The 52,360-nt window shown below is 35.3% G+C and overlaps 4 protein-coding genes across 4 annotated transcripts in view; 2 read left to right on the top strand and 2 right to left on the bottom strand.

The window, feature by feature from the left end:
* LOC107698560 (SLAM family member 9-like) overlaps positions 1-2,407 on the top strand; it is a 96,234-nt gene extending 93,827 nt beyond the window's left edge. The window contains exon 5 of the mRNA XM_016499597.1: positions 2,289-2,407. Coding sequence (XP_016355083.1) covers positions 2,289-2,407 — 119 coding nt within the window. The remainder of the gene's footprint in view (positions 1-2,288) is intronic.
* A 2,659-nt stretch (positions 2,408-5,066) lies between these two features.
* On the bottom strand, positions 5,067-11,132 carry LOC107698559 (uncharacterized; the record flags this gene model as incomplete). Its single annotated transcript, XM_016499596.1, has 5 exons — positions 5,067-5,885; positions 5,975-6,068; positions 7,376-7,729; positions 8,717-9,052; positions 11,012-11,132. Coding segments are annotated over 5 exons (987 nt in total), but the record flags the coding sequence as incomplete, so codon positions are not given.
* Positions 11,133-20,356: 9,224 nt separating this feature from the next.
* LOC107698558 (uncharacterized) lies at positions 20,357-24,202 on the bottom strand. The gene is made up of 6 exons (XM_016499595.1): positions 24,113-24,202; positions 23,366-23,695; positions 22,568-22,894; positions 21,968-22,087; positions 21,792-21,823; positions 20,357-21,022 (listed from the first exon to the last, which is right to left on the bottom strand). The coding sequence occupies exons 1-6, from the start codon at positions 24,162-24,164 to the stop codon at positions 20,357-20,359; spliced, it is 1,527 nt and encodes a 508-aa protein (XP_016355081.1). The 5' UTR covers positions 24,165-24,202.
* A 2,978-nt stretch (positions 24,203-27,180) lies between these two features.
* Positions 27,181-33,390, top strand: LOC107698557 (natural killer cell receptor 2B4-like). The gene is made up of 6 exons (XM_016499593.1): positions 27,181-27,204; positions 29,373-29,616; positions 31,680-31,991; positions 32,092-32,205; positions 33,014-33,081; positions 33,241-33,390. Exons 1-6 carry the CDS (start codon positions 27,181-27,183, stop codon positions 33,388-33,390), a joined length of 912 nt encoding a protein of 303 aa, XP_016355079.1.
* The last annotated feature ends 18,970 nt before the right edge of the window (positions 33,391-52,360 follow it).

Below are 52,360 nucleotides of genomic sequence, written 5' to 3'. Positions count from 1 at the left end.
TTTTTTTTTCACTGCTTGTCCTATTTTGGCACAATCCCTAAACTGAACTTGAGTAGTTTTACTAAGGGCACCCATCTCACATGAAATTGAACTATGTCAAACATATTCTACCTGCCTTCCTGATATAAATTACTATACATTTGATATGGTAATTAATTCTGAGACACTAATTTGGGCAAAGAGCACTAATGACTTGTTTAAGACTTGAAGCTAAAAGTTGAGGACTTGCCTGTCTTGACTCGGGACTTGACTCGAGAATTGAATGCAAAGACTCGAGACTTACTTGTGACTTGCAAAACAACGACTTGGTCACACCTCTGGTGAATAGTGTGTGGGGGAGTGAGTGAGTGAGCAGCATACGGTTGAAAGCACTTCCACAATTTAACTTCCTTGTTTTTAATGTGAAATAAACTGATTCTATAAATGCTCATGCTTGATAAAAAAGATTGTCAAATCAAGCCATTACTGTAAAATATGAACATAGGCCTATCATATGTGTATGTGATATATTAAGAATGATATTCTAATTAATAATTTTAAGAACAAATGCAACACCTGACAAGCTGTAAAACTTTATGGTATAATTTTTTTCATTTGCATGATCGTTGTTTTCAAAGTAGTGAAGCTTTCCCAGAAATATATATATATATATATATATATATATATATTTACCACTACCTCAATTTATTCACAACCACATGATGTCATGTAACAGATCACTCTATATAAAACGGTTTTCATCAGAAAGTTTAAAACGCAAGTCTATTTTAAGAGCCAAAAATAAATAAACAAATTCCAAAAGCCCATGACCCCATTTAAATGGCCGTAAATGGAAACGTGTTTTTTTGTCTGCAAAAATGGTATAATTAGGGCATCTTTGCTAACAAGGTCATATTAACCAGCTAAACCGTGACCGCTGGATATAATACCATGGATTACATTAACTAGCGCTCTCTAGTGTTCACAACAAGCGTTTATATCTCTCTCAATATTTATTCATAACCTGATAAAGACGTTCTTCATCACTGACAGAAAACAGAATCAAATTATATATTTTGGTTCAAATGACAGCAGGTAAGGATTCACTTCATTAAGCCCTCTTTTTGTTCTCTACATTAAATAAAGTAACGTTACTTTTGAGAAGCTGCTCCAAACGATTCAGTGGATCAGTGAGCTGTTTAATTCAGACTGGAACGCGAACGATTCACTTTAACCCGTTTGACCAAATCATATGGAAAAGATTCGGCTCAAAAGAGTGATTCATTCGCAAATCGCTGGTTCTGATTCTGAACAGCCAACAGAAAATACCCGACACATGATGATTAGGCCTACCTATAAATGCCGAGTAATTAAATAACTCAAAACTATTTGACTACTAAAATAAAAGCACCTACAGCTGTGTACTCAACAATCCCATCAGCAACCAGACCACACATTATTACATTTACATTTAGTTATTTAGCATACACTTTTATCCAAAGCGACTTACAACTGAGTACAATAAAAGCAGTCAAAACAACAAAAAAGCAAAAATATGTAAGTGCTGTGACAAGTCCTGGTTAGTCTAATGCCGTACATGTAGCAAGGGTTTATTATGATAAATAAAAAGAAAACAAGAAGATAGAATAGAAATAGAATAGAGAGTACTAGTGTTAGAGGGTCTTTTTTTAATAAATAAAAGAAAAATAGTAGATATAATAGCAATAGAATAGAGAGTGTTAGTGTTAGAGGGTCAAGTGTAGATGGAGGAGATGTGTTTTTAGTTGTTTCTTGAAGATGGCTAAGGACTCAGCTGCTGGGATTGAGTTCGGCAGGTCATTCCACCAGCAGGGAACAGTTAATGTAAAAGTCTGTGAAAGTGATTTTGTGCCTTTTTGGGATGGCACAGTAAAGCGCCATTCACTTGCAGAATGCAAGCTTCTGGAGGGCACATAAGTCTGAATAATGAATTTAGGTAAAGGGGTGCAGAGCCAGTGATTGTTTCGTATGCAAACATCAATGCCGTGAATTTAATTTCATCTGGAGACATCTGAACATCAGCAAACTCTGTCACACTTGTGCAGGTACAGCAGTGGCAGTGCTGATATTGGTGACTATTTTTTTTTTACCAACAATTAAAGTTCGTAGTTATTTATCATAAAGCCCCCAAATAAGTCCCTCATATTTTTGTTTCAAAAAATGAGGATTAATTTTCTTACATTGACACTACCTGCACTTTTTAAATTCCTGACCGATACTGAAGTCAACTTGTTGAAAATCACTGTTTTATCATTGCTCATTTATTTCAGAAATCCATGTCCACTGTTGTGGTTTTACTGAAGCTGTGAACCGATTGGTCGTCTCTGGTCTGGTGGGTGTGGCTACTGTGGCTGTTCTGGTTTATGACTTCATATATAAAAGTGGTTAAAAGGAGAGAACAGATAATACAAATATTTTGTAAAAAGTTTTGATCTATGAATTTGAAAATATATATTCGAGGATTTAAATTCAAGTTATCAATAAAATCAACAAGAGGTTTAATGTGTGGGTGCAAATAAGAAAAGACAAATGCTTTTTAATAGATAAAAGTAAACCACACTGTATGAGGAAAGAAACATGGCACTCACAAGAGAATGTGGTCTAAGATCTTGTTTAGTGATGCAAAACAGAGATTTGCTTACCAAAGCTTTCCTAAATATTGTGTATGTTAGGTATGTTAGGTAATTGTATGTTATGTTAGGGTGTATGTTTATCTGGTGGCCAATCCTTTACAACTTTACAACATTTTCTTACCTGCCATGAATTTTATATTTCTTTTTCAATTACATGTTTTTAAATCATTTATGTTGCTTTGCATCATTGTCATTTTGTACAGTTTCAACTGTACGCAGCAACAATGCAAATGCTTTTGCAATATCAACGGTAACGCCATTAAACACCTTAAAATTCAAACTAAAAATTAAACAGCACCCACCGAACTGATACACATGAATCATATACAGGCCTATATTTTTAATTGAAGAGGTGTCACAATATCAACAATTCTAATTAAATGATTCCACTGATTTAGTCTGTACCAGTTGGTCAATGAAGATGTTTTTTTTTTTTTAAATGTTTAACTCCATGAATTAGTTATTAAAAGCCTTCTCTCCTAATTGTAAGGGGGCATCTTACCCCAAGGGTCTTAACCTTTCATTACGGACATACAATTGTTATTTTGTGAATTATAACACATTTACAGCATTTACCCAGTTTATTGTAAAACCACAAAGACAGAGTAAATAATGTACACCTCATAATACAGTACTAATACAAGTTTGTTATAAGACAAAAGAGTGCAAAAGTGACATAGCAATTTTCCAGTGGCCAGTGGTACTTTTTGGAAGTATTTTCCCATTTATTTTGTCAATAGAAATTTCACAAAAATAGTTCTAAGCCAAATCATCAACCTTCAATATGAATCACATAATTACAGACTTCAGGTTTAATCACAGAGAGAGATAGAGAGATAGAGAGAGAGAGAGAGATAGAGAGATAGAGAGATAGAGAGAGATAGAGAGATAGAGAGATAGAGAGAGAGAGAGAGATATAGAGAGAGAGAGAGAGAGAGAGACAGAGAAGAAAGTAAAATACTGTAAACTTCATTTTTGATGGAAGGAATGTGTGTGTGTGTGTGTGTGTGTGTGTGTGTGTGTGTGTTTGTGGGTTTTATCTTACATTGTACTTTATTTTGTTACTGATGAATCTGTGGTTGATTTGTTTTAAAGGTTTATATAGAATTATTAAAAATGCATTTCTCTATGGGGGAAAAAAATGGGATTGTCACTTCCAAAATAAACCGCTGGCTTCTTTAACAGTACAAATGCAGCAACTGAAGTTTCAAAGTTATCTATCAAGTATATGATTTAATGATATAACATTATTTAATTATAATGATATAATTTTTTTGTGCAAAGACTAGAAAATTCATCATCAAAATACAAAACCTGTTGAACAACTATCTATTAACAAGAAGTCAGAATGCCTTGATCATCACACAGCTAAAATTATCCACAGTGGCTGTTAAAATTGCAGATAATTTCAGATCTTTTTCCACCTTCAATGCACTATTAAAAATGTATGCAACAAACAAAAAGAAACTTTAAAGAAGAAAGAAGAACCTAATCAAATGACCTGGTTGCATAAGAGTGCACACGCTTTTATAATGGGGGATGGGTTACTGGTGAATTAACCAATTAAATTCAAATTCTTACTAAAGAATTATGCTGTTTTCAGCTCTAGTTTCGCAGTTTAGCGACCCCTAGTAAATTGCACTTGGATTCAGTTGTTGTCTCAAGTCTTTGTTGGAGGAGTGTTAAGCTTGCTGCATAGCTATGTATGTGTACACATAGTGAGGGCAGTAAAAAAGAATTAAAATCCTCCAGTTATAATTGTAAGTGATGCTGATTAACCCTGAATAAAAAAAAAAAAAACATTTCTGTAAGGTTTTCTCAATATATTCTTGGTTGCATCTTATTGATGAACCCTTACCAAAAAGTAGTATACTTCAAGTTTATTTTAGTAAGTAAATAAACAACATTTTGAACAAAAAGCTGAAAAAAGACTATGAATTGGATTCAGAATGATAATCAAAACGTAGATAAAGTCGATCAACACCCCAAAGCTTGACAGTTATTATTACCTCTTTATTGGTCGACATTTTATTCCATAACGTTACACAGTTTTGATACTGTTTTATGTCTGATGATCATGTAAGAATACATGTGGAAGCATCTGTTGTTTTCGGTTTCTTCTTCACTTGTGTTTTTTGGAAATTCTGTACAGAAGATGTGTACTAGCGCCCTCTACAGTATAACAATGAAAACACAGATTCTAGGAGCACAATTATAGCTAAAATATATTTAGACTTTTTCTAAGTATAAGTCAAGTATACTTAAATGTCATTTTAAGTATATTTCTGAGAAGTACATAAAGCCCATTTCTGAGAAGTACATAAAAAGTAGACTAAAAGTATACTTTCCTATTTTTAGTTTAAAATAAGTGTACTAATAGCTCACTTGAATAAACTTCTTTTTCGTAAGGGAAGCCATGGCCTGCCAAGAGCTTACAAAAGACGCATTGGGGATCTTGTTGTGAAAAGGTAGGAATCAGGAAAGGGTGCAAAAATATTTGCAAAACAGGTGTCATGGAATACATGTGAAGGTAATCACAAGTGGAGACAATAGGGTACAACAATGACATTCAAGAACAGGAATAACAGGAAAAACTAAATGAAAATGCATCAAAAAGTTTGCCAACAGATTTATGTAACATTAAAGAAAACATAAAAAAAAACATCTTTTAACTTAAGTGCCGCATTTAGAATGCCATGCTGTGAGCAAGATGCTGCAAAAGACGTGAGTGCTGCAGTTAAACACGTCTGTCTAGCATGTGATTACATAGAAAAACAATCAGAAAGTATCGCAGTGGAATGGAAAAACACGTTCTGTGTGAAAGGCCCCTGAGACTACCTTAAACTGTGTTACTGTCTGATGAAACCAAATTACAGACCATTTGGCACAAAACCTGCAGGCCTCCATTAAAATCTGAAGATGAAGAAGATTTTAAGTCAATAAAGGAATGGCTTCAGAAGAGGAAAGGTCCAGTCTGAGGCCAGGCCTAAATCCAATCCAAACACTTGAGGAATGTCTCGAAGAGGGCTGTAGAAAGGAGATCCCCCACAATATGATCAATCTGGAGCTCTTTTGCAAGGAAGAGCGGTAAAAATAGCCCAATCAAGATATATTCAAAAAGACTGGCTGCTGTATTAAATGCAAAAGGTGTATCATCCAAATACAGTACAGGCTGAAGTGCATTTCTGCTGATTTATGTCAAGGGAATCTTCTTGTGGGACCAGATGAAGTGTCCTGAAAAAAAAAATCATAATTAAAAACTAATTTAGCACATTAAATTATATTTTTCTCTGACTATGATATCTGTAGGTGATCAATCACACCTTCTGCGGCGATAGCAAATCACACCAACTGCTGCAGACGCAAGCAGAAGAACAACACATATTCCTGCTACAGCAGCTGGAGACGGACCTGAATCTGGAACAGATAAAGACAGACAATCATTAGCGTATAAGACTGATCTATAGCCTTGTTCAGACTGGCTTCTGTGGCAATGGCGTTGCATTGGTATGCCTACTCTAAAACAATAACAGCAACACAATTTTATGAGGCAGCAGCAGAAACACAGGAAGCTGGAATGCGCCGATCTCAAAACTCAAAGATGTGAGTAGACCAGCAGTATATTGTCATTTTCCGCTTGAATTGCACTTCACAACAACACAACCTTGTTTCCGCAAAGACATTCAGGATGTTTCTACAAACAGCGTCTGATGTGTTTACGTTTTACGTGGCGTGAGAAAGTCACATGGGCAAAAAAGCTATGCTAAATCCTAAATGCGATTTGAATGGGATTTTAAACCACATACAAATGTAGCTTGAAACGGATTTGCATTTCACACTTGCTAAATATGATCGGATTCCAATCGGATATGCACAAAAATCGGATTTGGACTGACAGTCTGAGCAAGGCTTACAAGACATTAAAGGTCTGAGAGAGTAAATATGAATTTAATACAGTTTAAAGTGTCACTGTTTCAAAGGTACTTCAGAACCAAGTTGTCAAGGTACTAAAATAAAAAGATGTAACAATATCATGTTTCTCTATATTCCTCTGTAAGAGTCCAAATAGCTGAATGACTAAATTACACTTACTAATGACAGTCACATCGAAGCTCTTTACACTGCTGATGCTGTGGCGACGACGACGGCTGCTGCTGCTGCTGATCTGTAGTTCATAAACTCCAGAGTCTGTGATTCTGATGTTCCTGATGGTCAGAGATCCAGTCTGATGATCCAGCTTCAGTCTGTGTCTGAATCTCACACACACACACACACACACACACAATTAAATATCAATTTTGCACAATACAGATAATGTTTTCCTCTCACTGTAATATTAATAGGCAATACTTGTCATTTCTGGAGCTCCTGCGGCGATAGAAAATCACACCAACAGCTACAGCTGCAGCCACCAGTAGAACAATAACAGATAGACCTGCTACAGCACCTGGAGACAGACCTGAATCTGGAATAAAAGAGAGACTGAATGAATGAATGAGTCAGATTGGTCTATAACAAACAATATAAGATATAAGGTTTGAGAAAGTAAATGTGAACCTGATTCAGTTTAAAATAAAACAATGTTTGATTCAGTGATATCAAAATCACTGTTGATTCAGTACCAAGTCATCAAGGTAGCAAAATTAAAAAAATAAATGTAACGATACAATTCTTTATATTTCTCTGTATGTGTCCAAATGCCTGAATGACTAAATTATACTTACTAATGACAGTAACATCGAAGCTCTTTACACGGTTGATGCTGCGGCGGTGACGACGGCTGCTGCTGCTGCTGCTGATCTTTAGTTCATAAACTCCAGAGTCTGTGATTCTGATGTTCTTGATAGTCAGAGATCCAGTCTGATGATCCAGCTGCAGTCTGTTTCTGAATCTCTCAGGACAATGAAAATCTGTGCAGGTCTTATTGGGATCTCCAGTAATTTGAGCAATGCGAATGTCATTAAAATACCACGTCATCACATGATTTGGGTTTTTCATTACAGCAGGATCTAAAGTGACAGATTCTCCCTCCTTCGCTGACTTTCTCTTCATTTCATCTCGTTCAGCAGCAGAAACACCTGAAACACAAACCAACAGCAGCTGGAGGATCTTTTTTGGGGGAAAAAAAAACATGAAAATAACTGTGCAAATTGCATGTTCTGTACAGCAACATTTATTTGTAGGGGGCGCAAGCACCAAAGACGGCGCTTTAATAAAGTAACGCACTTTTTTGCTTGTCACTCTAGAATGGTAGGCTATAAAAAGATGCATTAAATTGCACTGGAATCCTTCAGGTCCCACACATAACCAGAGAAATCACATGGTCGAGCATATCTCTATTTCAGCAAGTAGACTATTCTACCATTTTGACGAAAGAGTTACTTTTTCGAACCTGTCCCAAGCCATTTGTCCAATTTAAATGAAAGTTGGCATTATCCAGGTACTGTCCAGGGAAAATGTTGCTCAAAGAATTTTGTTTAAGTTTTTGGAACTTCACTTTTTTTTTTTTTTTTTTTTTTTTTTGTTTGTTTGTGTGAAATCAATCTCCTAAGGTAAGTAGTGCTATAATCTAAGCAAGTTCAAAAAAAGTTGAATTTCAACAAAAAAAGTCCACAGAGTACAGTAATTAAATGTGGCTTTTTTTGGTCCTGTTTGCGTCAAATGTGCTTGGATTGCTAATGAACTAGGAACCCATGAGTATAAAATATCAGATGCATTTAAACGCTCCTAAAAAGAGTAGGTGATCAGATGTGGCATGATGATAAACTGACTTCTCCACCAGAACACAACTGGAGCTTCTTTTGCCTTTATTGATTTATAGAGTACAGTATGGACAACAGGCAGGTGAAGTGGGAGAAAGAGGGGGACGAGATTGAAAGGACCACAGTGTAACTTCCAAACTAACTGTTAAATCTATCGACTTGCCAATGGAAAGACAATTTTGATTTAATTTATACTGTTATGATGCAGCTACAGCTAAAGAGAAAATGCAGCTCTAATTCTCACTGCTTTAAAAGCTTTTAAACATGTATAACCTTAATTTAAACATTTGTTAAATTACTCACCACGGACAGAAACGCTGAAGGTCTTTTCACTGATGCTGCTGCTGCTGAAGATCTTCAGTTGATAAACTCCAGCATCTGTGGTTCTGGTGTTCATGATGGTGAGAGATCCAGTCTGATGATCCAGCTTCAGTCTGTCTCTGAATCTCTCAGTACCTTCATTACACTGAACATCAGTACAGGTCTTACTGGGATCTCCATTAATTTGAGCGATGCGAGTCTCATTGAAATACCATCTAATTCTGTCTTCTTGGGCTTTTTTAATTCCAGTGTGTAGAGTAATTGAATCTCCCTCCATCACAGACACCAACACTCTGTCTGTCTCAACACCAGACACACCTGAAGAAAAAAACAATAAACTTTTCACTTTTTGGATGATGGGAAAAAATATACAATAGCAAAAAAAGTGCTGTGGACAAGCAAAATACCCTAGCAACCATTTAACACCACCCTAGCAACCATCCAGAATACCCTAGTGACACTTTAGCATCCACCTAGCAACCGCCTACCATTCTGACCATCAAATTTCAAACTATTTTAAATTCTAGTGCTGGGCAACGATGAATCGCGATTAATCGCATCCAAAATAAAAGTTTTTGTTTACATAATATATGTGTGTGTGCTGTGTATATTTATTATGTATATATATATAAATACACACATGCATGTATATATTTAAGAAAAATATATTGTTTATAAAATATATTTATATATAATATAAATTATATGAATATAAATATATACATGTAAATATTTTCAAAATATATACTGTATGTGTGTGTATTTATATATACATAATAAATATACACAGCACACACATATATTATGTAAACAAAAACTTTAATTTTGGATGCGATTAATCGCGATTAATTGTTGCCCAGCACTGAAACTAAACCTTTTCACACCAACAATTGCCTTTAAAACATTTCAGTCTAGTTAATTAATATTAGATTCATGTCTATTTCCATGATGAAAGCGGAGTAGGCAGTCATGGGCGTCACAAGAATATAGTTACAGTACTCGACAAAGGTCAAAATAATTAAGTAGAGAGGTTGTGGAAAATACCACCACAATCCTAGACATCTTATCTGGATGGGATTCACCCATCCTCACCACCACATTTATCAGATTTTTAAACAAAACAAACCACTTTTATTTGATTTATTTTCCCACAAAAAAACAAACAAACAAAACAAAAAAAAAACAGTTGCTCAATCAATGTTCAATAAAACATTTTAAATAAAAATAGAAACCAAACCAACAATAACAAAACTGAAAGCAATATATAAAGAACAACAGTGGATGGGATGTTAATGCATTACGATAAACAAATTAGAAACTATTTGAAATCAAATGCGGTACAGAAAAGTACAGACAAAACACTGCCCCCGTATTTGGCCCAGTCCCTTCATTAAAGATTTCCATTTCTCAGTATGACTCATTCAGAGTCTTAAATTGTGTGACATCTTTTCCATCACATAAATCTCCCTCCATGAGCTTAATTATTTCTCAAGTGTCAGTAGCATTTTTAAAAGCAACTAGGAGTATTCATAAAAAATACATTCTCTTCTCACCTTGTATTAAAACGGGCTTAACTCCCTAATTTTCTATTAAGGGGTACAACTTTTTTTTTTTCAGCAAACATTTGTGCCCCACACATCAGAAAATTAATTAATTGCCATTTTAAACCACATTAAGAATCAAATAATATACATCAAAAAATTTGAATATTCTCTTTTACAGTTTGAATGCCCATGTAAATACCATTCACACTTTTATGTATTTGGCAGATGCTATAATAGCTATATAGGCCTATTATCCACATCAACAAAAATATACATTTTTCATCTCAGGATATGGATGAGACGTTTTTTTTTTTTATACCAAGTCACTTGACCTATAAGCATTTACAGGACCCCATTTTCAATAGTTTTGCCATACTAAAAATAGACCTATATTTTGTCATTCACGATCTGAAATTGCTCTTGTTGTCCCGCACCCACAGAAACGTGTCGAAAACTATTCGTGTCCACATCTTATAAGCTATCACAAACATTTCACTTCAATTCATCCTGGACTTAAAACAACAGTTCCGTCTAGTGTAAAGTGAGAGCTGACACAAAACGAAACACATTCGTCGTTTGTCGGCCGAAAAAGAGATTGTAGCATATTTTACACAAACTCAACACAGACTTCGAGCGAAATAAAAACATTAAACTTATGTCGAATACAGAGCAATTAGGTCTAGATCTAGCACACACAAAAATCGACCGGAAAATAAATTGTAGGCTGTCTTACCATGTTCAGGAAAAAACAAACAAACTGACAGCAAAATAAAGGGAAACTTAATTTTCAACACTTTTATCAGGAAAAAAAAATCAATGTCGACTCTGTGAAACAAAGGTGCCTCTCTTCCGTATTAATGACGACAAGTTCAAGCTAAAATGAAAGTAACAGCGTGTCACATACCGGACGGAGCGGCGCGCAAAAGACAATAGAACCCTTTATAGCCTAATCAGTGATGCCGTCTAAACTGGATGCGACACGACAAATTCCCGACAGTGAACTGATGCTGTTTATGAAGTACTGACACAAAGTATAAATGATTTGCAACGTTTGTATTTTGGCGTCCAGTGTAAACAGCCTTTAGCTGTTGTGGCGTCCGGTGTAGACACGATGTAAACATTCGGCAGTGATGATGGGAGCTTTCGGAACACTTCGTGAAGCTCATCAATCTTTTGTTTCGATTCAGTGGTTCGGAAACTGTTTCGAACCTTGGTTTCGAAACATTTCGAAATTCCGAAGTTTCGCAACCAGATTGCTTTGATCTGGTAAACGCATGAAAGAGTGTCCATTTTTCTTCTTCTTTTTCTTAAAAATAAATAAATAAATAAATTAAAAAGTTTCTGCTGCCTTTGATGTCAAAGCTCAGGATTGTACAAGGACAGTTTTTTCTGATGCCATCATCAGCCAATCAGCTCTCATGAAGTCATTCTCCTGTGACTCTATTGTAAATAATTTCATGGCATTTTGGTTCACAACTGGCTCAAAAATCTGCAATTCCCACAAGATGCGATGAGCACAAGGAAAATGTTTTATATGTTTGTTTTGTTCTGTTTGTGCTGGTGGCGTCTGATTGGTAAGTTATAAAAGCATTTTATGCCTTCATTTTTATCCATTTCAGAACAAGCCACTGCTACAAATGTAACTGTTTTCATGAGACATTATTGTGAGATCTACTTTGAATTCAGGTTTCGGTTTGTGATTTACATTTGGGTAGAAATCTGGGAGTTCCAGGGTTTAGAAAAGTCATTGAGATGTATAGAAACGTTCATAATTTTCCATGTCTATTAACATTTTATATTAAAAGTCACAGAAAAGTAATGGAAATTTCTAGGCTCAGATATCCTGAGTTGCATTCAAATATCAGGTGTTTTTTGTGGGTTTCAAATGATTGCTGCACATGACATGAAAATGGAAATCCATGCCAGCCATATCTACAAAATTATTTTAAAAATCTACCCATCTAAATATCTCAAATATAAAAATCTCCCATTTATGAAAAAAGTAAATGAAAGTCAGCAGCAAAATTGAACTTGTTCTTTCATACTTGTACTGCTTATAAAACCATATCTTTCTTATGTGTTTCTGCTGCTGTTCTTCAATTCACAATTCAAGGTTACAAACTACAGCTGATGTGATGCTGTATAAACAACAAACATACACAAATATGTTTATTTTTCTTCTCCAGGTGTGTTTGGTGGGTCATTATCAGTGATGGAGGGAGATTCTGTAACTCTAAACACTGATGTTACTAAAAAAAATGACGATTACATACTGTGGAAATTTGGAGCTGAAACGTCTCTGATAGCTCAAATCAGTAAAGAGGATGGAATCTTCAGCACATATAATGATGTTCCTGATGGGAGATTCAGAGACAGACTGAAGCTGGACGATCAAACTGGATCTCTGACCATCACAAACATCACAACTGAACATACTGGACTCTATAAACTACAGATAAGTGGAGTGAATCTAGCATCAAAAACATTCAGTGTTTCTGTCTATGGTGAGCATGCAGAGATCATTTGTCCTGTCCTTCTCATATTCTTATTTTATTATTTACATACTGAAAAGTTTATCCAGATTCATCCAGGTTTCTGTTTATTCTCTGACGTTTCCAGCTCCTCTGCCCATTCCTGTCATCAGCAGAGACTGTTCTTCATCATCATCATCATATTGTTCATTGGTGTGTTCAGTGGTGAATGTGGGTCATGTGACTCTCTCCTGGTACAAAGGAAGCAGTTTATTGTCCAGCATCAGTGTGTCTGATCTCAGCATCAGTCTCTCTCTACCTCTGGAGGTGGAATATCAGGATAAAAACAGCTACAGCTGTGTGCTCAACAATCCCATCAGCAACCAGACTCAACATCTGGACATCACTCAACTCTGTCACACATGTTCAGGTACGGCAGCGCTGATATTAGTAATTATTTACTGACCTGATCTCCTTATTTTATTTTTTTATAGATCAGACTGACACTATGACTTACATTACTGTTTTTCTGTTGACGTTACAGCACAGTCTCCATCACATCCTTCAGGCTCAGTATCTCTGATATGCTGTTGTTGCTGGATCTCTGTTGACCGTAGCTGCAGTTGGGATCTTTTGCATCTGCAAGAAATGTAGAAAAACTGATCAAGAAGGCAAGAGTCCTCCCCGTTTCCTAACAGCTTTTAACAAGTATTATAACCTATAATACTTTAAATGTGTACTCTAAATATTGTAATCAATTGATAGCCATAAATAATTTTTTGTTGTTGATGTTGTCCTCTATTTCTGTATATTACACACTTATACCAAAATACATACAATACCAATAAAATGTCACATTTTTCAATCTGCATCAAAACAAAAATGCTAATCTGTATTGATTCAATAATAAATTAGCTTCTTACAGACTTCATGAATTTAATCCTATCTGTGTAAAGATGCAGAGCGCCACTGGTGTTCAAATGAAGGTTTCCAAGAAAATGTCATTGATGGGTGATATTTCAGTTGTTAAGCTTCTGTGAAAATGAAATTTAATTAAAAAAAAAATTCAAATAACCCTTTTAAACTTAATTATCTGGGTTTAATTTATAAACTATCTGCAAAGTATATTTCTAATAATGATAATGATACTCTGCTAGGACTAGGATGTGTGAAACACTTCTAAATGTCAAGCTGAATTGATTTGTTAATGCAATTAAAACCTTGTAAACATATTAAATTGCATGCTTTAACAATCTAACTTTGACAGCCCTAATAACACACGTGGTAAAGAAACAGATAAAGATCATGTTTCCTTGTGTAAATGTATCTGTTATTATAACACGTATGCTCTGGTGGATATGTTGGCAAAGGTAGCACAAGAGCATCATGGCCCTGACAGTGGCCACAGCGGAAAATCACATCACTAATAATAGCGCTACTTTTACCCGATAGGATGCGCTGTAAATACATACTACTGAAAAGAACCAATGCACAAAATGAAGACACAGGTCTGCTTGATCATTGTGCTGCCTCCTGGTGCTTCTTTGAACAATAACCAACTCAATTATACATACAAACAGACCATGTACAGGTTGCAGCCAAATTTGGTTGTTAGTTCACCTTTTAGTGCTTATTCCTCTTCCTCTCTCCCAGTATTATGTGAAAGATAGGCCTATCAGTGTCTTTGGTTCATGCATTTAGTGCACCAACTCACACATGGCCCATTTTAAGGTAGCAGCTTTCAGTTTGACTCAGAAGCTGAACCTCAGTAAAACCGATACTGTGAGATGGCAGACAACTTTAACCTTGTACTTTGGTTTTTTCATACACTAACATCAAGAACTGAATAAATACACACACACAACAATTAAAAAATCAGTAGACTTTAATTCAGTTTTTACCATGAAATGTAGTTAAACCACACAATATTCTTCTACTTGTAGCCATTTAACAAATTCAGGCAACTATCTTACAAAAAGTATGTTAAATTATAAAAATATAGAATATTTTCACACATTAAGAATGGCTAATGTCTTAATAAGGGCCAGCTGAGCTACAACATTATATTATATGCAAATGCAGCATGTGAACTGGGAGGGTCAAACTCTGTTGTGGGAGGATTTAGTGAGGGAGTGCTTTTAGTGGAGGTTTTATTAGATCAGGCATTGATGTTTCACATGTTTGTTTTGTTCTGTTTGTGCTGCGGGAGTCTGATTGGTAAGTTATAAAAAACATTTTTATGTTCTTTTTTTCTTTTTTTTTCCTGAGCTGCTGCTGTTGTTAAGAATTAGGCTATTCAATCATTATTATGAGATATACATAATTTAAATTATTTTTTTTTTTTTGGGAATTTTACACTGAAGTTTCCAGGGCTGGAAAATTCACAAAAAACAAAAGCTAAAAGTCGTGAGAAATAATGGAAATCTCCACAGCGAATGTAGATGTATCTGTTTATGTTTTTTGCTTTCAAATATCAGGAGATTTCAAAATTTGTTTCTAAAAAATTTAATTTTTAAATACTTCTGCAGTCACCATAAATGTCTACCAAAAGTCATGGAAAGTCATTAGACAAAATTAGTCAAAAAAAGAATTGAGAATATTCAGCACAATTAAACTGTAACCTTACACATTGATTTTGCTCTACATCAGATAACTTAAAGTGCCCCTATTATGCCATTTTTACGGTTCCTAATATTGTTTTGGGAGTCTCCTACAATAGGATTACATGCATGCAAGGTCAAAAAACGCTTTCGTTTCCCCAAAATATGCATTTAACCTCATTTTCCAGCGATTCTCAAACGATTCGTTCAAAGCAGTTCAAAGATTCAGTCTCTCTAAACTTTACTTTACTTTACTTTTAGTCATTTAGCAGACGCTTTTATCCAAAGTGACTTACAAATAAGAAAAAGTAATTAAAACTAAAAGCTAAAACTCTATAAATACTATATATGTATACACATTTAATAAAATAAAATAAATTAAATAAAAATGACAAATGCATACAACATTTCAAAACTAAACTTTTAAATGAAAACAACAACAAAAAAAAGCTAAAAACAATTCAAAATATTAAAAGAACAAAAGGTATGAGTATAATAATGATTCTAACATAACACTAAGCCAAACACCAAAAAGCAACTTCATATGTGTATGTACAGCCACACACATATACATGTACATATATATAAATACATTCAATAAATATATATTATTTCATCCATTTTGTGTTGAAGTACTGAAATAACTCAAATGAAATCTAAAATAACAACAACTTACTGACACATAGTAAGAAATGGTTATAAAAACCTGAAACAGAAGTGAAACAAGTAGTAGGAAAGAGGAGGAATAAAAAGCGATACTTATTTAACAGTTTAAACCCCTCCTTTCAGTGAGCCTGCTCTGCTCTGATTGGTCAGATGGCCTAGTCTGTTGTGATTGGTCTACGGCGTACAGCGCGTGTAGGAAACGATACGCCTATTTCAATAGTTCTGTATTTTGAACGCTCTACAGAAAATATAAACATCTATTATTTATCATACTTGCAGGTTGTGATTCAGTGGAGCAGCTGGTCCAAATAAACAGGATACAGATCCATCTTTCACCAGCAAGCGTTTTGTGAATCCCACGTTGAACTCCCCGAGATTAGAGAAGCAGTCCTCAGTTGAATGACGTGTTTGTGGGCGGGGTCAAGTTGTTTGCGGCCAGCCAACGTAGAACATAGGCATGTAAATGTGTTACCCCGTGACGTGTAGCCGTCACGGAGGTGGGATTCGAATGACTAACGACTCGTTTAAGCTGTTCAGAGTTGAGTCTTTATTTTGGGAGAGTAACTTTATTTATCGCACTTTCAGCTTTACAACTTTGCTGAAAGTGCAAAGTCTGTAATTTGTGATCTGTGTTTTGTTGTTTTAATGCATCTATTATTGTTGTTGTCAAAACAGTTCAGACTCGTACAGAAGAGGTCACTTACACTGATCTGACAATCCACAAAAGAAACACACAGAAATTGGTAAAACAAATTATTCCCAATTTATGTTACTCTGTCTAGTCTCTGTCAACTAAGAAACTCTAAAAAAAAAAAAGTCAGGGTCATCAAACCTTCTATCAACACTACAGTTTTTAACTTTCAGTACGTGAATATGACACTTTGCTGAAAAAACACATTTACTTACAGTTAATTTCAACATTTACTCTCCTAATGGTGTGCTACGAAACGTATGCTGGGAAGTACAGATTTTTTTAATCCCAATACAAAATGATTAAGTTCTGTTTTACAAATTTAAGTGGACTGAACCTTGTGTTTGCTTACGTTTTAGCAGAAAAGAACCGGTAAACCAACAAATCAGATCAGATTCTGTGTCCAATCTGGTATTACTTCAATACATTATACTGTATATTCATGTGAATCAGTGAAGCCAGAGTCACAGAATCTGCCTTTCTAAGAGAGTCACACTTTTCTTTGTTTGTTTAGTATTATCATCTCTTGTGTGATTTTCTTTTCAGCATGTTAAAGAGGAAGATCATGTGGAGTATGCACCCGTTGCCACGAGATGATGATCTTCAGTCTTCAGTGTGTTTCTAGTATCAGATCTGCTTTCCTCCTGCAACAACCTCAGACTCTTGAGTGTTGGGATGAGTTTAGGGATTGGTGAGAATCACCACTTGTGATAACTAAAGACTGATTATTGAAATGATCTCCTAAAAATAATTTGCCTTTGTCTCATTTATGTACATCTGTACAGAATTGTGGTTTGATCTGTTGGGTGGGCAAGCAGCTTGTGCACGAGAATGTGTCTACTGCTGGAAGATTGTGTGTGATGTCTGTGAGTGTGTGTCTGAGGTATGAATAGTGTGTGTGAAAGTATCACAACCCTGCTAAAAGTGCCAGTACGTGCGCTCATTGGCGCCCCTTCAGCTGGTGGCGCCCTAGGCGACCGCCTAGCTCGCCTATGCCTAGAAACGGCCCTGCTTGTTCATATGAAACCATTTGACTTCTGCTTTATACAAAACAGTTTTACTATAAAATACTAAATCTGACAGATAAAAGATTCACTCAAACTAAATAGCAATATTACTGAGAGATCTTACTGTGTGTCTGAGAAATATTAGAATTCAAGGGCATATGTATTTCTATATATACATATCAACTAATTAATATACTGTGACCCTGCAGATAAGCAGTGCTATAGTTTCAGGAGTTATTTCCAGCTATAGAAAGAGAAGCACATTTTTAAAAGAGGAACTGTTCTTGATCTCACATCTTTTTTATAAACATGGCTCCAGACTATAAGCCTACTTATTTATTTTTTTATTTTTTTGCAAAACATTCTGTTGCAGCTGAATACCACAAAAATCAGCCTAAAGAAACCTTACACAAATCATTTTTTCCTATGGTTTTAACAAAAATGCCATAGCAAAAACAACTGGACTAACTAATATGTAGATTTAAAACATTCTTAAAGGCAAGTCAACAGTCAGTAATAAAATAAGAAATAGCTCAAATAAATACAACTGAACAAAATTCAGGTTCAGAAATTGAAATCCAACTTAATCAAATGTAAAATAACATTGCACAGTTTACATTTTATAAATAAAAAATAGATTAATCCTTATTAAAGTTGCATGTGTGCGTTTCTGAGCCCACTGAAGAATGCGCACAGACAGGGGCTGTGAAATGGCGCGTATTTTACAACAGTTTGCTAAGGATACTCACATGTATTTATCGAATTTCTGAACTTCCCCTACAATTTGTTATGACTTTTTTTGTGCCCTGCATGGAGGTTTTTACACACCCTGACATTTGCGCTTATTTCAGTTACTTATACTAATCCCATTACATACTAAAGTCCCATTACACTGTAGGCTATTCGACACAAAAAGCACTAAAAGTACACCCATTCCAGCATCAGATGTTGTCAGCATCAGCATCAGTAAATGTTTTTTACACCTCAGTAAAACACAATTTCAATAGACACAATTATTTATAGTTTTGTAATTTAATTAATTTTTTTTTTTTTTAAGTAATCTATTATGTATTTTTTACTAAAATAAAACATTTCTATAAAAATACATTTATTGTTGTGGTATGAATAATAAAACAAATATTATACAAACATTATAAGCATAAGGTTAGGAGGCAACACATATAGAAATAAATTGTAAAAATCAAAAGGTAAAGATAAATGCTTCAGCAAATTATCTTCACATTCATCTGAAATTGTCCTGTGACATCCTATGACGTGATTTAAAAAGGTGTTGAAGAAAGAAAAAGCCATTTCCACAACGTAAAACGTTGTGCACATTTCATGTACATTAAATTATATTACACTAAGGACGTCTCCACAATTATTAACCAAGAAAAATAAACCATATCTGTGCTTGACAAGCGTGATTCTTCACAATTCCTTATGACAATGAATGCTTTACAAGTTTTAACTAACGAGACTTTGAGTAATTAGAAACAGAAACTTTTTCGTACTCCACACAGATCATAAACCATTGAAATCGGTTGATAAATGTAAACTTCCCTTTTTTCCCAGAAAAGCCGCAGCTCCCCGTTTACTTGTATTTGTTTACTGAGCAGTCTTGCCCGGGCCAATATGGCGGACTCGTTGACGTATCGCAGCAACGGTCCAAAGCGGCCAATGAGGCATCTAAGTATTTCATGTCTATGGTCGTGACCTAATGGTTAGAGAGTAAGACTTGTAACCAGAAGGTCGCTGGACAGAGAAAAAAAAATACAATTGTAAAAGAATGTCTGTTTTCTAATTAACTTTTTGCCAACAACAACAAAAAAAAAAGGTATATAGGGTCACTAGCAATAGTGTAATAGGGTAAGTATATTTTTCCTGTGAAAATGTTTGATACACAACGATGACATGATGTTTCACAGATAATTACCACAAGCATAAAACAAAAGAATATCATCAGCAAAACCTGAAATAGCTTAAATGGCTTTACTGAAGAGCAATTACTGTACACAATCAAATATTAGTGTCACTAGCATTTGATAGTGGATGTGGCGAATAAGCTGCAAATGATCAAAATATTGATTTTGAAGACATTGAAAACAATTTTGAGAATATGGTTGAAATCGTGAATATGAGCCAGATGCTGAATACTGGGGAAATGCGCTCTGATGATGACAGTGATGGTAAAATCACCTGCTCAAACTGAACCCTTACAAGTTTCAAAAGGTATCGAAATATGTTTTATTTTTTTATTTTCTAATAGTTATTTAAATATCAGGAGAGTTTTATGCTATTGCAGAAGTTAGAGATCCATCCGTGTTGGATATATAGGTCCAGGTCACTAAAGACCTGAATATGTAATAATGATTGGCAAAACATTCGAGATGGTCCTCACTGCAGAACACAAGTCCAGGGGGCGTAAAAAATATGCGCTGCTTACGCGTGCGGTGTGAAACCGGCTTTAGTTTTACTGCAAATAATGTAATTCTGTGTCTTAGCTCACAGCCAGATCATGGGATGTCTCTTTACCGTCATCCCCCTGCGTATTCCCAGCCGGATCATGGGATGTCTCTTTACTGTCATCCCCCAGCGTGCTTACAGCCAGATCATGGGATGTCTCTTTAACCGGCTTTAGTTTTACTGCAAATAATGTAATTCCCCCTGCGTGTTCCCGGACGGATCATGGGATGTCTCTTTACCGTCATCCCCCTGCGTGTTATCGGACGGATCATGGGATGTCTCTTTACTGCCATCCCCCTGCGTGTTCCCAGCCGGACCATGGAATGTCTCTTTACCATCATCCCCCTGCGTGTTCCCGGACGGATCATGGGATGTCTCTTTACCGTCATCCCCCTGCGTGTTATCGGACGGATCATGGGATGTCTCTTTACTGCCATCCCCCTGCGTGTTCCCAGCCGGACCATGGAATGTCTCTTTACCATCATCCCCCTGCGTGTTCCCGGACGGATCATGGGATGTCTCTTTACCGCCATCCCCCTGCGTGTTCGCAGCCGGATCATGGGATGTCTCTTTACCGCCATCCCCCTGCGTGTTTCCAGACGGATCATGGGATGTCACTTTACCGTCATCCCCCTGCATGTTTCCAGACGGATCATGGGATGTCTCTTTACCGTCATCCCCCTGCGTGGTTCCGGCCGGATCATCGCATGTCTCTTTAGCGTCATCCCACTGCGTGCTCACAACCAGATCATCGGATGTCTCTTTAGCGTCATTGCCCTGCGTGCTCACAGACGGATCAGCGGATGTCCCTTTAATAAGGGATAATACTTCTTCAACATTCTCCTGAAAGAAAATCAGATTCACAGAAGGTAATACAAATGATTGTGAAAAAACCCTGATGATTCAGTTACACAAACACTATATTTTTTTTTCTCTCCGATGCTTGCTGAATGTAAAGATCTCAAAGAAAACATCTCACAGAAATCTCAAACAGATACATACTGTACCACCTAAAGCCCCAATATACTCATGGTGAAGTTTCTTTCCTTACTCACTTTAGAGGTAAAAATAAATGAAATACGTGACCAGCGATATATTGTTTGCTGTCTTAAAAAAAGCAGTTAAGAAAGCATCTTATCATAGCTATGTGGTTATGTTTGCACAAGCTGCAATTCGGTACTCTAGTCATGTCACATTTATTTATATAGCACTTTATACAAAACAGTGTCAGTGTCACTTCTCAGTTAGAATAACATCTTCAGTTTCTATAAAGCAGCTCTCCAGAGTATTCAGGTTTTTGCTCACAGATGTCTGATTTCGACGGACTGAACAGAATAAATCAACTGGAGAAGATTTCCATGTCAAAGAAGGAGGAGCCCCAGAGCCACACCTACCTATTGCATAATCACCACAGACCAATGGTAGCTCAAAGCAAGCCGTTTCAAATTCCCAAAACAAACTCCAAAAAAAAAAAAAAACTTTGTTTTGGCCTATTTTGGTTTAAAATGACATCACACCAGTTCACTTTTAGTATATTGGGGCCCTAACAGTTCTCAGTTCTGTACATTCATAGGTTTTTACAGACAGACAGATCTTGTAGAAAGTATCTCACCAGGTCAGGATCATTGTGCTGCGTCCTTTTTCCTGTATGAACAATAACAATTTTCTTTTACTTTGGTCAATTAGAATAAAAATACATACTTTACCATATTTTAAAGTTTGTGTTTTTTTTTTTCCAACAATAAATCTCATTAACAGCTTGTCAAATCAGCTGTATGCAATACTTGCCATTTTTTCTTGCTTGTATAGATCTCCTGCTGTGACAGTAAATCACACCAGCAGCTGCAACCAGCAGAACAGCAACAACAACAGCAGCAGCAACAGCAGCAGCAGTTGAATCTGGAACAGCTAAAGACAGACAGTCATTATTACTAGAAATGGACTGATAAACAACTTTATCAATACTTTTGACCAATATTTAGTAGAAAGTTGTATGACATTGATTTATTTGATAAAGGTGCCATCTGGTGGGTTTGTAAGGAACAGCAGCTAAAACAGCAACAAGTAACCGCAGTTCACAGAAAAACTGACTAATATTATGATTTTTTTTCTATTAACAATAGACTTTTAAAATTTTAAAATTCATAATTTAAAATTCATAATTCAAAAGTTTAAAATTCATAAGGTGACAAAAACTGTGACAATTGTCTTTCAGTTTGATGTGCATGTGAAGATGATAGATTTGATCTAAGTTATAATTTAATATTGAGTCAAAGCTCACTTCTTCAAACAGGCCACAACAAAAACATTTACTGGGTCGATTTAAATTAATCAGTTTTCTAAAACTGTTCAAGTGAAAAAGCACTGAATGACTACAATGATACTCACCAGTGACACTAACACTGTATGTCTTTATGATGCTGAATCTGCTGCTGTTGATCTGTAGTTTATAGAGTCCAGAGTCTGTGGTTCTGATGTTTGTGATGGTCAGAGATCCAGTTTTATTCAGCTTCAGTCTGTCTCTGAATCTCTCATCACACTGATCATCTGTACAGATCTTACTCTGATCTCCAGTGATTTCAGCGATGAGGATATCAGTAAAATACCACACCTTTAAATCATTTGGGTTTTTTACTACAGCAGGATCTAAAGTGACAGATTCTCCCTCCTTCACTGACTTTCTCTTCATTTTATCTTGTTCAGCAGCAGGAACATCTGAAACACAAGCCAAGAGCTGCTGGAGGATCTTTTGGGGGAAACAGCACATAGATTAAAGAACTGAGTATATGTAAGTAATAAAACATGCCCTCTTGACTTTGTCTGGAAAGCAACATTTATTAACATTTTGTGCTATTAAACAGATTTGAAATGAAATACTTTGCACTTTGGATTCCTGGTGGGAGTGGGGAAAACATACTGACTGTGAAATAAGAGATGGATTTAAAGAGATGATCAGTAGAAGGTAACTGAAAAATGAATAACAAATACAAAACAAAACGTTGTAAATCATACTGAACTAAATTCAAATTTAAGTCTGTAAATTCTACTTTAACAGTATGAAATCATCTATATACTGTATGTAAATTAAAAATAAAATCACATCTAAATGTCACTGCAAAATGATAACTAAAAACATATTAATGACGTGAATTACACATACAAGAGTAATTTTTAAACATGACTCACCATGAACAGTAACACTAAAGCTCTTTTCACTGTCGATGTTGCTGCTGCTTATCAGTAGTTTATAAACTCCAGAGTGTGTGGTGTTGATGTTCATGATGGTCAGAGATCCAGTCTGATGATCCAGCTGCAGTCTGTCTCTGAATCTCTCAGTACCTTTATTACACTGAACATCTGTACAGATCTTACTGAGATCTCCACTGATTAGAGCGATGCGAATGTCATTAAAATACCATCTGATTCTCTCTTGTTGCTTTGTCTTAACATCGGTGTGTAGAGTGACTGAATCTCCCTCCATCACTGACACTCCGTCAATATCAACACAAGATGCACCTGAGGAAGAAATTAATCACTATTTTTAATCAATTCACCATTTCTTCCAAATGAATGCAGATTCTATGTCCGCGCCGTGCTTTCGCGCTGCAGCTGGTTAGTGAAGCGATATCTATACAGGCGGAGCACTTCATCGCTCCGTCTATGGCGCGCTGTGACTGGGTTTACAGAATACAGAATACCGTCAACACAGAAGACCAATGTTTGGCCCTGCATGATGGGCTCGTCATTGGCATTGTAGCCCGTTATGCCAGATAAACCAACCCTGACATAGACTACATCTTCTGTTGTGCACACGAGCATCCTACGCATGTTTGGTACTGTTTTTATTGAAAACACAGTTTTAACCGCAAATTTCGGATAGCACAAATCGTCAGAACACTGGAAGAGAGAGATACGCCTAGATAGATGTCTTACCATGGTCGAGAAAACACCAGAATAATAAGGGCGAAACTAAGAGAAGCTTCATTTTCACCAGGTTTTCTAAAAAAAAGAATGCATATTTTGATAATAGTGCAATGTTCCTCTTCAGTAAACCCGAAGCCATTGTGTCTTCTTCTTATTACCCATTATCATTGTTTTACGGCGGTTGTTATCCAGCGTACTGGTGCCTTAAGAAACCGTTGTGTCACGAATGAAAGTGAAAATATAACTTGGGAGGCTCCCTACACACTGCAGCGCGAAGACGTAGAGACGTGTTGTCGTCACGTTCTTTAATCTGTATTAGCGCTGTTTGTAAAGTGCTGTGTAAATGCTGTTTGATAGTGTTAGTACATACTAATCCGTTTCGTCTAAAAATTTGAACGATTTTGAGCAAAACAGCTCTTAATGCTGTAGTTTACTTTTTTATTTTGATGACTGCTATGTTTCTTAAATTAATACATATAGTCTATAATTTGGCGTTTTATTATATTTGGTAGGCATTATTTATATAGATTAATTCAAACATTAGCTATTAAGATTTCACAGACACAAACAAGGATGCTGTGATGACCAACTTCCTGGCAGCAACAGAGTTGGACTTGAGGAATGCAGTTGGGAAGCATTTTAAACAAGAAATAAAACCAATAATTAATCATTTCCTTTAAGTTCACTGTTGGTTGTTTTATTTGTTAAAATAAGTAAACCAACAAAAGGGTTCATCTTTTTTTATGTTGTCATTTATCCGTAAAGTTTTAATGTTAAGTGTGATAACATGCTCTTGATTTGTGTTAGATTTTTTTTTCTCAAGTTATTTAAAATATTTTATTTATTTATTTATTATTTTTTCATTTTTATATTTTTATTATCTTAAGTTGTTAAAAATTCCAGATTTCTTTATCATAATATTTATATTTAAGTGTATTGTATTTATACAATTTTATTTTGTCATTAATTCTTTTGTATTTTAATAATTTTGTATTGTCTTAAGTTTTCCAAGTTGTTAAAAATTTTATTTTTCTTAATAAAAGCTGTATATTTAATTTGTTTGGATGGATTGCCATTTTGTAGTCTATTAGATGTATGTATGTAGTCGTTTAATAGCGGTCTAATTGATGACTAGTCTATTCTTGGGCTATGATTAGACGTCTATTAGATTTTCACTGACAGCCCAAATTCAGCCTTGTTTTAGCCTAGACGTCTGGGCTGCTTTAGACGGCTAATAGACGTCTTTTAAACGCAAAATTGCTTGCTGGGTCTTTTCCACGTCAAAGACCATTTTTAAAAATATGAACGTTGCCGTGGATTTTTGTGTACGCACACTCTACGATCAAATCTGTGCGTACGCACGTTTTATAAATGAGGCCCCAGGAGAGAATATTTTCCCCTGTCTTCTTCATGAATGAAAGTGAACATTTAAAGTGAATTTTGGCGGAGTAAAATAAATAAATAAAGGCTTTATATTATTATAAGTGTTTAAAAAATGCCCACGAATCAATATAAATAAATATCATTACATTTACTTAGTTTACATTAGTTATTTAGCTCTTCTACATTAAATTAGTTGAGTTAACATAATTAGTTGTCAACTACAGTACTTTATGCCATCGAGTGGCGCTATCTGGTGGGGTTTGAATAAAAATTGCTAATACAGAATCTCAGCACACAAGTGGATACATAAGTCTTTGCAGGAAAACTGATGTGTTTTATGCATGTTTAAATGTATTTTCATGATAATAAAAATTGTAAAGTTTATATAAATTCATTTTTATTTGTGGATTGACATAAAAACACTAATCTGTTAATCTGGAATTTTAGTAGCTATTCCTCAAAGGAAAACACATTGAATGACAGTAATAGTATTAAAGCAGCATCTTTATTTGTTAAAATCCAGAATCTGTTTCATTCTGATTCCTTGTCTGTCTGAACACTGGAACACTTCAAAAACATACACAACACGAAAGTGCTGTGAAAGTGTTTTGTACTTTCCAACGTGACTAATGCGTGACGTCATGAAAACGCAGCGCAGAGCTAGTGCAAGTCAAGCATTTGTGGTTAAAAAGCATATAAATGTGACATTTTTATTTTATTAATTTTTTTTAGAAAATGACCGATCGCTTTGCTAGATAAGACCCTTATTCCTTATCGTGTGGAGTCCTTTGAAACTGCATTGAAACGGCAATTTGGACCTTCAATCCGTTTGTCTCCATTGAAGTCCAATATATGGAGAAAAAACCCTGAAATGTTTTCTTCAAAAACCAATTTGTTTTTGCCTGAAGAAAGAAAGACATCTTGGATGACATGATCCCGTAGGGTTGTTGGGCCCTATAAGATAATGAAAATGGGCCCCGCTAGTGTAAAAACTGTCATAGCAACTTGATGAGCGAAGAGAAAGCACATAAAATGACAATTTCAATAATTTAGCGTAAATGTGTATTATGTGTAACACATCCAACGTGCATATGTAAAAATACTTAAACAGATAAAAAAATAAGAGTGCAACTGAGCTTGAAAAATTAAAGTAAATAGATATACATGAAACACAAATAAATAAAATATAAATGAATTATACACAAAACCTAAATAAAATAAACAGAGCATAAACAAAATAAACATTCAAATATGCATAAATGATTAGAAATGCAGGCTGTTCTGTTTGTTTTTAAGGCCTCGTTGATGATCACAAAAAAATGTATTGCATTAGACATTGGATGGTGGGGGACACTTGCAGGGAGGATGGGGGGATAGATAATTATTCAGGCCCAGTGCTAGAGGGTGCTGAACACCCCCAGTTGAAGCTGTAATAATAGTATATTGGCGAAACAGATTTGGCAAACACTCCATTGCATTTTTGTGTTTGCACTCTGTGGAACACCAAAGGTTTCTATTGACAATGTATTTTTGCACCACTGAGCAAAGTTGCTAATCACAGACATATCTGTTGATTTCTTGAACACAGTGGCAGTAATTGTCAAAGACGTTTTCACAAAGATGTGTATTTATATGTTTCTGTTATAAATTCATACCAATTTGAGTTCATTCATTGTTTAAAATGTTTGACTAAAATGTATGAATGTGATATTCAGAAGGTAATAACTAGAGAATGTGTTCCATTGAAATGTTTAAAGTTAGGGCTTCTTCAAGAAAGATTTACTATTAAAGTGTAGCAGGTCACATGTTCAGGTTGAGTTGTGCGCGAGACATTGCGTTGAGTTGTGCATTACATTATGGGTTGAGCTAACATGGATGCAGAGAAACGATATACAGTCTAAAAAAGAATTCCTTTATCTGCATGGTCTAAGAGGGCGCATTTGTGGTATTTTGTGTATAATGTTGTTTTATATCACTTTACATGAACGATGTGATTTGTTAATAGTGCTGTTATTGGATTTGGATTTGTTGCACATGTTCACTTGCATATCTGTGGACATTTGCATGAGAGATTTGAAAAGAGGCTCGTAGCAATTTTCTGCAGTTAAAGTTCAAAAAAGCTGGACAGGAAGAAACTCCTCACCTACAAACTAACCCAGTCACACCTGATCTGTATACACACTCTCACTCCAAAATGTTCGTCCAGATCAAACCACATTTCTAAAGAAAACCGACCGCAGCAGGTTTCAGTCTCACTCAGATGATGAACATCAGTAAAACTGGCACTGTGAGATCAGACACAATTTTATTTATTTATTTATTTATTTTTTTTCAAACGCTAAAATTAAGAATTGAATAAATATACACACTTTTAAAATCACAACAGTTTATTTACATATGTGACCCTTTTGGGAATCCAAAAGTAATCAGATTACATTACTTTCATATTGTGGTTCTTGGATTGCGTTACTGGATACTTTTTTAATGTAATATGTAACTGTGCAAATGCAACGAGTGAACTAGGAGGGTCAAACTCTGTCGTGGGAGGATTCACACCAGCTTGAATGTTTTCAGCAGGTCGTTTTTTAGATCAGATGCTGAACAACTGAAGAAAATGTTTCACATGATTGTTTTGTTCTCTTTGTACTGGTGGAGTCTGACTGGTAAGTTATAAAACATTTTTATGATTTAATTTAGAGCAATACAGTGGCTGCTACACAGTCAAAACAAAAGGTCATTGACACTTTTAAAATGTATGTGAATTTAGGTACAAATATGTAGACTTTAGAAACTAATATATACCTTAATGTACTAATATGCAATTTTAGGGGTAAAGAAGGTACCCAGGTGAACCTTTTGAAAGGGTACCGCTCCCTTTTGTACCTTATTTTCTGATGAACTGTGAATATTGTGAAATCCACTAACTATAAATTCTCTGTGCAGAATTTTTAATTGAAATTTCCAGGTCTGGAAATGTCATGAAATTAATTGACATTTAAACATCTCTGTTTTTGCTCTGCATTGAGGCTCAGAAAGTCAAAACCTTCCATTAAATTGCTTTCAAATATTAAGCCATCTACAAAAGTCTACAAAAGTTATGAAAAAAAATAATTAGTCAAAATGAGCATGAACACCGAATCTGTCTGATTTAGTCTTCAGTTGAAATGTCTCATTAAAAAAAAAAAAGATTTTGAAAATATCCAACACAATAAGATTTGTACTTTGAATCAAACAAATAAAAGTATTTGTTGTCAATAAATTATGTCATTATAAACTGATTTTCCTCTACAGCAGATGACTTTAAAACAAATTAAAGATTAAGGATGCATTTTATTCTTTACACATAAGAAATATTTACATGCAATCCAAATGCGCTGCTGCAATGTTTTCTCTGCTTGATTCTAATAGTCTCTCTGTATCTGTAGCGGTTTATAAAGACAATTGACATTTTAAACATTTATTTCAGTCAAAAGGGAAATTTAATATTAACATTATTGATGTTTAAGTACAATTGCAAATCCATGGCGGCCAAAATGAACTGTAGATGAAAGTTTTAATCACATAATCAAAGGTTAGAATTATAACCTCTGATTTGTTAATCTGTCTTTAAAATTAAGTTATGCAACCAACCCTAAATATTTGTCTGTTTATATATCTCAACCTTCATTTAAAGTTTGTGTTTGTGTTGCCGTTCTGGATGTTCTCAACTTCACATGTAAACAATCAAATCTACAGCTGATTTCAGGCTCTGGGAACCATCGTATGTATTAATCTGTGTTAAATCTGTTTATCAGGTGTGTTTGGTGCTGAAACAAATGAAATGCAGTCAGTGCCAGTGATGGAGGGAGATTCTGTCACTTTATACATTGATTTTACTGAAATACAGAAAGACAAAAATATCCTGTGGAAATACGGAGCTGAAAAGTACACTATAGCTGAAATCAATAGAAAGTATCAGTTGTTCTTCACATATAACGGTACTAATGGGCAATTCAAAGACAGACTGAAGCTGGACAATCAAACTGGATCTCTGATCATCACAAACATCACACCTGAACATGCTGGAGTTTATCAACTAGAGATAACTGAAGTCAAACTGACATCAAAATCATTCAATGTTTCTGTGTATGGTGAGTAGAAAACATTTGTTATATCTTTCAACATATTCTTGTTTTATTTTATTGGAACAATTTACATTTTAAAGTGATTTAAGATTTTGGTACAGATGTCAAACACACTCACAACTGTCATTGTGTAACATACTCCACATAGGCAAGCTTGATGAACCCAAGCGCAGTTTATTGACATGAAAACAAATAAAAATGTAGAAGTGGAAAACTAAACTTAAAACATGACCTGACTCGAAAATATCCATAAACATAGACTTAAGCATAAACATGAGCACTGGCATGAACTTGATCTAGACATGGACTCATCAAACAGTAGGTTACTTCAACAATACTTAGACGAGACAACAGAAACATAAGTGCTAGAGAGAGAGAGAGACTAATGACTAACAAGGAACACCAGTGAACAATCAAACAATGAACCAATCAGACCATGACACATACACGGGGGAGCACATGGCAGGCCAACATGAGGTACAAGGAAATACATGACAGGAAACATGAACCAAATTAAAAAAAGACATAAGACATAAGTAAAAGACATAAGAAAAAATGTGAACCAAAACCCAAAGCAATGTGACACATTAGTACAGAGTATTAGTTTACAATTAATAATGGCACTCATCCATTGACTAAAATAAATGCATGCTGGTTAATTTTCTTACAAATGACTGTCAACAACAGAATGATGCTAACATCACAGTCATTCACTGCTCTTGGTTCAATGTGAATTCACATTATAAAGTTGTCTTTAACTATGAAACTGTAAGAAATGTAATCGTTTACTACTGTAATTATTCTGAAGTCACCATAATGGCGATTAGTGTTGGAGCTTGGGCCTTGTATGTTCATATTCAAATTTCTGATCTAGCCAAGTCAGAAGTGTGACAAAGAGTGCAGACAGATACAAAAGAAGTCCTACTGTGAAAATAATACAAAGGTTTAAACTAGCATCATGTCATCAGTTGCACAAGTGAATCACTGAAGCATATAAGTAACAGTGTTTACTGCACATTGTGTTTTTGCAGCAGCAATGTCTAGCACGGATATGAAAACTGTTAAAGGGATATAAGCATTTGTTCTTTTGTCTTGTCTTCACCACCTGGCTACTGTTGTAAAATGTTGAGAGATTCAAACAAAAAGACTTTGCAAGACTGCAAGTGACGTCGCTAGCGGAAGTGCAAGTGTCTGAGAGTGCAAAGCTGAGAGTGCAAGTACAAGCCTGCAGCCAGACCCTTTTGGAAGCGTATGATCACACTGGTAGCCATGATTAGCACGGCTTTTGGCACTGAGCCAGAGAGGGGCCAAGTAATGCTTGTCAGTGTTTTCAACCACATAATGTTTTAGGCTATTTAATGTTTCAGACATTTAAAATACACATCATCACTATAAACCATTTATAATAGTAATAATAATATTATACACCGATGTATATGGAAACGGCAGTAATAAACTTTCAAACATAATTTGATTTTTTTTTTTTCACGACAAACGCACATTGTATGTAGCCTACCTATAAAGTTCACTCTATTTTTCTCCCTATTTACCAGCCACTCACTTTCATGTCTTTCAGAAGAAATGGCTGAATTCACGTGTTGTAAATCTGACAGGCTACTACATGGTAGTGCACATAGTCCCTAAACCAAGCCATCAGCTGTGGTCATTATGAATAGTTTGAGCCACAAAATACATTGACATACATTGAATAAATTTCCGTGCCTCATTTCTTGAAATTTGAATAATTTGTTGTTATCAATATTTGTTGAAGGACTACCCTATGTAAGAACATAAAATAATATACTTGCACTACTTGCAACTCGACTTGGACTTGTCTGTCTTGACTCAAGACTTGAATGCAAAGACCCAAGACTTACTTGTGACTTGCAAAACAATGACTTGGTCCCACCTCTGGTTTCTAGTGTTAAGCCATTTGGCAAGGTAGCCCAAGACACCATAGTAAAAGATGTGGTCCCATACTGTAATTTCACACTAATCTTTTTTTGTACAGCATTAACCCAAGCATTTTTAGATTGATCTGTATTCCTCTTATACTCTTATGTTTTCAGCTCGTCTGCCTGTTCCTGTCATCAGCAGTAACTCTTCACAATGTTCATCATCTTCATCATCATCATCATCATCACCACAGCAGAATTGTTCATTGGTGTGTTCAGTGGTGAATGTGGGTCATGTGACTCTCTCCTGGTACAAAGGAAACAGTTTATTGTCCAGCATCAGTGTGTCTGATCTCAGCATCAGTCTCTCTCTACCTCTGGAGGTGGAATATCAGGATAAAAACAGCTACAGCTGTGTGCTCAACAATCCCATCAGCAACCAGACTCAACATCTGGACATCACTCAACTCTGTCACACATGTGCAGGTACGACGGTGTCAATATGTGTTTATTTACTGACCTAATCTCTGTCTTCTGTTGTAGATCAAACTGACACATTCACTTACATTAATGATTACCATTCCAGACTCAGTCTCTCTGATAAAGTTGTTCTCTGCTGCTGCTGCTGGATCTCTTTTGATTATGGCTGGATTTGGGATCTTCTGCATCTACAGGAAACACAGAAAATCTGAACAACAAGGCAAGTGTTACAGACTGACATTAACAAGTAGTTTTGTAGTTAACACTCTCTAGTTTCTATTTATGACAAGAACCAAAATAATGTGTAGTTTTGGCAATTTCTGTAGATTTCACTCATATCATAATACAAGTCTGTTTGTACATGCAATGACAATGAATGTGTCACTTAACTAGCCTCACTCGCACAAACTGATATTTTTTTATTTTTTATATCAGCCTCAAATTTGGAACACAGCTTGTTTAGATTTATGTCTTTGCTTTTCTCACAGTTTTAAAGTAAAATGGTTTTTGGGAAATATGTATTTCATATAAAATTTGAAAATTGTATTTTTCAAATTTTTATGACAATAATGTCATCTTTAAAAAGAAACCAGACCTAAGTCTGTGTTCCAAAGCATTCGAGATTTATGACAGTTTATGACAGTTGTGAATGATTAAAAAGTAAATAAATCAATTATAACTACTGCACACATATAATTTAGTACCATAAAATCCCCTAAAAGTAAAAAAATTAATAAAAAACATTGTCAAATTAAAATATAGTACCATCATTGCAAAAAATAAAAATAAAAAACTGTTAAGAAAAGGGTTAAGCTTTAATTTCAGCATACAAAGCATGCAAATGACATTTATTAAACATCCTGCCTGAGTTTGATTGATATGTAAAGAATTATGTTTAAATAATATTTATTTAAATTTAATGACAAACACCACATACTCTGTTAAGAACGTTGTAGGCCTAATGTCAAATTAAATTTGTTAATGCCATTTTAATGCATCTGTTGTTGGTGTTGTTGTTGTTGAAACAGTTCAGACTCACGAAGATGAGATCAGTTATGCTGAGCCAACATTCAACAAAAGAAACACACATAAATCAGTAAGACAATTAATTATTGTTTTGAGTGTCTCTGTATAATTTCAGCATCATTTCATACAAGAAAAAAAAAGAAGTATATATCACATTTCATTCTTCAGGATGAACCTGCCACATGTATTATAATTTTTTTCTTGTGTTATGCATTTTTTTTTTGTACAGAAAGCTGAAGAGGAGGATCATGTGGTTTATGCACCAATCACAAAGAGAAGACGATCAAACTTCAGTCGTTTAGCTGTGTGGCCTGCAACAACCTTCGAGTCTGACTCTGTGGTTGAGTTTTTGATGAGAATCAGTCATCCTGAGGGGTAAAATGTGAAATTGTCTCATACAAACTTCAAAAGCACTTGCCTTGTAATACAATTCTAAATCAAGTGGAGCAATTTTATGTTTTACCCTTAAATGTGTGAAAACTCACAAAAATAGCATAAATGCAGATGCAAAATACTCATCAAAAGGAGTGAAGACTTTGCTATGGTCACATTTATTAACATCTCCGTACAAATGTGTTTTGATCTGTGACAGTCACAGACAGCTTGTTCATGAGGATGTGTCTAATGTGTCTTGTGGTCGATGTCTGTTTGTGAGTGTGTCTCTGAGGTGTGGAAAGTGTGTCTTTATCAATAGCATGCGGTTGAAGTGCTTTTTCCATTCCTGCTCACATTAAATCATTTCATTTCTGCTCTACACAAAACCTGCTTTACTCTACTAAAGTTATCAATGCCGCTTTTTGACAAAAAGGTCTTAAATTGTACAGAGAATTTACTGTGGAATATAAAAATATATATTTTGTGTGCATATACATCATGATCTTCTATATATAGGCTACTTATGCAGTGATCCTGCAGTTAAGCATTGCTATTTTCACAAGTTATTTCCAGCTCTACAGTAGTACCTACTAAGAACTATTCTTGATAGCTTTTTTTTTAATTTTTTTTTAAATAAAGGTCATATCCTGTTTTTCTGTCAATGTCTGGGAGTCATTTTAAGAATAAATGTAATGTATGATTTACAGTTTATTATTGATGGTTAATAATTACTGTAGTTTTAATCAGTTTTGAGGTGAAACTAACTAAAAGTAGCTATGTTTCAATTTTTTTTTTTCCAGTAGCATTAACAGTGCTGCTATCCAAACATAAACTGTAAACCATTTGCTTTTTCATTTTATTGGGGGGAAAAAAACTTAATTTGATAAATAAATAGGCCTATAGTTTGTAAAAATGTGGTTAGTATGGTGTACTGGTTGATATTAGTACCTTTTTAGAACATAGTTGGTTGCTGTTACTGGTCAAAAGCCCACATCTCTGTGACATTCTGGTTTGTAAAATGTTTATATGGCTTGGGTCTTGTGCTTCCGAGGGACTTTTCATCTGATTCATCATCCAGAAAGTGAAAGCATAAAATAGCATCATAACAGCACATGTCTCCTCAACAACAGAAAGCTCTGAAGAAACAGTCATTGATGCCTGCGAGCATAGGACTGAAACTGTGCAGGAAAGTGTACACACAGATAGGCTTTCTTCTTTCAATTCAAATCAGGAAGTCACTATTTCCAACCTTTACTGAGAAAAAAGTGACATAACACCACTTAACGTCAGATGTAGGCCTACAACTCATGTGGAAGTCAAATTTGATGCCGTCGCTGCCGAGTTTATGACATCACGTGAACACGATGGCTAACAGTTATATCATGTACACATAAACATTAAGTTTTAATCAAAGAAAGTGATGAGCATAAAGTTAAAGTTAAGCTACATGATATCATGCTACTCTTATTATTTTAACAGACCTTTCTAAGGCAGAAATAGTAACAGCTGTATGCTAGTGTGCGGTTCCGAATACAGCATTATTTTGTGTTCACAATGGACAACCTCAAGCTGCGTATATACTGAGCGTATCTCTTTATGCGTAAATTATATTAGCTATCCTGCAACAAACTTATTTGTGTTTAATGCTTCCATCTTTGAACAATCCCAAAGATTCTGCCAGTTCATAGTGAGCGTTGCTTTCAATTTCTATAGAAAACTGATATAAACACCCTCAGAAATGAAAATAATACATCATTTGCTAGTCAAAACAGCAGAAATGCAACAAAAACTGAGGACAAAAATGTATAAAACAGCTTCACAGAGATCAATGACTCCCAGCGGTGAACCGTTCAAATTTCGAAACGTTTTGAAAGCCTCGTTTATGGAAATTACATGACTTTGGCAGTTTGATATGCACTCCGATTCACTGATTTGAAAGAAACGATTAGGTTTCCACACAGTGTGACCTTTTTATAAATTGCATGATTTTTCATTAATAGTGTACACTGCAAACAGTATGCATATTGTATATTACTGCGCCATCTAGTGTCCTAACTAGGAACTCACCATTCAAAGAATCCAGTTATTTATTATGATGGAATTAGTTGTTTTAATGGTAGTTATCACATGCATATATCTTTCAAGTTATTTTGCTTGTTTCAGAAATAAAACTGTGTATAAGGCTGATGCAAAGTTAAAGGTGAAAAAAAAAATTCTGCTCATGGAAAGACACATGATTCTTAATTGTCTTTAGAGTCATCCTCTTCTGTTCATGTGACATTGATCAGCTAGTCTTAATTATATGTCAAAAATTGCATTTTTGTTATATATTAACATCTTCCTACATTGATCATCAGTTGTATGATACTGATTTAATGCAAATGTCGCCATCTGGTGTGTTTTTGAAGAACAGCAGTTAAACAGCATCAGCACAGTGCAATCGCAGAGCCGTTGTTCCCCCAGTGTTTTCGGTGTATGGGACTGTTCTGCAGGTGAAAGTTGTTACACATAATGATGACACTTCAATACATCACCAGCATCACCTCTGTAGATGAAAGTTCTTCTAGAGGTGAGTAGCTTTATAATAATAACAACACTGTACAGTGCAATATGGTTTATTTATGGAAAACATAAGGTTGTGTGACAAAACCGACACACACCAACAACAACAATATAACAACAATATGAGAATGTAAACGACCGTCGAAATTCGTTTATTAAACTTGACGCATTAGCTGTTATACAGAGTTTCTCAAAGGTAAAGTTAGCAGTAACCCGTGAACGACTGAGCTATAAAACCTCTGGAAACAATACATTCTATGCTTCAGCATTTAGCATTCTACTTATGTATTTGACAAACAACGTGAAACATACCTTATGTTGATGGAAAGTAGGAAATAATATAATAAACTGACGCTTGACGTCATGATTTTACACATACGCGCCGGAGGGGAAACAATTCACCGGAACAACTACAGTACATCACATAGGCCTACATCAATCTGAATGACAACTGTCATTATGTAACACAGTCCACTGGAGGCGAGATTGATGAACCCCAGTGCAGTTTATTGACATGAAATCAAATAAAAATGTAGAAGTGGAAAACTAAACTTAAAACATGACCTGACTCGAAAATATCCATAAACATAGACTTAAGCATAAACATGAGCATTGACATGAACTTGACCTAGACATGGACTCATCAAACAGTGGGTAACCACCAGTACTAGACCAATGGAAACATGAGTGCTAGAAACATAAGTGCTAGAGAGAGAGAGAGACTAATGACTAACAAGGAACACCAGTGAACAATCAAACAATGAACCAATCAGACCATGACACATACACGGGGGAGCACATGGCAGGCCAACATGAGGTACAAGGAAATACATGACAGGAAACATGAACCAAATTAAAAAAAGACATAAGACATAAGTAAAAGACATAAGAAAAAATGTGAACCAAAACCCAAAGCAATGTGACACATTAGTACAGAGTATTAGTTTACAATTAATAATGGCACTCATCCATTGACTAAAATAAATGCATGCTGGTTAATTTTCTTACAAATGACTGTCAACAACAGAATGATGCTAACATCACAGTCATTCACTGCTCTTGGTTCAATGTGAATTCACATTATAAAGTTGTCTTTAACTATGAAACTGTAAGAAATGTAATCGTTTACTACTGTAATTATTCTGAAGTCACCATAATGGCGATTAGTGTTGGAGCTTGGGCCTTGTATGTTCATATTCAAATTTCTGATCTAGCCAAGTCAGAAGTGTGACAAAGAGTGCAGACAGATACAAGAGAAGTCCTACTGTGAAATACTGTGAAAGTAATACAAAGGTTTAAAGGGGTCATCGGATGCTCATTTTCAACAAGTTGATATTATTCTTTAGGATCTTAATGAAAAGCCAATACTAATCAAACTTTCAATTAGCAAAATATCTAGCCTTGGCTAACAAAGCATAAACTTTCCTGCGTTATTGGTGTTGGTGGAGCTTAGGGTCATAGTTGATTTACTCTTCTACATGATGTTATCATCAGACCATCATATGAATGTTGACCCTAAGTCGTCTGAAGACAGCATCATGTGAGAGAATAAATCAATGATGACCTGTGGTCAACGTTCATATGATGGTCTGAAGAAAACATTTAAGAGAATAATCAATAAGGACTTGAGTTCAGCAGTCATATGATAGTCTGATGAAAATGTCATAGAAAAACATAAATAATGACAGCAAACTTTCAGAATGTGTCACTATCACTCACAAGGCCTGTTCAAACCAAGTACAAAAACGAGAACTATATAGTTCAAAAATCATTTTGAATTTAAGAGAATAGCAGAGTCCAAACCAATTTTAGACTTATTTCAGAACTTCCTTTTTTGTCTAAGATCTTAGAGAAGATTGTTCTAACTCAATTGCAGAGCTTTTTGGATCAGAATGCTATTTATGAGGTTTTTCAATCAGGTTTTAAGGCCTACCATAGTACCGAGTCTGCACTGTTAAGAGTACTAAATTATATATTATTATCAAGGGACTCAGGACACTCTGTGGTTCTTATGCTTTTAGACCTTGTGCAGCATTCGACACAATAGACCATGGGATTCTTATCTCCCGTATTGAGGAGGTGGTTGGCATTCAGGGTTCTGCTCTCGATTGGTTTGGATCATTCTTATCGAATAGGAGTTTTTTTGTCAACATTGGTCAGACTTTTTCATCCTCTGTACCACTGACATGCGGGGTTCCTCAAGGGTCTATTCTTGTCCCTATTTTATTCTCGTTATATGTTTTACCTTTAGGGTCGATTTTTCGTAAATATGGAATTGCTTTCCATTTTTATGCTGATGACACACAAATTTATATGCCCTTTAAAGGGGTCATAGGATTCTTTAGGATCTTAATGAAAAGTCTATAACATACTTTGGTTAAAATTTCTCAAGGGTAGTGTAGAAAACACCCTTTTTTACCCTGTCAAAATCAGCTCTGTTTTCAGCACGCTGTTCTAGTCCATGTTGCTTTAAATGCTAATGAGCTCTGCTGACCCCGCCCCTCTCTTCCATGGGATGACGAACAGACTGTAAACTTCAGCCACGAAACTTGCTAACTAGCATATATTAGGAAAGATTCATAAGAAACCCTTATACTCACTTCTTCTGTAGATGAAGCTGTATCACGAATGATTCGCGCGAACTTAAACACATTTTGGCAGATCGAGGATCGGCGCATTTCCTTCAAAAACAAAAGTAACGTTAATGCTCTGCGTCTTCAGCGGCTCAGATGTCGGGAGTAAATGACGACTGCTATGTTCATTATTAGATCCAACAACAAAACATCTCAATCGCTTAGGAGATATTCTTGTCTTCCCCTGTACCGGAGTCGACACAATGGCGGACTGATGACAGCTCACTCAGGGCGGGTCTAAGGTAAGACGGACTTGTCAATCAACCATCGTGGGAGGAGCCTGTGCAGAACTACGTCATTCTGACAGGAATCTCAGAACAGCCTGATTTGAGAAAGGGGATTTTAAAATAGAGATAAAAAAAAAAAACACTGGGTGGATTTTTATCATTATAGGGTGGATGTGTACATACACTTCCAACACACATTTATGTTCAAACAACAACAAAAGTGAATTTTGCATCCGATGACCCCTTTAAACTAGCGTCATGTCATCAGTTGCACATTGCACATTTACTGCACATTGTGTTTAGTGGTCTATTGCAGTGTTTCCCAAGAGAGCAGGGGTGCCAGGAGAGCAGGGGTGCCATGTAAAAAATCCTTTTTTAATATTTTTAAATTGCTAAAATGTTCAAAAAAGCATCTATTATATAATATCCATTTCTGATGGATATTGATTCAGATGCATGTCTGAGTCACACCTAAATAAACAATCAATACAGTTAAACCAATCGTCATGTTTATAGTCTGTTTATAGAGTGATTTATTAAGCATAAGCTGGAGTGTTATGCAGTTGTGTTAATGCAGCAGCAAATGGTCTATTGTTTGTATCGCTGGAGTATATGCTTTCTAAACTATGAATGATAAAGTTAAGGTGAAATAGCAATCACATTCAATGGGGTTACAATGTTTGTTAGCTGCATACATATGACACGTTCATTAATTTTTTAAGGGAAATGCTTAACATGTAGATGCAGCATCAGAACACGCTACTGTCATTCATTTATCTCTTCCAATGGCTTTTCATTTATCAAATTATAGTATAAGAGTTATGTCAATTGTTACGACCCCAGGTCTAGGGTTCAGAGTTGAAACGTAAAATGAAGAGTGATAGTCAGCAGGTTACTTTTTAAAGAACCCTCTCTGTTTTTTTTTTTATTAGTGAGGATAAGGAAATAAAATGTATTTAGAAAGCGGTTCACACAAAGAGCAAGAACACAAAAAAACTTCAGGGCTAGGCCAGGCCAAAATAATAAACAAAAAGAAATACCTTAACCCAGAACTAAATGTCCTAACAAAAATAAAATGAAAAGAAAAATACAAACACTTCCCTTACTCCTTAACTAAACCAAAAGCAGGAGAAAAACATGTCCAAAAGTAAATGGCACCTAGCCTCACAGCGTTCATAAACCAAAATGATCAGCTTACATCAGTGGTATGTAACACTCAATGAAGGAGGGGAGGGAAAGAAAACGTGAGAGAGAGAACAGTAAATATTTCAATGGTTCACTCAAACATTCACCAATCTTACAATCAAGTTACGATAACACAATCTCAACCATGTCCAACAAGATGAACAACGCATATTCTGCTCTCTCACGGCCCCCCTTCTCGGGTGCTGCTCTACGTTCTTCTTTTAAAAGATGCTGGTGCTCCTCGCCACCTACCACCGCACACGCTAGTAGCACATCTAATTAAGGCGGGGTGACCTGCGAGAAACGGGACAGGAGAGACGAATCACTGGAAAGAGAACAACAACAAGAGAGAAAGAGACACACCAATGCAGCAGCACCAATACAACCTCATGCGTAACACAATAATTATCAAAATGACCTCACTGATGGTACTTGCTCAGGTAGTTGCTGGGTTTCTCTATCAGCTTGCAATGTGATATCTCTTGTTAACAAGAACACATAGTGCATGTCTCTAGTGTACTTCTCTAGACAAGGTAGCCAAGGCACACACAGCCTTAGGTCACTAGTGTAAGCCGGTTGGCAAGGTAGCCAAGGCACACATATAGTAAAACATGTGTTCCCATTATATACCGTAATTTCACAATAACCTTTTTTACAGCGACTGAGCACATTAAACCAAGCATTTTTAAAAAATAATATTTATCTGTATTCTTCTTATTCTCTCATGTTTTCAGCTCGTCTGCCTGTTCCTGTCATCAGCAGTAACTCTTCTCAATGTTCTTCATCATCATTATCATCATCACAGCAGAATTGTTCATTGGTGTGTTCAGTGGTGAATGTGGGTCATGTGACTCTCTCCTGGTACAAAGGAAACAGTTTATTGTCCAGCATCAGTGTGTCTGATCTCAGCATCAGTCTCTCTCTACCTCTGGAGGTGGAATATCAGGATAAAAACACCTACAGCTGTGTGCTCAACAATCCCATCAGCAACCAGACTCAACATCTGGACATCACTCAACTCTGTCACACATGTGCAGGTACGACGGTGTCAATATGTGTTTATTTGCTGACCTGATCTCTGTCTTCTGTTGTGACACATTCACTTACATTAATGATTACCATTCCAGACTCAGTCTCTCTGATAAAGTTGTTCTCTGCTGCTGCTGCTGGATCTCTGTTGATTATGGCTGGATTTGGGATCTTCTGCATCTACAGGAAACACAGAAAATCAGAACAACAAGGCAAGTGTTACAGACATTAACAAGTATTTTTGTAGTTAACACTCTCTAGTTTCTATTTATGACAAGAACCAAGATAATATGTGTAGTTATTGAGTTTGAAAATTTCTGTAGATTTCACTCATATCATAATACATGTCTGTTTGTACATGCAATGACAATGAATGTGTCACTTAACTTGCACAAACAAATTCTTACTAAAAGCTCTTTTTTTTTTTTTTTTAGATATTAGCCTCAAATTGGGAACACAGCTTGTTTAGATTATTTAAAACGTGTTTAATTTTTTATGACAATATTGTCATCTTGAAAAAGAGACCAGACTTAAGTCTGTGTTCCAAAGCATTCAAGATTTATTCCCAAGTTGGGAATGCTTAAAAAGTAAATATATTAATTATAACTACTGCACACGTATAATTTAGTACCATAAAATTCCCTTAAAAATACAAAATATTTAATAAAAAACATTATAAAATTAAAATATAGTACAGTCATTTCATTGCAAAAAAATAAAAAACGAACAGCACCAGAGGGTTAAGCTTTAATTTCAGCATACAAAGCATGCAAATTACATTTATTAAACATCCTGCTTGGGCTTGATTGATATTTAAAGAACAATGTTTAAAGAATATGTCTTTAAATTTAATGACAAACACCACATACTCTGTTAAGAATTTGTGTGAAAAATTATAGACCTAATGTCAAATTAAATTTGTTAATGCCATTTTAAACCATTTAAGTTATAAATTATGTGTTAACTAGTCTTGATTCAACATTAACATTAAAGTGCTACCTATTGCAATACAATATAGTCACGTAATAGCAACTATTTGCTATTACGTGACATATTTGGCTATTTTAACTGCGCTTATTTCCGTCGTTGGTATAAGTGGCAGTGGGTGGCAATAAACAAAAAATGTACAGTTTTATACCATTGTGCTGACAATGTTTCTTTAGTCTTTCGGCAAGCCTGAACCACTGTAGGGAAACCACCCTTACAGCACCATATCAGATATGTATAAACACCATAAGAGCATCATTCCATAGAAGAAAAACTATATCACATTACAATCTTCAGGATGAACCTTATTTTCTCGTGTTATGCAATTTTTTGACAGAAAGCTGAAGAGGAGGATCATGTGGATTATGCACCAATCACAAAGAGAAGATGATCAAACTTCGGTCGTTTAGCTGTGTGGCCTGCGACAACCTTTGAGTCTGAGTCTTTGGTGAGAATCAGTCATCCTGAGGGGTTTAAAGTGTCAAATGGTCTCGTAAAAACTTAAAAAATGACTTGCCTTGTAATACAAGGACTTTTGACAAATTATAAATCATATGGAGCAATTTCATGTTTAACCCTTAAATGTGTGCAAATCTCATGAAAATAGCCGAAATGCAGATGTGCAATACTCATCAAAAGGAGTGAAGACTGCTATCGTCACATTTATTTACACCTCTACACAAATGCGTTTTGATCTGTGACAGCTTGTTCATGAGATTGTGTCTTGTGGTCGCTGTCTGTTTGGGAGTGTGTCTCTGAGGTGTGGAAAGTGTGTCAGTGGCTTTTTTCCATTCCTGCACACATGAAACCATTTCACTTCTGCTCAACACAAAATCAGCAGTAGGCCTACTATACTAAACGTATCAATGCCTTTGACAAAAAGGTCTTAAATCATATGGAATTTACTGTGGATTATGAAAATATCATATATTATTTTGTTTGCATATGCATCATGATCTTATATACTCATGCAGTGATCGAGCAGTTAAGTTATAGTTCCTTCTAAGAACTATTCTATTCTTTTTTAAGTATAAAGGTGTTTTTTTTAAGTCAATAAAGGTCATATCCTGTTTCTGTCTGGGAGTCATTTTAAAAATAAATGCAATGTGTGATTAACAATTTATGATTGATGGTTGCTAACAATTACTTTAGTTTAAACCAGTTTTGAGGTGAAACTGTAACTAAAAGTAATAATATTGCTAATATTAATCTTTTATTTTTTTCCCAGTAGCATAACAGTGCTGCTGTCCAAAGGTGAAACGTAAATTGTCAAATTATACTGTACAAATTTAAATCAATTCACTCAATCAGAATAAAACAATTCAAAAGCAATGCCATTTACCCCTTTTTTTTTCCTGGTTTCCAGTGTTGGTGAGGTTACTGTGTTTTGTCTTTTTAGGCATGTAGAGAGACACTTGATCCACAATATCATGTGAATGATCACTCTTTGTCAAAACAAAATGAGATTTAAGACAAATTATAAATGAAAAGATGTCCTTTTATTATTGCTTGGACGAAATGCTGAACATTTCTTTGTGAAATTTAAATATGACATTTTAAAACAAACCCCAAATCAAATAAATAAACAACACAAATAAAAGACAAGCTAAGGCTTTGCCTGTGCTCTTTCCATTCAGTTAGAGGCAACCAACTTGTATTTTAATCATGATCCAAACAAAGATGCTGCATGAGCAGTTTTTCATCTAAATTAGATCAGAGATACGTTCATATTAACTCCTACCCCGAACTGTATCGCGATTCATTTATTATCTCAACCTATTTGTATCGTCAGATATTTGTATTGATTTTCAACTGGCTCATGGTGCCCTAGTTACAACATATAATAGCAGGGGTTAACTGGTCATGTTAACCAGATAAACATTTACCTTTTGGTATTTCATTAAACAATAAATACATCGCACAGGCCCCTAAAATCAGAGATATGCATAGGACTTGACTCTAAGAATTCTGTCTGATGAATCCAACATGAGCATATGTGTTTTGGTGAATTGTTCAACAGCTAACAACAGCCAACCCAAGATCAAGATCAGAGAAAATATGCACAAAATATCTCACCTTAAGTTCCAGCTCTAGAACCGCCCGCCACCTGAGGATGACCAATCAGGGAGCAAAACACGGGCGATGAAGTCCTACAAATGAGATACCCTTTTTTTTTTCATTTAATTAATAGGGAAAATACTTTTTTATTACTTTTTAATAAATGAATAGGCCTAAAATCTGCAAATATGAGGTTATATGTTCTGGTGGATATTAGCACCTTTTTAGAACATAGGTGGTTGTTACTGGTCTAAAGCCCACATCCCTGTGATATTCTGGCTTGTATATGGCTTGGGTCTCTCCTTCAATGTGCTCTCGAGGGACTTTTCACCTGATTCATCATCCAGCAGGTGAAATCATAAGTCTGGTCACTTAAAATAACAGCACAAGTCTCCTCAACAATACAAATGCTTCTGAATCAGTCATTGATGCCTGTTTCCCTATTTATTATTCTTACATTTTATTTGTGCAAGAACAGCAACACGCACAGTGTGTCCTTTTTATAAATGGTCTGATATTCTATTTATATTAAAAGTGTACGCTACAAACAGTATGCATATTCTGTATTAGACCACCATCTAGTGTCGTAACACAACATTTAAAGAATCCAGTTATTATGATTTAATCAGATATAATAATGGTAATGGTATTTATACAAATTTTTTAATGGTATTTAGCACATGAACATACATATATATTTCAAGTTATTGATGCTTGTTTCAGAAAGTAAATGGTATAGAGGCTGATGCAAAGTTGAAGGAGAAAAAAAATCCAAAAACATTCTGCTTGTGGAAAGGCATGTGATTCTTGACTTTTACTACAAAATAAAACCTCTTTATATGCACAGATAATTTAGACTATTTGAGTAACTTATTACAAACACTGGAAAATTAATGTTAATGAAACAAAATCATCTATGTCCAGTTCCGATTTATTAATATCATGGGAAGATCCGTTGTAAGGAGTTTGGCATATGACATCATTTTAACTCATGGCAAAACATTTACATGACAAAAATACATTATGACTTGCGTGCACACACACACACGTCTGGTTCACTATCCTTGTAGGGACTCCCCATAGGCGTAATGGTTTGGAATGATTCGGTTCAGAACTACAAACACGAATAAAAAGCATTAAAAAACTACAAACATGGTGGATGTGCGCGACTGACGGTCAAGTAGAGAGGTTTAGATAAAGGGGTTTGAGTTACTAATCAGAATCAGAATATGAATCAGAAATGGCTTTATTGTTTACACACACAAGGAATTTGTCTTGGTGGTAGGAGCTTCCAGTACAGAAAGTACAAACACAGTGCAGACAAACATATAATTAAGGTCATAAAAACACTAATAATAAAGAGAATAGACAATAAATTATAAATAACAATAGTAATAAAAATATACAGAAAAGAAAAATGTCCATAGACAGAACTGTGAATGTGCATGTGTCCTATGTACAGATGAAGGTTTGATGAGTTATTTACAGATGTGCAGTACTGAGGTGTGTTATGTATTGTTCAGGTGGGAAATGGCCTGTGTTAAACATTTAACCTGGTAAAAAAAAAGTATTTATTTAATGTTATCTGTGTTATATTTCATCTGCAACAGCAATGTAAACTTTTATAAACATCCGTTTGGTTGTTAACTTTTAAATGCATCATTATGCAGAAAATATGAGCAGAGTTCTCGGCATAAAGACCCTCGACTGGCAGATCAACGTGCTACCTCTTTTCTCTCCGATATGGTAGGAAGTTAAATTAAATGAAAAGTGGAGGATATAAACTGTGACAAGATGATTGACAGGCCAGTTTACAGTGACAGGGTGCGTGTAATTATGCGACAGAGCAGACCGTTAAAGACGCAATTGTATGACGTGATAGTATTTCCCAAACTGTGAACTTTTATAAACATCCATTTGGTCGTTAACTTTTAAATGCATCATTATGCAGAAAATATGAGCAGAGTTCTCGGCATAAAGACCCTCGACTGGCAGATCAACGTGCTACCTCTTTTCTCTCCGATATGGTAGGAAGTTAAATTAAATGAAAAGTGGAGGATATAAACTGTGACAAGATGATTGACAGGCCAGTTTACAGTGACAGGGTGCGTGTAATTATGCGACAGAGCAGACCGTTAAAGACGCAATTGTATGACGTGATAGTATTTCCCAAACTTGTGTACTCTTCTACTATTTTTTCTTCACCAAAAAAGTACATACTTTAAAGGTAGGGTATGTAATTTTTCAAAAACGCTTTAGAAAACTGATTTCAAATGTCAACATTGGCTACCAGAAATCGCTTACCCCACCTTTAAGGGTGTAGTATAAGTACGTACATTGGGACGCAGCAAATGTGTTTCAGTTGCCCTTTGTCTGTTCTCGTCATTATTTAGTGTTTTGTTTCCTGAGAATGTAAGCCTGCAGGAAGGAAGGGTTGCTGCAGGATTTTTAAGCTCAAATTTAAGACTTTTTAAGACCTTTTTTAAGGCACAAATAAAATTAATACCATATGAGCGGGATAGGGCAATGTCTATGGTAAACTATTAAACGGTAAAATGACTGTAAAAAGTATGATTTACAGTTCAGATACAAGTTTTCAGAAAAACTAAAAGTTTTATGAAATTATACAGTTCACATTTCAGCCTTTAAACCATTTTTAAGAAAATAGTATTAATTATTATTTTAATTTAAACAATTATTATCAATAAATTATTATATTAATTAAATAACATACAAACACATTTTACTGTTTCGATTTTTATAACGAATTATCTTCTTATCGATCCACCAGTTCACAGTTACAGCTCTGTGTGTTTGCAGGGTAAAAACATGGGTCGATTTTCACATTAGTTTGAACAAAAAACAACCAAATGTTCCTGCAATACCAAAGGCTGCAGTTTAGGACCGCCTTTCTAAGACCCTATTTTTTGGGACAGCGCCAACGAGCCAATTCTATTCCAACAGAGGAGACCTGATTCAAACATCAAACAAACTGATGCAAAGACTAGATCTATGGAAACTATTCATTTTTTATCTTTCCATCTAATTTTTAATGTAAGAGCTAGCGTGAACTTCAGTGTTCAAGGGGGTGTCAGCAATCTCCATTTAGCCTAATTAGCTCTGCAAAACAGTTCATTGTGCTGCTAGATGTTGTAAATTAGTATTTGTATTAAAATTATTTTACATTTATTAAAGTACTAATAATCACACTAATTTGTACCGCAATTGTTTCACCGTTTACTGCGCTTTAAGTGGGTCACACATCAGACGTGAAGCTGCGCTGCAGCTAATGAACTGAAGTCTCGCACAGGCACAAGTCTTTCTTTCCAAGAAAACTGAATTTAAAGCCAGAATATATATAAAATATATTGAAATAAATTAGGTTAAATATTTCAAGAGGGTTACCAATGGGTATGTTTAGGGTTAGGAGTTGGTTAGGACAATAATGAAGTGTATACAATTAAACAAATACATAATTCCTTAAAAATAATAATATACAGAATTGAATAGCAAGCGCTATAAAATAGTATGAACCGCTAATACATACATATAGTGCCTATAGAAAGTCTTCATACCCCTTCATTTTTTCACATTTTGTTATGTTGTTATGTTAAACTGCTTTAAATTTCTTTTCTTTTTTTATAATATATAATAAAATAATAATAATAATATTAAATCTACACCCCACTTACCATAATGACAAAGCAAAAACGGGTGACCCATACAATGTATTGCTGGCTATTGCTACAAATACAGTGCCTATAGAAAGTCTTCATACCCCTTCATTTTTTTCCACATTTTGTTATGTTGCATTATTATAGTTAAACTGCTTTAAATTACTTTTTTTCCCAAATAAATCTACACCCCACTCACCATAATGACAAAGCAAAAACTAGATTCATCACAGCTTTGCAAATTTATTAAAAAGGAAACACTGAAAAAAATGACATTGCACAAGTCTTCATACCCTTTGCTTTGACACTTGAAATTTAGATCAGGAGCATTCTAGTTTCACTGGATCATCTTTGAGATGTTTCTATACTCCGACTGGCAGTGTCTCTGATCGCCTTCTCTTTACAATGTCAGACCGGATCGCTCCTGGACTTGTCATGGATGTTCCTGTACTGGTGCTGGCTGGTTCGGGCCCACTGTCTTCATCTGGCTCATCATCCTCAATTTTGCTGGGAACACTGTCCAATATAACACTGTACACCAATAAAAACCATTGTGAATAACCAGTAGCTTCTATATCAGGGGTGCTCAAACTCGGTCCTGGAGGGCCGGTGTCCTGAAGAGTTTAGCTCCAACCTCAATTAAACACACCTGAACCAGCTAATCAAGTTCTTAATAGGCATACTAGAAACTTGAAAGCAAGGTGTGTTGAGGCAAGTTGGAGCTAAACTCTGCGGGACACCGGCCCTCCAGGACCGAGTTTGGGCACCCGTGCTATATATATTTGAACATTAAATGAATAATTTTCATAGAATCATAATGAATATTACATAGATGACTAGAACCCAAAAAATACTTAAGAGAATTATTTTGCACCGTATAAAGACTAAAGTCTACATTTTATAAATATATTTTAGTGCTTAATCTGCCACGTAAATAACGTGTGTAGGTAACATTTAGGCCTACATTTTATGAATTTGGCAGAAGCTTTTAACCAAAGCACTCACATTACATCCAAGCTACATTTGATCAGTTTATGCACTGATATGAAATGTCAACTTTTACTGAAGTTAGTTGCGTGTTTATACCCAGTCACGTGACCTATTTCAAAGCACAATTTTCACGCAAATTAAACTGATCTGATCTCGTTTGAACTGCGATAGCGTTGTTTTTAATTGTTAATATGTGTTTCACCGACCATCGATTTCTGTGAGTGTCAGGCTCAGTTCTCAGTCTATAACCATTATCCCAACAATAGCCTCCAACCATCACTCCAGCGCCAAAGATGCGTTTAGGCCTACTACAGGCCACAGAAATCGACGGAAAAGAGATTGCAACGAAAAAGATCTCACCATGGTCGAGTAAAAACAAAGTCACTGCGAGTACATTAAAGAAAAGCTTCATTTTCACCACTTTTCCCCTCAGTAAACGAATGCGGAATTTGATTCATAAGTGTTGTTCTGCTTTAACGGCGAGCTAAGAGGCTCAAAGTGAAAGTAACCCGGATTCTCCAAATGGAAGGAGAGCAATGAGGTATGAATGTTCCTGGCGGGTTTTTTTTATATGCACGAGAAAAAAAGGCTTTTCGCCGTGTTCCGTTTGTAAAATAGCGTATTAACAGTGGCGGAATTGGCCAAAATTCACCGAGCGGACTCTAGCTAGGAAAGGGGCGGGGTAATATTAGATGACCTTTCAGATGTGTGTAATTATAAAACCCTTTATAATCTATTATAACATTACACTTATTTAATATTTTCTCTAAACCTTCCTGGATATCAAGACAAGCACCCTGCAATTCTGGCCAAATTAAATATACGTTGTGTGTGAATTTGCACATGTTAAAATGTAAGCATCATTAATGACCCCTTGTGTTTAAAAAAAAGAAAAAAAAAGAAAGAAAGACAAAAAAAAGATTGATTAGTGAAATGAAAGAATGATTTAATAAAAACTGAGAATTATTAATAATTGTCTCTAATTGGCCCGATTAGCTGAGTTAAAAACACTTCTTATTTAGTGGTACAGTATTGCATGTATTGCAGATTTAATAGTTTACACTTTGCATAAACATTTGCAATTCGTTTTTAAAATGTAACGTTACATTCTTCAGGACTCTACGCTTACTTTTCTTCTTAGAAGCACTTGTGCCCCTACTTAAAAATAAATAAATAAATAAATAAGTACATAAAAAATAGGAACACCTGATCAATGACAAAGATTAACCTTCCCATTCTGAGGTGATATTTAACTCTTTAAAGTGTAAAGTTTACCTTTGTGATGCCATTTTTTCTAACTTTATTAAATGAATGTCATCTTTTGTGTAAAAAAAAAATGTGATTTATAATCTTTTATCAAAAAATGTAATTAAACAATAAATTCTATTAAAATAATAAGATACAATCAGGAAGAATAAGTTGCCAGTCAAATGAAATCAGCATCAATAATTTATCTTTTCTTTTTAGGAATTGGCACAGAAGAACACAAATGAAGGAATATTTACAGACTGTTAAACGAGACTCAGAGGTGAATATATTTAAAATTCATAATAACAGTGTTATGAGATTAATGTTTTAAATATAACGTTTTTGAATATAGAAATATTAAAGGATTAAAATAACTCAATTTATACTTTAAAAATGAAACTGAAAGTCACCGGCCCTGTTCCAAATGGCGCCCTGAACAGGGGCGGAGCCAGGGGACTGACAAAAGCTTGGCCACCCCACTCAAAACTGCAGCTTTTGTCGCGTTTTTTCTTGACAAGAAATGCATGTATTAAGATGCGGAACCGCTGTATCTCTTTATGACCACATCAAACGGGAGAATTTTGACGCGCACACCGCTTTGCCTCAGCACCAGTCTCGAGTCAAACGAGCGTGGAAAATGGTACAGGTGACGAGGAGCTTCAGTAGAATAACAGTGAACTACGCTCACATGAGATGTTGTCAGGCCGTATGTCAGAGAAACTTTCCTGTCCTGTCAGCCGTTATACTGTGCTCGTAACTCGTGCTCTTCAATTGCACGCACAAATATGGCAGCGCGTGCTGTAGCCCGTATCATTTCATATTAAAGCGCGAATGAAACTACGAGCATGCCTGTCAGATCCGCGTCACGTTCAGCAGCGGCAGCTCTTAAAGTAATAGCATTTAATTTAGAATTTAGTGTTTAATAACTTTATTCAATTTCTGTATATTTCTTACTTGCTGAAGGGCAGCTAAATATGACATTTATTATAATGGGTTTATGTGACTATTTTCAGTTTTAAGTTCCCTTAGATTAGTTGTTATTTTTTAGCCTACTACAGGCCACAGAAATCGACGGAAAAGAGATTGCAACGAAAAAGATCTCACCATGGTCGAGTAAAAACAAAGTCACTGCGAGTACATTAAAGAAAAGCTTCATTTTCACCACTTTTCCCCTCAGTAAACGAATGCGGAATTTGATTCATAAGTGTTGTTCTGCTTTAACGGCGAGCTAAGAGGCTCAAAGTGAAAGTAACCCGGATTCTCCAAATGGAAGGAGAGCAATGAGGTATGAATGTTCCTGGCGGGTTTTTTTTATATGCACGAGAAAAAAAGGCTTTTCGCCGTGTTCCGTTTGTAAAATAGCGTATTAACAGTGGCGGAAATGGCCAAAATACACCGAGCGTACTCTAGCTAGGGAAGGGGCGGGGTAATATTAGATGACCTTTCAGATGTATTTAATTATAAAAACCCTTTCTAATCTATTATAACATTACACTTATTTCATATTTTCTCCAAACCTTCCCAAAAAAAAGATTGATTAGTGAAATGAAAGAATGATTTAATAAAAACTGAGAATTATTAATAATTGTCTCTAATTGGCCCGATTAGCTGAGTTAAAAACACTTCTTATTTAGTGGTACAGTATTGCATGTATTGCAGATTTAATAGTTTACACTTTGCATAAACATTTGCAATTCGTTTTTAAAATGTAACGTTACATTCTTCAGGACTCTACGCTTACTTTTCTTCTTAGAAGCACTTGTGCCCCTACTTAAAAATAAATAAATAAATAAATAAGTACATAAAAAATAGGAACACCTGATCAATGACAAAGATTAACCTTCCCATTCTGAGGTGATATTTAACTCTTTAAAGTGTAAAGTTTACCTTTGTGATGCCATTTTTTCTAACTTTATTAAATGAATGTCATCTTTTGTGTAAAAAAAAAATGTGATTTATAATCTTTTATCAAAAAATGTAATTAAACAATAAATTCTATTAAAATAATAAGATACAATCAGGAAGAATAAGTTGCCAGTCAAATGAAATCAGCATCAATAATTTATCTTTTCTTTTTAGGAATTGGCACAGAAGAACACAAATGAAGGAATATTTACATCAAGAGATGAACTAATCAATTCTCTTTCCGGCTCAGACTGCATAGGTTAAACTTAAGGGGCTGCTGTCACGTGATGAACGAACGAGAAAAACCCGAAGACTCGAGAGATGAACTAATCAATTCTCTTTCCGGTTCAGACTGCATTGGTTAAAGCTTATGGGGTTGTCACGTGATGAACGAATGACTCAAACTCGAAGACTTGTCAGATAAGAGGTGAGGTGAGCTAATCATAGACTGAAGACCCAGGTAAACAATTTATTCA

Source organism: Sinocyclocheilus anshuiensis, unplaced genomic scaffold (genome assembly GCF_001515605.1).
Source record: "Sinocyclocheilus anshuiensis isolate Anshui unplaced genomic scaffold, SAMN03320099.WGS_v1.1 scaffold118, whole genome shotgun sequence".
Lineage (NCBI taxonomy): Eukaryota > Metazoa > Chordata > Actinopteri > Cypriniformes > Cyprinidae > Sinocyclocheilus > Sinocyclocheilus anshuiensis.
The sequence above is the reverse complement of the archived record's forward strand: the minus strand, read 5'-3'. Positions and strand labels throughout refer to the sequence as shown.

Bases quoted from the DNA above. Each gene is read 5' to 3' on its own strand.
- LOC107698558 (XM_016499595.1), bottom strand. From the start codon at position 24,164: ATGAAGCTTCTCTTAGTTTCGCCCTTATTATTCTGGTGTTTTCTCGAC. The intron at 22,895-23,365 runs GTGAGTCATGTT...CTTGTGTTTCAG, and splicing joins CTTTAGTGTTACTGTTCATG to ATGTTCCTGCTGCTGAACAA. The intron at 21,023-21,791 runs GTGAGATACTTT...ATTTTCTTTCAG, and splicing joins AGCACAATGATCCTGACCTG to GAGAATGTTGAAGAAGTATT.
- LOC107698557 (XM_016499593.1), top strand. From the start codon at position 27,181: ATGTATGAATGTGATATTCAGAAG. The intron at 27,205-29,372 runs GTAATAACTAGA...ACTGAAATACAG, and splicing joins ATGAATGTGATATTCAGAAG to AAAGACAAAAATATCCTGTG. The intron at 32,206-33,013 runs GCAAGTGTTACA...TTGTTGAAACAG, and splicing joins CAGAAAATCTGAACAACAAG to TTCAGACTCACGAAGATGAG.